Genomic DNA, 59762 nt, shown 5'->3' with positions numbered 1-59762 from the left:
GTGCTGCAAGGATTGGTGCTGTGTCCACTGCTTTCTATCATTTATATGCAAGATTTGAAGATGGAAGAGATAGACAACGTTAGCCGAGTCACATGAGTACCTGCCATGGTATGTTGTATCCCCACTTGTAATGGTGGTGTTCATGTCTTGGTACCTATGAGGATGGCCTCAACCAGGACCTTGGGATCATATCACACTACAGGTGAGCCCACTACACACTCTCTCACACACACTCTAATATACTCTCACACTCACACAGAACCTCTCTCATACGCACACAGAAGTCCCCCACACTCACAGGCTTATACTCCTTCATACTCACGCGCACACACTCACAGACACACTCACTCACATGCATGAACTCACATGTGCACACGCACACACTCTCTCTCTCTCCCCCTTGCACACATTCATGGGGTGAATTTGCATTTGCAGAATTGTATTTACAGATACATTCTATTTTTGTTCAAAAGGCACAGAACCTGCAAGGAGTCAATGCAAGCAGTCAATCCACATAATATTTTATAAATTCCACTATTTTGGAAATCAGTCTGACTCAAGATTTGGATGCAATCTTTTAGTACATTGCCTGAGCTGAGGCATCACTTTTTTTTAAAACATAAAACCTTATGTTATCTCAAGACTATGACTCAAAAGAAGTTCTAGGAATTACACACTAATGAACCAAAACCTGCAACAAAACAAACCTCAGTTGCGGTTAAGTCTCAATATATTGTTTTATTTGCATGACACTGTGATCGCTTGCTATAAATCGTGTCTTATGATCCTGGCCCCCTAGTTACCTGATGGAGCAGTGCTCTGAAAGCTTATACTTCCAATTAAACCTGTTGGACTATAACCTGGTTTTGAATGAGTTTTAACTTTCTCCTTCCCAGTCTAACACCGGCATTAATAATATTTGATATTATTGATATTAATTTGATATTATTGATATTGATCTGATTTATGTTATTGATCTTTATTTGATGATATTTGTTATTGATATTAATGATTATGATTGATGTTATTGATCTTTATTTGATATTTGTTATTGATATTAATGATTTATGATTGATGTTATTGATCTTTATTTGATGATATTTGTTACTGATATTAATGATTGATGTGACTGATCTTTATTTGATGATATTTGTTATTGATATTAATGATGATGAAAGCAAGTAAAAAATGAGGTCTGCAGATGCTGGAGATCACAGCTGCAAATGTGTTGCTGGTCAAAGCACAGCAGGTTAGGCAGCATCTCAGGAATAGAGAATTCGACGTTTCGAGAGCAGACTGATTGTAAGGATCTCAAAAGGAAGGTAATGTTTTCAGCTGCTTCATCAATAACCTTCCGTCCGTCAGAAGGTCAGACGTGGGAATGTTCTCCGATGATTGGTGCTGAACGTTGCACATTCACAACTCCTCAGATACTGAAGCAGCATGTGTCCATATTCAGTAACACCTGAATATTATGCAGATATGTCCTGATAAACGACAAATAACAATCTCACCACATAAATACTAAGCAATGACCATATCTGACAAAAGAGAATTGAACCATTTCCCTTGAAATTCATTGGTATTACCATCACTGAGTCCCTCACTATCAATATCCTGAGGACTACCATTGACCAGAAACTGAACTTGACAAGCCATCTGAAGAAAATGGACAGAGCATGACAGAGACTAGGGATCCTGCAGCGAGCAAATCACCTCCTGACTCCCTAAAACCCATCCATAAGTCAGGAATGTGATGAAATTCTTGCCACTCGTCTGGATGGTGGATCTCCAACCACCTTGACACCATCTGGAACACCACTTGATTGGCACCATACCCACTCTCTCCATCACCAACACTCAGTAGCAGCAGTATGTACCATCTACAAGATACAGAAACTCACCAAATATCATTAGATAGCATCTTCCAAACCCACAACCGCTTACATCTCAAAGGATAAGGGCAGCAGATATGTGGGAACACCTCCACCTGCAAGCCACTCACCATCCAGTCTTGGAAATATATCACTGTTCTGAGTTTGACATGTTAAACCAAGGCTTCCTCCAGTATCTCATATGAGTGAAAATATCACAAACCATCAGTTAAGAGTAACTGTTGCCATTTTGATTTATCTCTGAAACAACATTGCAAAAATAAATATACAACAGGCTGGTCTGTTCCTGACATTAAAACGTTACACTTTACCACCAGTTCTCTCAACGTTACATTTCTTTCAGTTGTGCTGAGGTGGTGAAGGGAACTATAGGGATACAAGTGTGTCTTTCTCAGCTGCCACCGTCTGACATTGGGAACCAGGCTGAGGACAGAGTCCCACAAAGGAGCCTATTCCAATGTAATGTCCCCAGCAACACCTGCTGCAGGGTCAGGGAGCAGTCTGTGGGTGGAGTGAACTATTCGGGCTCTGCTGGACCGCGAATGTGCAAAAACGGTAAAGGGAAAGTAATACCAGTTCAACACAGGGGAATTCCAGGCTGTCAGAAAAATCCCTATGGGGGAGGGGGGGGGGGATGTGGTACAAGGGATTGTAGGCAGAGCAGGCACTGAGAGAGACACACAGTCTCAAACTTCAAACGCGAGCAAAATATCAGCATTAACCTCCTCAATGTCAGGGAGAGACACTCACTGCAGGTACCAGTGTCAGAGTTCGCCTTACTGACACCCAGCATCACTCTCTCTCACACACACACACAGTGATCAGACGCAAGGGATAGGAGAAGACCCCACCCACTGAGAGAAAAACCGGGGGGAGGTTTACTGTTCATATCTCAGTCTGTCTGAGTGGAATTGATTTTTTTTTGTAGCTCATGCCCGAATAGCTTTCTCTCTGTGTTCTAATAGGGTACAATTTCTAAAACATGAATTCATTTTAATACTGTCACTCTTCCGATGTCCCTTTACATGCAAACATTTATGTATGCACCTATTATTCTGTATATCTATTCTCTCTCTCTCGTTCTGTTTGTGATATAACTTAAGGCAGAATATCATTGTACTCGAGTTTTCTTCAATTTCTCTTCCCCTACAAGATAAATAGGGGGTCACCAATTGCCGACTCAGCCTAACTCGTGTTGGGAGGAAGGGGGGTGGGGGGGGGGGTGTGATATTTGAACATTTCCTGTCCTTAAGAATGAATATTTAACTAAGTCCTGTATTGTGTTCCACTTGCGAACAGACTCAGTGACGGAAGTCATTCGTAACACAGGGCCCCATGAAAAGGGAGGTTCAGACTAATTATGGAGAGCATAACAGCAACTAAAGCTGACCAAAGCTACAGGAACTTTCAATTTTTAATTTTTTTTGTGTGTGTAAGATACACAGGCACTTTTAACTTCTCTCTGTCTTGTTACAACTTTAACAATACTTCTTACATTGTTAAACATATTGAGGTGGCCTGAGATGGCATTGGGCGCTATAGGAATGTAAGGCTGTCTTTCTCAGCTGCCATTCTCTGACTTTGTAAACCAGACCGAGGGTGGAGTCCCAGAAAGGAACCTGTCCCAATCTCATCTTCCCGGCAACAACTGGAGCAGGGTCAGAGAGCTGCCTGTCGGGGGGGCTATTCCGGCTGTGTTGGGGTGTGAATGTGGAGAAAGGGCAGGGAGACGGAGAAATGAAGAAGGAAAGTAAAAGCAGTTTAACAACGGGGAATTCCAGGGAATGTTTCTCAGCGAAGGGGTTACCAGGTAGTGGGGGAAGGGCATAGAATCACATAGAATGGGGGGGCTAAATTATTACAGCATCGAAAATGAGGTGGGCAATGGCAAGAGATTTGCAAAAAAAATTCAAAAGATAAAACGCTTGACGTCAAGAAAAATAGCCCAATTTCTCGGCTTATGGTTTTAATAATGAGGTGAGGACATCATTAGTGAGTGGTGAGGGTCTTATTTACACGCATAACCAGCCCAGCTCACTTCAGTTAAATACATTTTGCAATTCTCCCTGATCCACCTGAGAAAGTATACCCCACAATTCCTGATTTGGAAAGTCTGAATGGTTGCCTGTTGGCTGCAGCCTCATCAGGATCTTCCCTGGGTAACCCTGTTTGGGGCATCATTCCCCAACATCTCGGCGTAGGCAGAAACTGCCGGCACCCTCATGTGTCAAGGCCCAGTCATACCACACAACATGGCGCAATTCAGACTCACCTTTAATACAGTTCAGCACTTCAATGCTGCACTTTGGGGCACAGTTTACAAATATGGGATCGGCCAATTAGGACTGATGAGAAGAAATATCTTACCCAGAGAGCGGAGAGCCCGTGAAATTCCCTTCCCCCACCTCACCCTAGTTTCAAACTTCCAGCTCAGCACTGTCCCCATGACTTGTCCTGTTTTCTTTGATATTAATTTATTATTGATATATGTTATTGATATTCATTTGATTTTGTTTCTGTCAATGATCTTTATTTGATAATTTTGTTCTTTTAATTTATGATAATTGTTATTGATATTATTGGTGTTGATATTTATTTATTGATGAGGATGAGCACCTTGCCAATAACTTCCCTACACCTCTATTTCCCACCTTCAACAATCGGCAAACCTTAAACAGACCAGTGTTTGCAGCAAACTGCCCAGCCTTCAGGACAACATCGACCACAACACCACACAACCCTGTTATAGCAACCACTGCAAGACGTGTCAGAGTGTAGACACCACCATTACACGTGGGGACACCACTCACCTTGTACACAACAGGTACTCATGTGACTCAGCCAACGGTGTCTATCTCATACACAGCAGGCAAGGATGCCCCGAGGCATGGCGCATTGTCGAGTCTGAGCACAGGCTATGACAACAGATAAATTGACACCGTGCAACAATCGCCTGACAGGGATGTTCCCTCCCAGCCGGGGAACACCACTGTTCAGGGACATTCAGCCTTGGATCTTTGGATGACCATTTCCAAGGCAGACTTCGGGGCATACAACAATGCAGAGTAGCCCAGCAGAGGCTGATAGCCAAGTTCATGAGGATGGCCTCAACCTGGACCTTGGGTTCATGTCACGCTACATGTGACCCCACTGCACTATACTCTCTCACACACAAGCACACATACACACACACTTACATACTCACACACTAGCGCAGAACCTCTCTCATGCACATGCTCTCTCTCATACCCACACACACACATCCCCAACTCTCACACACAAGTACACACCCTCTCACAGGCTTACACTCCATCACACTCACACACACACACTTTACCAAGCATGCAAACGCAAACACACACTCTGTCATGTGCACTCACATTCACACACACACACTCTCTCTCATGAACGTGTACAAACATTTCAGTCTATGGTTTGAATTTGCATTTGCAGAATTATATTTGCAGACACATTCTATTTCGCTCAAAAAGCACACAATATGCAGGCAAGCAATCCATGTCATAGTTTACAAATTCTTACTTTGCAAATAGAATCGGTCTGGCTTAATATTGGGCTGACAGACTCGAACCTCACACCTTTAATGCATTTTCTGAGCTGAGATGCCACCTTTCTTTATAAAACCTTAAGTTATCTTGAGAAGTTCTGGGATTTACATAGTAATGAACTGAAACTTGCAACCCATTCTAAAAGATGAAAGACTTAACAGCAATCTAGGTTTGTTCAATTTATCATTTCGGTTACATGACACTATGATTTTTAGCTATACATTGTGTCTTATGATCCTGCCCCACTAGCTACCTGATGAAGGGGTGGCACAGTTATTAGCACTGCTGCCTCATAGTGCCAGGGACCTGGGATCCGTGTCTGTGTGGGTTTCCTTCGGGTCTTCTGGTTTCCTCCCACAATACAAAGTTGTGCAGGTTAGGTTAATTGGCAAAGGGAAATTGCCTGTGGTGTTCAGGGATGTGTAGGTGAGATGCATTAATCATGGGAAAAACATACATTTATATTGTAGGGGTATGGGTCTGGATGAGTTGGTTTTTAGAGGGTCGGTGTGGACTTGTTGGGAGTGAAGGACCTGTTTCCCCACTGTGGGAATTCTGTTCGAGTTAGTGCTTTGAAATAAACCTGTTGGGCTATAACTTGGTATTTCTATGAGTTTTAACATTGTCCACCCTAGTCCAACACCAGCACCTCCACATCATTGATATTTATGTCATTGATCTTTATTTGGTGGGTTGTTATTGATATAAACATGATTTTATTTATGTTAATGATATTTATTTGATATTTGTTATTCATATTAATAATTTTGATTTATATTATTGATCTTTATTTGATGTTTATTATTGATATTAATGATTAGGATTTATGTTACTGATCTTTATTTGATGATTTGATATTTGTTATTGATATTAATGATTATGATTGATGTTATTGATCTTTATTTGATGATATTTGTTATTGATATTGATATTGATGATGATCTTTATTTGATGATGATCTTTATTTGATGATGATTTTATTCCGGGGCGGCTCCCTCCCTCTCTCTGTCTAGTGAAAGTGAAACTTTTGGGGGACACAGTTGTGTCTGTGCCTGCAGCTGCTGACCATGGAGTCCCCGGGAGCAGCGCTCTCCCCCCCGGCCCCGGCCGGGACCCTGCCCCTGCCCCGGGCCCGGCGCCTGCTCCTGGCCGCCCTGGCCCCTCTCCTGCAGCTGGGGCTGTCGCTGCTGGCGGTGCCGGAGGCGGTGCCGTCCCTGTCGGCCCTGGCCCTCAGCCTGTCCCTGAGCCGGAGCCTGGGCGGCCTGCACCGCCCGCTGCTGCTGTACACCGCCTGCTGCGGCCTCTCCCCGGCTCTGTACCGCCTCCTGGGGCTGGGCCTCAGCCTGGGCCTGGCGCCCCGCTCCCTGGCCGCCCTTCTGCTCCCTCACGCCGCCTCGGGCCTGGCCCTCGCCCTCCTGGAGGCGGCGGCGGCTCTGCTCCGGGCCCGGGCCCGCGGCTCCCTCCCGGGGACACAGCGCAGCATCAGGCGCCGCCTCCTCGCCCTGTCCCGGCCCGACCTGGTCCCTCTGAGCGGGGCGTTCACCTTCCTCACACTGGCCGTGATCGGTGAGTGGGACCCCCCCCCCCCCGGGGGGAGGGAAGGGGCGGGGGGAGTGAACCGGGGTGAGTTGGGTGAGTGACCGGGGGGTGGGATAGAGCGGGAGGGAGTGGGAAAGATCCAAAGGGAAGGAGAGGGAGGGTGGGGGCGGGTCCTATGGAGGGTGTGGGTGTGGGTGGGGGTGGGGGTGGGGGAAGGAGTGTGAGGGGTGAGGGGACAGGATCGGGGAAGGGGCAGCTTCGGAGGATCCTGACTCTGAGGGAAATGTGCGACCAAAAAGAAACTGCAGACAAATCGTCAGGATGTGGAGATGCCGGTGTTGGACTGGGGTTAAACATCACACACAGCACCAGGTTATAGTCCAACAGGTTTAATTGGAAGCACTAGCTTTCGGAGCGATGCTCCTTCACCAGGTGATTGTGGAGGGCTCGATCGTTACACAGAATTTATAGCAAAAATTTGCAGTGTGATGTAACTGAAATTATACATTGAAAAATTGATTGTCTGTTAAGCCTTTCATCTGTTAAAATACAGTGATAGTTTCACTTCTTTCATGTGTAAATCACAAACCCCTTCCTTCTTTTTAAAAGTTGCATTCTCGGGTTAGCTGTTTAACAATGGTGATAGCTAGACAATATGTTGTAGGTGTTAGCCCCCTGTGTTCTCTGTCTATGACCTAATGTTCAAATTGATTCTAATCTAAAAAGTGAGTTAACAGAAGTCCAGGGTTGGGAGAAAGGAAAGAGGAGGGGGGGGTGTGGTGCAGGGGGAGTGACTGGGCGGGGGGGAGTGGGTTTAGTGACCCGGTTTGGGGGCTGGGGGAGTGACCTATAGGGAGGGGGAGAGTGACCCAGAGGTTAGTGACGGGGAAGACTTGGGAAGTGATGGGGGGGGGGGGTTGGGGGAGTGACCTGAGGGGGGAGCTGGGGGAGTGACCCGGGGGGCGGGGGCTTGGGGAATGACAGGGCGGGGACTGGTGCAGACTGGGGTGGACAGATCCTGTGGGAGTGGGGTTGTGTGGGAGAGATCCAGTGGGGACTTGGAGACCATGGTGGAGGGATCCAGTCGGGGGGGGGTGTCGGCGAGATGGTGTAAGGGCATGACCGGGGTAGAGGGATCCAGTGGGGATGGAGTGAAGGGGATTGGGGAGCAGTTGGAGGAAGGGAATGAGGGAAGTCGTGGATTGACAGATGGGGGAGGGGGTGAAGTGATGAGGAGGATTGACAGAGGAGAAAGAGGGAGAAATGAGGGTGAGGAGAGGGATCCACAGTGGTGGGGGGTGTAGGGGGGAAGCGGCTAAAGGAATCCGGACTACGGGTGGTGACGGTATCCAGATTTTCAGTGGAATGATGTGATGTGACATGGACTGGTTGATGGAGATTATTGCGATATTAAATTGGCAGCGGAGCTGAGATAATCTGGAAATGGGGATGGACCTAGCGTTTGGGGCAATTGTAAGTCTTGTCAGCTTTAACTTATTTGTGGATAAAGATAAGAGTAGTTCTCTGCTGAAATTACAAAATTAGGGAGAAGTTAACTACCACAATATTAGGCTAAAACCACCATGTTCCGACAAAAATGAAAGATGAGGAATGCAAGATTCAGGAACCTGATGAACAATGTTTAAGAGGCATTTTGTTAGATATATGATAAGGTGGGGAATAGAGGGATATGGACAGAGTAGAGATCTGTTCCCCATTGCCCTCCATCTGTCCCTTCCCTCTACCTACCCCCATCTCCCTCACCCTCTCTCTTCCACCTATCTATCCCCATTCCCCCACCCCCCTCTCTGTTCCCCCTATCTATCCCCATCCTCCTCCCTCTCTGTTGCCCCATCTATTCCCATCCCCATTACCCCACTTCTCTCTCCCTTGTCTCTTTCACCACCCTCCCCAATCTCTTTCACCCCACCCACCATCTCTTTCATCCCACCCACCATCTCTTCCACCCACCCACCCACCATCTCTTCCACCCACTCCCTGCTAGATTTCATGACCTGTCGATGTTCGTTTGATTCCAGGTGAGATCCTCATGCCTTACTTTGCAGGGAAGGTGATTGATTTACTGAAGTCTGACTTTGACCACCAAGCGTTCCTCATTGCCATATTCTACATGTTCATCAGCTCCATGGGAAGGTAAGAATTACTGAGGGAGACAGCTGCCCCCTCAATGACCACCAGCCTTATAGTAGGAGACAGTGTGTCCCTTTGTATCCACACGATGGGATAACGTTGAGTCAAAAGTGGGGATCCTGGAAGAGGTTGGTTTGAGGTGGGTGGGAGGCATATGGCAATCGTTGTCAGATGGGAGTTGGGGGGGAGTTATGCTGTGGTTGTTGGTTATCAATAGCTTTTATTGGTAGAGGGATTGAGTTTGGGAGCCACAAGGTCATGCTGCAGCTGTACAAAACAGTGGTGTGGCCGCGCTTAGAGAATTTATCATGTGGTTCTGATCACCGCATTATAGGAAGGATGTGGAAGCTTTGGAAATGGCTTAGAGGAGATTTACCAGGATGTTGCCTGGTATGGAGGGGAGGTTTTATGAGGAAAGGCTGAAGGACTTGAGGCTTTTTTTGTTAGAGAGAAGAAGCTTGAGAGGCGACTTAATTCAGACAGATAAGATAATCAGAGGGTTGGATAGGGTGGGTAGTGAGAGCCTTTTGCCTCAGATAGTGATGGCTCACACGAGAGGGCATAACCTTAAATTGAGGGGTGCTGGATATAGGACAGATGTCAAGGGTAGTTTCTTTACTCAGAGAGTAGTAGGGGCGCGGAATGCACTGCCTGCAACAGTAGTAGACTCGCCAACTTCAAGGACATTTGAATAGTCATTCGATAAATATATGGATGAATTGGAATAGTGTAGGTTAGATGGGTTTCAGATTGGTTCCACAGGTCGGCACAACATCGAGGAGCAAAGGGCCTGTACTGCGCTGTAATGTTCTGTGTTCCATGTAGTGTAACAGAATTTGAACCGAGGAGCATGAACCTGGGCCTCTGCGTTACTAGTCCAGTGACATCAACACGAGGCCACTGCCTCCCTTCACAGAATCTCTTACACAGCAGATCATGGCTACACTGGCTCCTTGAATGAGAAACACATCTTGTGGCATTCTCCCTATAACCCTGCGCATTTTTTCTTCTCAGATAATGGTGTAATTCCCGTATGAATGCCTCGATTTGCACAGCCGGTCAGGCAGCATCCGAGTAGCGGGAGAATCGACATTTCAAGTATAAATTCTTCATCAGGAATGAAGAGCTTCATGAGGTGGACTGTGCTGCTCCTGGGATGTTGCCTGACCTGCTGTGCTTTTCCAGCCTCGCACTCTTGACTCTGATCTGCAGTATTCGCTTTCTCCCTGAATTTACCTATCTCTCATGCAATTTCAGATCCTAACCACTTGTTGCATGAGAGAGCTTTTCCTTGCATCTCCTTTGCATCTTTTAGCAATTACTTCAAATCTGTGGCCTCCAGCTCATGTCCTTTCACAAATGGGAACAGTTTTCTCCCCATTCGCCCTGGCCAGACCTGTCAGGAATTTGAAGACTACTGTCATATCTCCTCTTGGCCTTTAGTCTCAAGGAAACAGCGTTAATTTGTATAATTTATTTTCATAATCAAAGTTCCTCATCCCTGGAATCATTCTTGTGAATGTTTTCTGCAATCTCTAATGCTGTCACGTTCTTATCAGAATTTAGAATGTGAGTCCAACTGAGGAGAAGTGTTCACAAATTTAACAGCGGCCTTCTGACAGTTAAATATGAAAGACATCTCTGTTAAACTCCGTCTCCATCAGGAGTCCACCCAAGTACTTTCCAGCAGTACTCATTGGAGTGTAACCAGAAGGAGGTGAATCTCAGACCTCCTTCTCAAAGCTCAGACAATAAACCACAAACCACTCCCAAGTTATTAGATTCTCTCCAGTGTGGAAACAGGCCCTTTGGCCCTTTGGCCCAACAAGTCCACACCGACCCTGCGAAGAGTAACCCACCCAGAACCATTCCCCTCTGACTAATGCACCTAACACTATGGGCAATTTAGAATGGCCTGACCTGCACATCTTTGGACTGTGGGAGGAAACCGGAGCACCCGGAAGAAACCCGTGCAGACACGAGGAGAATGTACAACTCCACACAGACAGTCACCCGAGGCTGGAATCGAACCTGGGACCCTGGTGCTGAGAGGCAGCTGTGCTAACCACTGAGCCACCGTGCTGCCTATCAGTGTCTTAGTTCACTGCAGTTCAAGAACTGTCAGACAGGTCATGCAGATTCACATATCTTGTATTGTGGATCAGACTAGAGTCCCCTATTTTGCATAAAGATTTGTAGCTCGGGGCCCGGTTGTCGTAGCTTTGGGTATGTTTGCCGGTCGGAAATTGGTTTGCAGATGAGACCACAAATTCGACTGGGACCACACAACGATCATGGGACAAGCTAAGCAGAGGACAGCCAGAGAATTTCTAGAAGCATGGCACTCATCCACGGACTCTATCGACAAATATATAGACTGATACCTGATATACCGGTCACTACAATGACAACCGGAAGCAGTAGGAATGGAGCCAAACAAACTCCAGACGACACAGTACAGCATCACTTCACAGGAAGCTCCGAAGCTCTGAAGGTGTCACCGAGACAGGGGACGAAACTTCTGCAAACCAACATCCCAGCTAAACGAATATGACCACAACTATGATATTATAGGAACCCTAGATCCTAAATTTTATAGTTTTTTCTAAAAACTCAGTATAAAGATCTCTGTTACAGATAGGATTTGAATAAAGCCAAATAGTGGACTAATCAAAACACACTTTATTCTAACACGGTTAAATTATAACGGAAAATAATTGGCATAACTTTACATGATTGAAATACTTAACAATGATTTTTTAACCACTAATCATCAACTGTTTGGTGGCACAGTGGTGAACACTGCTGCCTCACAGCGCCAGAGACCCAGGTTCAATTCCCGCCTCAGGCAACTGTCTGTGTGGAGTTTGCACATTCTCCCTGTGTCTGCATGGGTTTCCTCTGGGTGCTCCAGTTTCCTCCCACAGTCCAAAAATGTGCAGCTTAGGTGAATTGGCCATGGGAAATTGCCCATAGTGTTAGGTGAAGGGATAAATGTAGGGGAATGGGTCTGGGTGGGTTGCTCTTCGGAGGGTCGGTGTGGACTGGTTGGGCCGAAGGGCCTGTTTCCACACTGTAAGTAATCTAATGTTCCAATATAGGCAGCATCCCTGTGTAAGTAAAGCTAAAGTCACTTTGGGTTGATGTGAGCCTGATCCCACTCTCGTTTTTAATAATAAGTGAAAACTCAAAACTTTACCAACTGCCTGTCTGACGGCAGTGTGACAACACCCCTCTGCAACAGAAACAGCACTGAATACATCTCTTAAAGTATCATGACAGCTGTTGCAGTTATGGAGGACCTTGTTGAGATTCCACATGCAATACTGTGGTCGTCTTACCTCAGGAAAGATTTGGAGACCAAAACTGTGGCTATGGAGGGATTGGAACAAAGGTTTATTAGACTGATTCCTTGGATTGCAGGACTGAAGAAAGATTGCATCAGTTAGGATTGGAGTTTAGAAGAATGTGGCGGGGTCAGAGAAAACTCTGAATTTCTCACAAGTGTGGACAGGGTCAACTGAGGAAGGTTGTTCCTGATGATTAGGGAGTCCAGAACCAGGGGTCACAGTCTAAGGATACAGGGTAGGCCATTTTGGACTGAGTTGAGGAGAAATGTCTTCACCCAGAGTAGTGATCCTGTGAAATTCTCTATGACAGAAAACAGGTGAGGCCAAAACATTGAATGTTTTAAGAAGTTTGTAAAGCGAAAGGGATCGAAGGTATGGGGAGAAAACATGGGCAAGAAGGAGTATGCTTGAAGAACTGAATGGCTGACCGTTTTCTGTGTTTCTGTGGAAGTTCGATCTGATCATTCCCCTCCACCTTTCTGGTGCAGTTTCACTGGTACCTGATACCCTGTTACATAAATTAGCAAAGCGATTGTATGACATATTGACAGAGTTAACCACGCTGCTGAGTGTGTTGGTGCACGGCAAACGCAGGTAAACTTTCACTTTTTCATCTGTAACCATCGTTAGATTCACGCAGGATCGATTTACAAGAATGGTTCCAGTGATGAGACACTTCGCTTCTAACGATAGATTGAAGAAGTTGAGACTGTCCTCCATGGAGAGAAGGCGGAGGGGAGATTTGATCGAGTTTTCAAAACCAAGAGCTACCTGGACAGAGTGGATTTTCATTGTTTTCACTCTTAACTTAATAAAGAATAAGCGGACATAGATTTAAAGTGATGTGCAAACAAAGCGAGGGTGATGTGAGGAAAAGTGTTTTCACACAGTAAGTAGTTAGGATATGGAACGCACTGCCTGGAAATACAGTGGAAGCAGGTTCAATTGAGTTTTTGGATGTTTATTTGAATACAATGTACAGGAATATGGGATAAGAACAGGAGATTGGCACTAATCCCACCTATCTGCTCCACCCTCCTCTCCGAGCAACACCTTTACTCCCACCTCCATCCACCTATTGGACTCTTTCCTACCTTGTCCCCAGCCCCACCCCTGTCCAGTTATCTCTCCATCCCGGAGGATCCCTGCCTCATTCCTGCCCGAAACGTCGATTTTCCTGCTCCTCGGATGCTGCCTGACCTGCTGTGTGTTCCAGCATCAGTCTGATCTAGACTAGATAATGAGGACTGAATGGCCTCCTGCAATGATAGTATGATGTGGTGACATTTTAAAAAATGGTTTAATCTTCCAAGGCCAGCAAAATCATGGACCAACAATTGGATACATAACATAACATGAACACAGCAGGTTGATTTTATTTTTCAATTCACCATTGTCCAGACGCATTGAATGAAACCATGTTTTTTCTTTCTGTCTGTCCACCCTACCATGGCTGCTTCTGAGGGGGAGCTGGATAGTGGATGATGAGTGAAAAGGTCAGACGTGTCCCAGGTCCGCAGTGGCAAGGTTAGCTAGCAGCAACCTCCTTCAATGTGGGTTCCTGATCATTTCTGGACGAGATGGAAAAGGCCAGGTATGGGCAACTGAGAGCATTGGTCTCAAGGTTTTAATTATCATTAGGTTCAGGGACAATCATATTCAACTGGACAAGTGCAAATGTAATTTCATTTTATTCAAAAAGGAGGGAGGGAGGCAGAAAGCAGGAAACTTCAGGCCAGTTAACTTCACTGTCATTGGGCAGTTAGAGTCAGGCAATACATACTAGCCAGTCAGCAGTGCCTATATCCTGCAAGTGAATTTCATAGAATAGGGCATCTATTAAAAACTATGATTAAAGAAAATAGAGCAGGATACTTGGAAAAGTTCAAGGCAATCCGGCAGAATCCATGGTTTTGTCAAAAGGAAATCATCTTTGACCCACCTATTTGAGTTATTTGAGAAAGTAACATGTTGTGAATAAAGGGGCACCAGCGAGGTGTAGTATACTGAGATTCCTAGAAGGTATTTTATCAGATACCATATCAGAGATGTACAGGACAAAAACAGACCCTTCAATCTAACTCGTTCATGCCAACCAGGTATCCTACATTAATCGAGTCCCATTTGCCAGCACTTGGCTCATATCCCTCTAAACCTATGCCCTATAGTTCCCACCCCAGGGAAAAGACCTTATCTGTTTATCCTATCCATGCCCCTCATGATTTTATAAACCTCTATAAGATCACCCCTCAGCCTCCGACACTCCAGGGAAAACAGCCCCAGCCTGTTCAGCGTCTCCCTATAGCTCGAATCCTCCAACCCTGGCTCAATACCCAACATGAGCAAAACTAATGTAGTTTATAAAATACCATGCAAGGACTGCACAAAACACTATATAGGACAAACAGGAAGACAGCTAACAATCCGCATACATGAACACCAACTAGCCACGAAACGACACGACCAGCTATCCCTAGTAGCCACACACTCAGACAACAAGCAACATGAATTCGACTGGGAAAACACTACTATCATAGGGCAAGCCAGACAGAGAACAGCCAGGGAATTCCTAGAGGCATGGCATTCATCCACAAATTCCATCAACAGACACATCGACCTGGACCCAATATACCAACCACTACAGCGGACAGCTGAAACTGACACCCGGAAGCGGCAAGGACAGACCACTATAAATACCGGAAGAAACATCAAAGAAGCGCTTCGCAGGAGGCTCCAGAGCACTGATGATGTCTCCTAGCCAGGGGACGAAACGTTTGCAACAAAAACTTCCAGCTCGGCGAACAGAACCACTACAACAAGCACCCGAACTACAAATCTTCGCACAAACTTTGAACTATCTACCTGCAACTCCACTTTCAAGGAGCTATGAACCTGTACTCCAAGGTCTCTTTGTTCAGCAACATTCCCCAGGACCTTACCATAACATGTAAAAGTTCTATCCTGATTTGCCTTTCCAAAATGCAGCACCTTACATTTATCTAAATTAAACTCGATCTGTCACTCCTCGGCCCATTGGCCCATCTGATCAAGATTCCATTGTACTCTGGGGTAGCCTTCACTGTCCAGCACACTTCCAATTTAGGTGTCATCTGCAAACGTACTAACCATACCTCTTATGTTCACATCCAGATCATTAAATGATGTGAGGAACAAGAGGATGGCCAGAGTGAGGGTCGGGCCAATCAGGGATAGTGGAGGGAACTTATGCCTGGAGTCAGAGGAGGTAGCGGAAGTCCTCAATGATACTTTGCTTCAGTATTCACGAGTGAGAGGGACATTGTCGTTTGTGAGGATAGCATGAAACACGCTGATGTTTAGAAGGAGGATGTGCTGACAATTTTGAAAAACATGACGATAGATAAGTCCCCAGGGCCAGAAGGGATATACCCAAGGTTACTACAGGAAATGAAGGAAGGCATTGCTGTGCCTTTGGCAATGATCTTTGCATCCTCATTGTCCACTGGAGTAGTACCAGATGATTGGAGGGTGGCAGATGTTATTCCCTTGTTCAAGAAAGGGAATAGAAATGCACGTTCCAGGGTTCAAATGTTTTAGTAGGATCAGACATGGGGGTAAAAAAGGGGGAGGCGTGGCATTACTTGTCAAAGACAGTATCACAGCAGTGGAATGGACGATGGAAGAGGACTTGCCATTTGAGGTAGTTTGGGCTGAGGTTAGAAATAGGAAAAGTGAGGTCACCCTGTTAGGTGTTTTCTACAGGCCTCCTAATAGTCCTAGAGAAGTAGAGGATAATATTGCGAGGATGATTCAGGAAAAGAGTGAAGGTAGCAGGGTGGTTGTTATGGGGGACTTTAACTTCCCAGATATTGACTGGGAGAGCTATAGCTCGAGTTCATTAGATGGGTCGGTGTTTGTGCAATGTGTGCAGGAGGGTTTCCTGACACAATATGTCAACAGGCCTACAAGAGGGGAGGCTATATTGGATTTGGTTCTAGGTAACGAACCAGGCCAGGTGTTAGACTTGGAGGTAGGTGAGCACTTCGGGGACAGTGACCACAACTCGGTGACTTTTACTTTAGTGATGGAGAGGGATAATCGTGCGCCACAGGGCAAGAGCTATAGCTGGGGGCAGGGAAATTATGATGCAGTGAGGCATGACTTAGGATGTGTGGATTGGAAAAACAGGCTTCAAGAGAAGAACACTAATGAGATGTGGGGATTGTTCAAGGAGCAGCTACTGCGTGTCCTCGATAGGTATGTACCAGTCAGGCATGGTGTAAAGGGCCTTGTGAGGCAGCCGTGGTTTAGTAAGGAATTGGAGTCCCTTGTGAAAGGGAAGAAGGCGGCATATGTAAAGATGAGGCGTGAAGGTTCAGTAGGGGCGATTGAGAGTTATAAGGTAGCCAGGAAGGAGCTAAAGAGGGAGCTAAGAGAAGCGAGAAGGGGACATGAAAAGTCTTTAGCTGATAGGATTAGGGAAAACCCAAAGGCTTTCTATAGGTATGTCAAGAATAAAAGGATGACTAGAGTAGGTATCGGTCCAGTCAAGGATAGTAGTGGGAAGTTGTGTGTGGAGGCGGAGGAGATTGGAGAGACATTAAATCAGTACTTTTCATCAGTATTCACTCAGGAACAGGACACTGTTGCTGATGTGAATATGGAATCACAAATAATTAGAATGGATGCCCTGGAAATATGCAGGGAAGAGGTTTTGGGAATATTGGAAAGGATGAATATAGATAAGTCTCCTGGGCCTGATGGCATTTACCCCAGGATCCTATGGGAAGCTAGGGAGGAGATAGCAGAGCCATTGGCCTGGATTTTTATGTCGTCATTGTCAACGGGAATAGTACCAGAGGACTGGAGGATAGCGAATGTGGTCCCATTGTTCAAGAAAGGGAGTAGGGATAGCCCTAGTAACTATAGGCCAGTGAGTCTGACTTCAGTGGTGGGCAAAGTCTTAGAGAGAATGGTAAGGGATAAGATTTATGAACATCTGGGTAGGAATAACGTGATCAGGGATAGCCAGCATGGTTTTGTGAAGGGCAGGTCGTGCCTCACAAACCTTATTGAGTTCTTTGAGAAGGTGACTAAGGAAGTGGATGAGGGTAAAGCAGTAGATGTTGTGTATATGGATTTTAGTAAGGCGTTCGATAAGGTTCCCCATGGTAGGCTAATGCTAAAACTTCGGAGGTATGGCATTGAGGATACATTAGAGGTTTGGATTAGGAATTGGCTGGCTGGAAGGAGACAGAGGGTAGTAGTTGATGGATTATGTTCATCTTGGAGCGCAGTTACTAGCGGTGTACCACAAGGATCTGTTTTGGGACCATTGCTTTTTGTTATCTTTATAAATGATCTAGAGGAAGGACTTGAAAGCTGGGTAAGCAAGTTTGCGGATGACACAAAAGTCGGTGGAGTTGTGGATAGTGAGGAAGGAAGTGGTAGGTTACAGCGGGATATAGATAAGTTGCAGAGCTGGGCGGAAATGTGGCAAATGGAATTCAATGTAGCTAAGTGCGAAGTCGTTCACTTTGGTAGGAATAACAAGATGATGGATTACTGGGCTAATGGTAGGCTACTTGGTAGTGTGGATGAGCAGAGGGATCTTGGTGTCTATGTACACAGATCTCTGAAAGTTGCCACCCAGGTAAATAGTGCTGTGAGGAAGGCATATGGTGTACTGGGCTTTATTGGCAGAGGAATTGAGTTCCGGAGTCCTGAGGTCATGTTGCAGTTGTATAAGACTCTGGTGAGGCCTCATCTGGAGTATTGTGTGCAGTTTTGGTCGCCATACTATAGGAAGGATGTGGAAGCTTTAGAATGAGTGCAGAGGAGGTTTACCAGGATGTTGCCTGGAATGGTAGGAAAATCTTATGAGGAAAGGCTGAGGCACTTGGGGCTGTTCTCATTGGAGAAGAGAAGGTTTAGGGGAGATCTGATAGAAGTGTATAAGATGATTAGGGGTTTAGATAGGGTAGATACTAAGAACCTTTTACCGCTAATGGAGTCAGGTGTTACTAGGGGACATAGCTTTAAATTAAGGGGTGGTAGGTATAGGACAGATGTTAGGGGTAGATTCTTCACACAGCGGGTTGTGAGTTCATGGAATGCCCTGCCCGTATCAGTGGTGAACTCTCCTTCTTTATGGTCATTTAAGCGGGCATTGGATAGGCATTTGGAAGTTATTGGGCTAGTATAGGTTAGGTAGGATTCGGTCGGCGCAACATCGAGGGCCGAAGGGCCTGTACTGCGCTGTATCCTTCTATGTTCTATGTTCTAAATAATCCTGAAAATTAGAGACCAGTCAGTCTTACATCAGTGGTGGACAAAGTATGAGAGAGCATTCAGAGAGACAGGATTTATGATTATTTGTAAAAGCATAGCTTGATTACAGATGGTCGGCATGGTTTTGTAGGGGGTAGGTCATGCCTCACAAGTCTTGTTGAATTTTTCGACAATGTGAGCAAACACATTGATGAAGATAGAGAGTGGATGTGTTGTGTATGGATTTTAGAAAGACGTTTGATAAGTTTCCCTATGGTAGGATCATTCAGAAAATAAGGAAACATGGGATATAGGGAAACCTGGCTGTCTGGATACAGAATAGATTGGCCCATAGAAGACAGAGGTTGGTGGTAAATGGAAAATACTCAACCTGGAGTTCGGTGACCAGTGATGTTCCACAGGGATCTGCTCTGGGAGCTCTGCTGTTTGTGATTTTTATGAGTGACTTGAATGAGGAAGTGGAAGGATGGCTTAGTAAGTTTGCTGATGGCCTGAAGGTTGGTGGAGTTGTGGATAGTGTGGAGAGCTGTTGTAGGTTGGAACGGGACATTAACAGGATGCAGGGCTGGGCTGAGAAGTGGCAGATGGAGTTCAACCTGGAAAAGTGTGAAGTGATTCATTTTGGAGGTTAGAATTTGAATGCAGATTACATGGTTAAAGGCAGGATTCTTGGTAGTGTAGAGGAACAGAGGGATCTTGAGGTTCATGTCCACAGATCCCACAACGTTGCCACCCAAGTTGACAGTTGTTAAGAAGGCATATGGTGTGTTGGCTTTCACAAGCAGTGAGATTGAGTTTAAGAGCCATGGGGTTATGCTGCAGCTCGATAGAGGTCTGGTGAGACCACACTTGGTCGCCTCATTATAAGAAAGATGTGGAAGCTTTAGCAAGGGTGCAGAGGAGATTTACCAGGATGCTGCCTGGTCTGAAGGGCATGAAGAATGGTTGAGGGAGTTCGGGTTTTTCTCATTGGAGCGAAGAAGGATGAGAGGTGACTTGACAGAGGTGTACAAGATGATGAGAGCCATCATGTGGAGGGGCCAGTGTTGAACTGGGGTGGACAAAGTTAAGAATCACACAACATCAGGTGATAGTCCAACAGGTTTATTTGGAGACATTAGCTTTCGGAGCGACAATCCTTCATCAGGTGGTTGTCCAACTAATGAAGGAGCAGCGCTCCAGAAGCTAGTGCTTCCAAATAAACGTTGTTGACTATAACCTGGTGGTGTGTAATTTTTAAAGCTGAGAGGCATAGATAGAGTGAATAGCCAGAGACTTTTTCCCAGGGCAGAAATGGCTATCATAAGGGTGCATAATTTGAAGGTTAGCTTAATTTGGAGGATGGTTTAGGGGAGATGTCAGAGGTAGGTTCTTTACACAGAGAGTGGTGGGTATGTGGAATGGACTGCCAGTAGTAGTTGTAAACTCAGGTACACTGGGAACATTTAAACGATTCTTGGATAGGCACAAATAGGTACAATGAAGGTCAGTCTAATCTTAAAGTATGATAAACGGCCAACATTATGTCAAGGCCCAAAGGGCCTGTACTGTGCTGTACTGTTCTATGTTCTGTATAAATGACTAATACCTGGACAGAGCCGTTTGCCTTTTGTGGAATTGTTGGAGAGACTGGATCCACTGGAATTGAGAGCAGTAAAAGATGACTTGATTGATGTGCATAAGGTTCTGAGGAGTCTTGACAAGGTATAAAGAGAGAGGATGTTTTCTCTTGTGGGAGAATCGAGAACAAGGGGGTCATTGTTCAAAAATGTGTCATTGTTCATTTAAAAATTAATTGAGGCAAAGTTTGAGGATTGTGAGCCTTTGTGGCTTTTGTTCTGAAGAGTTGGGGAAAACAGATTTGTAGAGTCATATGGCGTGAAAGCACACCCTTCGGACCAGATTTCCTACCACCAACTGGTCCCATTTCCATGAGTATATTTGAGGCAGAAATGGATAACTGAAGCAAGGGGTGAAAGGTTAATGGAAGTAAGGTGCGATTGTGGGCTTGAAGCTAGAATCATATCAGTCATGATCTCATTGAAAGACGGGGCAGGCTGGAGGGGCTGAATGGCCTGCTGCTGCTTCATATTTAACAGCTGTTCCTGTGTTCAGATGGGAACCTCTAATACAGCAATTCCACAGCTCCCACACAGAGAGAGGGAGAGGGAGGGAGTGCAGAGTCCAGCGCACACACTCCCACCCCATTAACTTCCAGCCCTTTCTAACTGAAGGAATTGTTCCTTTTCCAGCTCCATTTCAGCCGGTCTCCGGGGAGGCCTCTTCATGTTCACAATGTACAGACTGAACAAACGGGTGCGAAAACTGCTCTTCTCATCCCTGGTACAGCAGGAAATCGGCTTCTTTGAAATAACTCGGTCTGGTAAGGACAGCACCAAACAGCTGTATTTCCAGCTGCTGTTTAACCATCACTGTTGGAAAACACACACAGACGGTCACGGCAACTTCTTGCAGTAGTGTCAAAAAATGACTGTTCGAGTGAACGGACTGTAATATTGAATTAGCATTATTGTCGCTCGACTGACATGAGTACAGTGAAAGGTTTGCAAGTCCCCACTTGACTCCAGTCCGCGCTGGGCCTTGACTCCAGTCCGCGCTGGGCCTTGATTCCAGACCATGCCAAGCTTCACCTTGAGGCTGGGAGAATGCCCTGGAATCATTGCGAGGCCACAAGTCCATGCTGTGGCCACACTGGGCTGACAGCTCACCACAGCGGTCTGCTGAGAGATCGCCATGCCGGGCCGGTACAACTGTTTACAACGAACGCACTGTCACATGACTGTAATGAATTGGCTCTAGATGATGGTCAGTATTGCTTCTATTTTGCTGTTGTATTGTGATAACTGTCCTTATTTAATAGACATTAGTTTGTCTGTTCTGTTTATTCCACAGGTGATATCACCTCACGCCTCTCCACTGACACTACCCTCATGAGTCGCTCCATTGCAGCCAATGTGAATATCTTCCTGCGAAGCTTGGTGACAACAGTTGGGGTCCTCTTCTTCATGGTCTCCCTCTCCTGGCAGCTCACCTTGCTGATATTTATAGATTCTCCTCTCATCATAGTCCTTCAGAAGCTGTATAGTAAGTATCACATGGTGAGTACGCAGCCAGCAATACAACACACTGTAGTGAACCACCACTTTGTTATTAACAACATGGAGAGACATTGTAAACCAAAGGGTACTGTTCTAAAGGGAGTAAGGAGGGGGGACACCTAGATGTACATCTGTGTAAGGCATTAAATGTGGCAGGACAGGCAGAGAGAGCTGTTAATAAAACATACAGTACTTCAGGCTTCATTCATAAAGGCACAGAGTACAACAGCAGGATGTTAATGATGAACTTATACAAGATACTGATTAGGCCAAAGCTGGAGTGGTCTGTACAAATTTAGACACCACAAAGGAGAAAGATTTGAACATATTGGCGAGAGTCCAGAAGACAATGTTCCAGGAATGAGACCCTTCAATTCTGGGGCTAGGTCGAAGCAGTTGGAACTGATCACCTTGGAGAGAAGGCGGCTGAGAGGAGATTTGATAGACATTACCAAAATCACGAGGGAGCTGGATCGAGCAGATACCGAGAATCAATTCCACTCATCAACAGACCAAGAACCAGAGGGCATAGTTTTAATGTGATTTGCAAATGACATAAATGTGAGGCAAGAGAAAACATTTTCAAGTAGTGAGAGGTTAGGGTCTGGAATGTCCAGCCTGGAAATGTGGGGAGGTAGGTTTAATTGAGGCATTCAGGAGGGCATTGGAGGGGTATTTAGGTAGAGACAACATGCCTGTTACAGAGAAAAGGCGGGAGATTGGCACTATGTCAAAACGCTCCAAGTGCCAGTGTAGATCTGATGGACTGAATGATCTCTACCTGGACTGTAAACATTTTGTGATTCTCATTACACTCTCCTCCCACGGAGATTCAGATATAATGTTTAAATCTTAATAAATTGTCTCCACTTTCTTTCAGTATCTGGAGCTTAAGTTCTCAGTGCTCCCTTTTAACAGTTTTTAAACCGTGTTGTGCATATTTTGTTGGTGAAAATGTATCACCGCATGTTTTATTCCACTGCGTTTCATCTGAAATGTCTCTGTTGATTTTGTTACGAGTGTACATGTCAGTATAAGGGTGAGGAAATTCATTATCCCCTCCAGTGTGCAAGAGTGAGAAAGTCCCCCTCGATCCCGAGGGAGTGCCTCCGAAGGGAGAAGTGTGTCCGACCCTGACATCACTGATAGTTCCCTGCAGGTACCAAACACTGTCTTCATGACTGTCCATTTGGATATTCTGTCCCTGAGTCCAGACTGAGCTACAGTGATCTCTGCCAGCTTGCTACTCGTGCTGCCTTGCTCTATTCAACGCCAATGACTTTGACTTCATTCCCAGGGTGGCAAATCCATATTTACAGCAATCCATTGGAACTCTTCCAGGGAACACATGACACATTCAGAGGATGGTTAATCTTTGGAATTCACTTTCCCAGAGGTCTGGGGAGGAGTGAGTACGTAGGCAGGTAGGGTAGATTTCGAAATCTGAAACATACTGAATATTATCGGGGGCTAGTGTAGCAAAGTGGTGTCAAAGTAGAAGGCCAAGCATGTTGAATGGTACAGCAGGCATGAGGGCTGAATGGCCTACTCTGCTTCTACTTTCTATGTTTCCATAAACAGATCATTTAGTCCAGCAGATCTATTTTGGTACTTACGTTCCACACATACTTCCTGTCACCCCTATGTCCTGTGAAATATGACCCTGTCAATGATTTCGATGTGGGGAGTCGAAGTAAAGCTTCCACCTTTGAAGTTGACACAAAGCGAAGTGGAAGTGTGAGTTATAAGGAGGCTTCAAGGATACTTCAAAGAGTTTTGGAGAGGCTGGGCGAGTGGGCCAAATAATGGCTGATGGAACACTGTAGAAATCCATGTGAGGTTTTCCACTGTGGGAATTGTAAGGAGTATGCTCGAATGGTGAGAGGCTGGGACATGTTGACTTTCAAAGGGACTTGGGTGGGTGTCATTGTTCACGAGACACTGAACAATGAGACACACCCAATTCCCTTTGATATTAACTGAAAGTTAATGAGAAGCTGCAGCAAACAATTCAGAAGGCATGTAGGATGGTCCCCTTTACTGATGAGCCATTCCTGATGAAGGGCTCTGGCCCGAAACGTCGAATTTCCTGTTCCTTGGATGCTGCCTAACCTGCTGTGCTTTAACCAGCAACACATTTTCAGCTCTGATCTCCAGCATCTGTAGACCTCACTTTTTACCTTTACAGTCAGGGATTTAGTTACAGGAAAAAAGATATCTCCGTGTAATCATCGAGAGCCTTGGTGAGACCAGATCTCGAATACTGTGTGCAGTTTTGCTCTCCTTTCTGAAGGAAGGAGATACAGGTGACAGAGAGAGTTTAACAAACGTTCACCAGACTGGTTGTCTGCTGAAGTCTACTTGGTCAGGGTCTTTACTCTCTCAAATTCAGAATGTGCAAGGCAGTAGCACTGATGTAACTCAACCATGATCATATTGAATGGAGGAGTAGCTTTGATGGGCTCAGTGGTCCCTCCTGCTCCTTTTCTGTGTATCCTTGTATCCAACTGTGGTAGTCTCCCTTCAAGTCCATCAAACATCCCCCTAAGAGCAACTTGGGCTGAACTAATTCTACATTCTGACCAGCGAAACTAAATTAATGATGATCTCGTATTTATCAGCCCTTGTTCTGGTCTCAAGGGAAAACATCTTCACGATATTCATTCTTAGAGATGGTCAGACAGGGAGAAGGTCTCTATCTGATCGTCTCTACCCCGTTTCTTTGTTGAGTAAAGAGCCCCATTCTCATCAGGTGTTAACATTTTAGTCCTGGTACTGACCTGGTCAATCTTTTTTGAACCCTTTCCAGTGCCTCTGAATCCTCTTCTATGTCACAGAGACTGGAATTGTTCAGAGTATTCCATGCTTAGTATAACTAAGGAAGACTGCATTCAAATTTGACAAAATATTTTTCAAATTCTTCCCTCTAAAAAAAGAGTCTGGTACTTAATTACTTTTCCCACCTTCTCATGGCCTTTTGAATCATAGACCGTGTGTGGGGGGGAAAAAGAGGCCATTCTGCCCATAATGTTGTTGTGGTTCTGCTCGCCGAGCTGGAAGTTTTTGCTGCAAACGTTTCGTTCCCTGGCTAGGGAACATCATCAGTGCTGTTGGAGCCTCGTGTGAAGTGCTGCTTTGATGTTTCTTCCGGTATTTATATTGGTTTGTTCTTGCCGCTTCCGGGTGTCAGTTTCAGCTGCAGTGATTTGTATGTGGGGTCCAGGTCGATGTGTCTGTTGATGGATGTTCTTGCCATTTCCGGGTGTCAGTTTCAGCTGTAGTGGTTTGTATATGGTGTCCAGGTCAATGTGTCTGTTGATGGAGTTTGGGGATGAATGCCATGCTTCTAGGAATTCTCTGGCTGTTCTCTGTCTGGCTTGTCCTATGATAGTGGTGTTTTCCCAGTCAAATTCATGTTGCTGGTTGTCTGAGTGTATGGCTACTAGAGATAGCTGGTCGTGTCGTTTTGTGGCTAGCTGATGTTCATGGATGCGGATTGTTAGCTGTCTTCCTGTTTGTCCTATATAGTGTTTTGTGCAGTCCTTGCATGGTATTTTGTAAACTACGTTAGTTTGGCTCATGCTGGGTATTGGGTCCTTTGTTCTAGTGAGTTGTTGTCTGAGCGTGGATGTTGGCTTGTGTGCTGTTATGAGTCCTAAGGGTCGCAGTAGTCTGGCTGTCAGTTCTGAGACGCTCCTGACGTATGGTAGAGTGGCTAGTCCTTTTGGTTGTGGCATGTCCTCGTTCCGTGGTCTATCTCTTAGGCATCTGGTGATGAAGTTGCGTGGCTATCCGTTTTTGGCGAATACCTTGTATAGATGTTCCTCTTCCTCTTTTCGCAGTTCTGGTGTACTGCAGTGTGTTGTGGCCCTTTTGAATAGTGTCCTGATGCAGCTTCGTTTGTGTGTGTTGGGGTGATTACTTTCATAGTTTAAGACTTGGTCTGTGTGTGTTGGTTTCCTGTGTACCCTTGTGGTGAATCCTCCGTTGGGTGTTCTCTCTACTAACACGTCTAGGAATGGGAGTTGGCTATCCTTTTCCTCTTCTCGTGTGAATCGGATTCCTGTGAGTGTGGCGTTGATGATTCGGTGTGTTTTTTCTATATCTGTGTTTTTGATGATTACAAAGGTGTCATCAACATATCTGATCCAGAGTTTGGGTTGGATTTGTGGTATGGCTGTATGTTCTAACCTTTGCATAACTGCCTCTGCTATGAGTCCCGAGATTGGTGATCCCATGGGTGTTCCGTTGATTTGTTCGTATATCTGATTGTTGAATGTAAAGTGTGTGGTGAGGCACAGGTCCAGTAGTTTAAGTATGCCGTCTTTGTTGATAGGTTCGGCCTCCTGTGTTCTGTTATGTATGTCCAGTAGGTTGGCTATTGTTTCTCTGGCTAGGGTTTTGTCAATTGAAGTGAACAGTGCTGTCATGTCGAATGATACCATGGTTTCTTCTTTGTCTATGTGTGTATTCCTGATGACGTCCAAGAATTCCTGTGTTGATTGTATGGAGTGTTTGGATCCGCTGACTAGGTGTTTCAGTTTTTGTTGTAGTTCTTTGGCCAGTTTGTATGCTGGTGTCCCTGGTAGTGATACTATGGGTCTGAGTGGGATGTCTGGTTTGTGTACTTTGGGTAGTCCATAGAATCTGGGGGTGTTGTCCAAAGTACACAAACCAGACATCCCACTCAGACCCATAGTATCACTACCAGGGACACCAGCATACAAACTGGCCAAAGAACTACAACAAAAACTGAAACACCTGGTCAGCGGATCCAAACACTCCATACAATCAACACAGGAATTCTTGGACGTCATCAGGAATACACACATAGACAAAGAAGAAACCATGGTATCATTCGACGTGACGGCACTGTTCACTTCAATTGACAAAACCCTAGCCAGAGAAACAATAGCCAACCTACTGGACATACAGAACAGAACACAGGAGGCCGAACCTATCAACAAAGACGGCATACTTAAACTACTGGACCTGTGCCTCACCACACACTTTACATTCAACAATCAGATATACGAACAAATCAACGGAACACCCATGGGATCACCAATCTCGGGACTCATAGCAGAGGCAGTTATGCAAAGGTTAGAACATACAGCCCTACCACAAATCCAACCCAAACTCTGGATCAGATATGTTGATGACACCTTTGTAATCATCAAAAACACAGATATAGAAAAAACACACCGAATCATCAACGCCACACTCACAGGAATCCGATTCACACGAGAAGAGGAAAAGGATAGCCAACTCCCATTCCTCGACGTGTTAGTAGAGAGAACACCCAACGGAGGATTCACCACAAGGGTACACAGGAAACTAACACACACAGACCAAGTCTTAAACTATGAAAGTAATCACCCCAACACACACAAACGAAGCTGCATCAGGACACTATTCAAAAGGGCCACAACACACTGCAGTACACCAGAACTGCGAAAAGAGGAAGAGGAACATCTATACAAGGTATTCGCCAAAAACGGATAGCCACGCAACTTTATCACCAGATGCCTAAGAGATAGACCATGGAACGAGGACATGCCACAACCAAAAGGACTAGCCACACTACCATACGTCAGGAGCGTCTCAGAACTGACAGCCAGACTACTGCGACCCTTAGGACTCATAACAGCACACAAGCCAACATCCACGCTCAGACAACAACTCACTAGAACAAAGGACCCAATACCCAGCATGAGCCAAACTAACGTAGTTTACAAAATACCATGCAAGGACTGCACAAAACACTATATAGGACAAACAGGAAGACAGCTAACAATCCGCATCCATGAACATCAGCTAGCCACAAAACGACACGACCAGCTATCTCTAGTAGCCATACACTCAGACAACCAGCAACATGAATTTGACTGGGAAAACACCACTATCATAGGACAAGCCAGACAGAGAACAGCCAGAGAATTCCTAGAAGCATGGCATTCATCCCCAAACTCCATCAACAGACACATTGACCTGGACACCATATACAAACCACTACAGCTGAAACTGACACCCGGAAACGGCAAGAACATCCATCAACAGACACATCGACCTGGACCCCACATACAAATCACTGCAGCTGAAACTGACACCCGGAAGCGGCAAGAACAAACCAATATAAATACCGGAAGAAACATCAAAGCAGTGCTTCACACGAGGCTCCAACAGCACTGATGATGTTCCCTAGCCAGGGAACGAAACGTTTGCAGCAAAAACTTCCAGCTCGGCGAGCAGAACCACAACAAGGATACCCGAGCTACAAATCTTCAATCAGATTTTGCCCATAATGTGAGCCCATAATAGGAGCAAGAGTAGATCACTCAGCTGCTCAGCTATTCAATAGGATCATGACTGATCTGGCATTTTTCACGTTCATTATCCTGCCCTTTCCCATGACCCTTGATTCCCTGACTGATCATGAATCTATCTCAGTCTGTCCTGTATACCAGGACAGGGTCTGAGTTATAGGGAGAGGTTGGACAAGCTAGGACTTTTTTCTTTAGAGTGTAGGAGTTTGAGTGGATATCTTACAGAGGTGTATAAGATCATGAGAGGCATGGATAGGGTGAATGCAATCTGTCTTTTTCCCAGAGTTGAGGAATCGAGGACTAGAGGTCATCAGTTTAAGGTTAGAGCGAAAAGAATAAAAGGCATATGGAATGAGCTGCCAGTGGAAGCGGGCACATTAACAACATTTAAAAGGCATTTGGACAAATAAAGGGAGAGTAAAGGGTGAGAGAGATACGGACCAAGTGAAGGGAAATGGGATTAGTGTGGGTGAGTATTTTGGTCAGCATGGACCAGTTTGGGCCAAATGGCCTGTCTCCGTGCTGTAGGACGCTATAACTCTGCCCCCACCGTTCTCTCTGCATGGAGTTCCAAACACACTCAACACTTTTAGAGAAGAAAAGTTTCCTCTTCTCAGTCTGAAATTGGTTCCTCTTTTCCCTCTGGTCATGAAGAGAAACGTCTCTCAGCATTTAATCTTTCAAGCCCATTAAGAATCATAGATATTTCAATGAGATCGCATCTCATTTTTCTAATCTCCAGTGAGCAGAACATAAGCCCATAGTGTGGATACAAGCCATTTGGCCCAACAAGTCCACGCCAACTCTCCGAAGAGCATCTTACCCAGACCCATTCCCCTACCCTGTCTGTAACTCTGCATTTCCCATGGCTAACACACCTTAACCTAAACATCTCTGGACACTATGGGCAATTTATCATGGCCAATTGCTACAATGTGGAGGCTGAACCTCTCTGTTAATTAAAACCAATCACCCAAAAAAGCTCACCTCGCTTCGTAATCTGTTGAAATGTAAGTGACAGAGAACTCCTAAATTCCACTGTTTTAAAGCAAGTATAACAATTTATTTTTCGAACTCTAATAGATTAGATTACTTACAGTGTGGAAACAGGCCCTTCGGCCCAACAAGTCCACACCGACCCGCCGAAGCGCAACCCACCCATACCCCTTACCTAACACTACGGGCAATTTAGCATGGCCAATTCACCTGACCCACACATTTTTTGACTGTGGGAGGAAACCGGAGCATCCGGAGGAAACCCACGCAGACACGGGGAGAATGTGCAAACTCCACACAGTCAGTTGCCTGAGTCGGGAATTGAACCCGGGTCTCAGGCGCTGTGAGGCAACAGTGCTAACCAATGTGCCACCGTGCCGCCCACGTGAACACTAAAGAAAAACTATTCACAAAATCCAAGCCCTCCCCCCACTTTTCTTAACTACTTGTATCACTCTGTACCCCAACCAAACCTTCCCACGTGATTTTGATGAAATTGTGATTTACGCAGGTATGAAGAATTGTCTGACTCCCGGGAGTGGGATTGTGACAGAGTGCTGTACTTTGTGTTACACACAGAACCTGGTCCAGGAGATACAGGATTCCATCGCCAAGTCAAACCAAGTGGCCGGAGAGATTGTTTCTGCGATCAGGACAGTCCGGAGTTTTGCCACCGAGAACGAGGAATCCGAATTGTTTGAGGAGAAGCTGCAGGCAACAAACCAACTCAAGAATAAACGGGATTTTGTTACAGCGGTGTATTTCCTGTTCCGTAGGGTAAGTGGACACAACAATCTGACCCTTCCCTCACTGTGTACACAGTGACTGCTGCAGACAGTCAGGGTGTGACTGAACAAGGTCAGTAAACTCAGGGAAAGCATATCGTTTCCAGTCCTGCACATAGACAGTGAGGTTCTTCCCTGTCTCTGTCTCTCACTGGAGTACAGAGGGATAGTGCCGTGTCTCTCACTTTTCTCTCTCTGGGTCGGGGGTGGGGGGGGGGGGGGGGGGGGTGGTATTATTGCATCTCTCACTCTGCCTGTGGTCTCATTCCTCCCCCTTGCTGTGTCCCTGCAGCACATACAACTGGTGATGCAGCTGATCATGTTGTACACTGGACAGTACCTGATCCGGAACGGGCAGATGAGCAGTGGGGATCTTGTCGCTTTCATCTTTTACCAGGGGGACTTCGGATCTTACGTCCGGGTAAGTGGGACCCTTTGAAGACTCTCAGTTCCCTGCTGGTCTGAGTTTGAGGGATGCAGAGTTCTCTGTACAGTTTATTTTTCTTTTACCTTCTCTCCAACTCCAACCATTTCAGCACGGCCAGCAATCCATAGCTAACCCATCCACTGATTACACACTCAGTGAACGGGAAGAAAGGGAATTTCACTGTGGTGGTATCTCAGCTCTTTCTAATCACATCACTTCAAGCTACCATTCCACCCATGGACATTCCTATCTGATCTCTCAATTCCTTGCCAGTCCCTGTACATTCCCACCCAATCTCTCCCTATTCCCATCCCTGTACATTTCCATCTAACCTCTCAATTCCTATCCAGTCCTTATATATTCCCAATTGAGTTCCCCACATTCTTATCCAATCCACCTATCGTCCATTCCAATCCCTTTACATTTGTACCTCAACCCCTTTCATTCCTGTCTAATACCTTTATTACATAAGAAGACCAGTACTGTGCACAGTAGAACATAGAACTGTACACACAGGAACAGCCCACCTATGCAGTCCATTTCCTTCGCTGTGCCTTTTCAGCCAGTTCCTGCGTATTCCACTCTTTGTACCCATCCAGGCAAGTCAGGAGTATTCCATCACACTCCTGACTTGTGGATGGTGGAATGCCTTTGGGGAGTCGGGAGATGAGTTACTCGCTGCAGGATTCCCCGCCTCTGATCTGCTCCTGTAACACTGGGTTTATGTGGTGAGTCCCATTGAGTTTCTGGTTGATGGTGACGCCTAAGATATTGATGGGGCAGAGTTCAGGGATAATAACAACATTGAATGTCAAGGGGTGATGGTTAGATTCTCCCTTTCTGGACATCTTCATTAACCCCAACTCGGTTGGCACAAGTCTTTGTGTGTGTTGTATGTTTTTTTTTCTCTTTTTTGTTAAATACATAAGTACAGAATTTAAATATCGTTAAAAGGAGACCAAAAGTTGAAGGTTTTCATCTTGCATTTGTCAAATGAAACAAAGAGACACCGGTTTATGTAGCACAAGAGGAGGGTGCTGATTGGTTATCCATCCCTTACCTGGAGATGCAGTAAGAGCAGTTAACTGTCACTCTTCATTCTCAGGCGAGGCAAGTGGATTCTGATTGGTCAGGTTGTTCCCTTGGGAATGCAGCATGTATGGCTGTCTCCATAGCCCCTTTTCTTTTGGAAAAAAATGTTCAGTGCATGTACAAGTTCATTTTGCCCACAGAATCAGTGCCCGAAGTGTTTGTTATTATGCTCGGGGCCGGAAGTGGTGGACAGAGGCTCCTTTTGTGAGGTTTCACGGCGAGTGGTGATTTGTTTAAGGTGCCAGTTATCATGCAGGACCATTTACACATCTCCCATCCCAGCAGTAACATCACATAGTAAGCAAATAGCTCGAGCCTTATTCATGTAATTGCCAATAAGACCTTGTAATGTGGGACTGGAGGAATCCAGTGTGATATTGACCAGAGCTCAATAAGAATTACGGATCCATTCTCAGAATTCTCAACTAATATATTGAGGGAGGCGAGCTCATGGTAAAGGTGGGTGCAAGATGGAGATTATGAAGTTACCTGAAGGAGCTTTTCAGGCTGTGAACTGAAATATCTAAATGTTAGTGAGTTTTGAGAAGATTTGTAGCTCGGGTTGAGGTTCTGGATGTAGGTTTGCTCACTGAGCTGGAAGGTTCATTTTCAGCTCCCTATCTCAATGTGTCACCGACATATCGGAACTGTCCAAGGGCCAGAAGGTCAGTGATCTTTCTGTCAAAGAAGAGCTTCTTATGGAAAGCAGTGAAGATGTTAGCATGTGCTGGAGCTGGAGGGATCCCAGGAAATGCCATATCTCTGGGTTTACATGGTGTGTATACTAGTGCCTTTGCAACACACTCCCATGAGAAGCTTCTTTAAACTGAACTGGCAGCACAATTAAAGTTCTGCTTAATATGTGATAAATCTTTCTGCTGGAGTACCACAGGGATCAGTGCTTGGACCAGCTACTCACAAACATATATTCATGTTTGCTTTAGATGAGGAAACTCAATGTAATATCTCTGATTTGCAGATAAGAAAAAGCTGGGTGGGAAGGTGAGCTGTGAGGAGGGTACAGAGATGTTTCAGTGTGATTTGGACAAGTTGAGTGAGTAAACGAAGACATGGCAGATGAAGCATAACGTAAGACCATAAGACCATAAGACATAGGAGTGGAAGTGAGGCCATTCAGCCCATCAAGTCCACTCCGCCATTCAATCATGGCTGATGGGCATTTCAACTCCACTTACCCGCATTCTCCCCATAGCCCTTAATTCCTTGTGACATCAAGAATTTATCAATCTCTGCCTTGAAGACATTTAGCGTCCCGGCCTCCACTGCACTTTGCGGCAATGAGTTCCACAGGCCCACCACTCTCTGGCTGAAGAAATGTCTCTGCATTTCTGTTCTGAATTGACCCCCTCTAATTCTCAGGCTGTGTCCACGGGTCCTAGTCTCCTCGCCTAACGGAAACAATTTCCTAACGTCCACCCTTTCCAAGCCATGTATTATCTTGTAAGTTTCTATTAAATCTCCCCTTAATCTTCTAAACTCCAATGAATACAATCCCAGGATCCTCAGCCGTTCCTCGTATGTTAGGCCTACCATTCCAGCTTGTGTGAATCTCCGCTGGACACGCTCCAGTGCCAGTATGTCCTTCCTGAGGTGTGGGGACCAAAACTGGACACAGTACTCCAAATGGGGCCTAACCAGACATTTATAAAATCTCAGTAGCACAACGGTGTTTTTATATTCCAACCCTCTTGAGATAAATGACAACATTGCAATCGCTTTCTTAATCATGGACTCAACCTGCATGTTTACCTTTAGAGAATCCTCGACTAGCACTCCCAGATCCCTTTGTACTTTGTGAATCCCTTTATGAATTTTCTCACCGTTTAGAAAGTAGTCTATGCTTTTATTCTTTTTTCCAAAGTGCAAGACCTCGCATTTGCTCACATTGAATTCCATCAGCCATGGAATTCATGGATAAGTATGAGGTTATCCACTTTAGTCGCAAGAATAGGAAGACATGTCATTGTGTGGACAGTGATAGATTCAGAAGGGGGAATGTGCAGTGAAACCTGGGTGGCCTTGTACACCAGTCACTGAAAGTAAACATGCAGCTGCAGAAGAAGGTGAACAGTATGTTGTCCTTCATACAAGAGGATCCGAGTGCAGGAGCAGGGATGTCTTGATGCAAATGTAGAGGGTCTTGGTGAGACTACGCCTGGAGTATTGTGAGCAGTTTTGGTATCCTTATCTGAAGTAGGATGTTCTGACCACGGTGGCAATGGAACAAAGGTTTTCCAGTTTGATTCTTGAGATGGCTGGATCATTGTATTAGGAGAAACTGGATTGGTTAGGACTATATGCACTGCAGTTTAGAAGATTAAGGGAGAGATCTCCTAGAAACCTACAACATTCTGACAGGACCAGACAGGGTAAAAGCAGGAGGGACGCTCTCAATGACCATGGATCCAGAGCCAAGATTCCTAGATGAAGGATACGGTGTCGGCCATTTTGGACTGAGATGAGGAGAAATGTCTTCACTCAGAGAGTGGGGAGCTTATGGAATTCTCTTCCACAGAAATTAGTTGAGGTCAAAATATTGAATGTTTCAAGGTACAGTTAGACATAGTTCTTCAGGCTAAAGTGATCAAATGGTATGTAGATAAAGTGGGTACTGAGTTGGATGATTAGCTGTGATTATATATTGAATGGGCCAGCAGGCTCAAAGGGCTGAATAGCATACTCCTGCTCGAATTTTGTATACTTCTAATTGAGTTCTCCACATACTTCGTGAAGGATTCACGTCCAATAAGACGACACAATAAATTCTGTATTGGAAGCAATAGCATGTACTTGTTCTCTCTTTTGACATTGCCAGCTTATTTACCAGCAAACCACTGCAAGACACAATGTCACTAACTCCTGGTGGAGTGATTGTAATAAGGTCAGCCAGGTAGACCTCATAGAATACAAATTCCCTGATTAGGGCTGTTAATCAGGTCCAATCATGGAGCCCTGGCTGACAGATAAGACTATGAGTGTTTCACTGTCTGATCACACAGCATTGCCCTTTGAGGTGAAGGGCACTGCTTGTCACTGGCCACTCGGGTGTTTCTTTTCTTCCAGGTGGTGGAAATTGAATAAAGATTCGTGCACCTTGTGTCTGTCTCTCACACACACACACACACACACAACATGGGCGAAAAAAAATTCAAAAACTGAGTAGGAGAGTTGATTGAAACTGGGATTTGAGGTTTGTCCTCACTTCCCTGTAAACGGTTGAACAGTAGGGTTTGGGGCCTGGCTTTGCTGATTCTCTCCATTGTAAAATTGCTGTTTCTTTGTATACAGCTGTTAACATTAACTGTTTTCTAAACTGTATTGTTTAATTAAAAAAAAAATAAGAATAGGAGTGACAGGCATCCTATTCACTCTGAGGGAGCTGGGTCACTGTCAGTAACAGGATACCAGCTACCAACTGGTCAGAAGATACCAGCTTCTGTGGAGTTATTTCACATGGTCATCTAGATGGGCTCAGTGGTTAGTAATGCTGCCTCACAGTGCCAGGGAACTGGGTTCATTTCCAGCCTCGAGCAACTGTCTGTGTGGAGTTTGCACATTCTCCCGGTTTCCTCCCACAATCCAAAGATGTGCTGGTCGGGTGAACTGGCCATGTGAAATTGCCTATAGTGTTCAGGGATGTGTAGGTTAGGTGCATTAATCAGGGGTAAATGTAGAATAATAGAGTAGAGGAATGGGTCTGGGTGGGTCACTCTTCAGAGGGTCGGTGTGGACTTGTTGGGCCAAATGGCCTGTTTCCACACTGTAGAGATTCTATGCTTCTATGCAGATGTACTACTGCTATAGGAGTAGGGTGGTCTGAGTCTGTAAGTGTTGAATTCATGAAATTAACAACTCAGTTTCAATGACTACACCCATATAGACCCTGCAGGCCCAGCTCTTATTAATATCCTTGTTGGTTACCACTAGATAAAGATCTCTGACAGAAAGACAACTAACCTCCTCTTTTAACTTCCAGCCTTAGTTTCAGGTCTCCTTTTCAGCCGTTGCTGTGTGTCTTGTGTGTTGTTGGTACATGTGCTGCTGTGTTTGGTCTGTCTTTGTGAGGACGAGCATGGACATTGCCAAGGTAAAGCTGTTCTCTGTCTATTTAAACAGACCCTGGTTCACACGTACTCGGAGATGACCCACTCAGTGGGAGCAGCCCAGAAAGTGTTTGAGTATATGGATCGGAAGTCCAGTGTTCCCACGGACGGGAAGCTGGTAAAGGAGACTCTGAAAGGACATGTAGAATTCCAGAATGTGTCCTTCTCTTACCCAACCAGACCTGACGTTCAGGCCCTAAAGGTAAGATTATGATAGATCCATATGCAGTATCCACTGAGTTCAGGCATTGTAATGTTACATTGGCTCCAAAGGGATTCTAGGTTAGGTAGTGAAGGTAATGTTGCAGTACATCTGAGATCTGAATCCGATACTAAAAACAATGTTCGAGTGGATATCAGTGAGATCAGGATTACAGAGCTGTTATGTGACAGGTACAGGCCATTCTCCCCATTATGCCTGCACTGATTCTGTTACTATCACCGATACATATGGTCATGTAATATTGGAGTGGATCTCAGTGAGATCTTCAATCAGGTACCGAAGGTTATGTTTCAGAGACATCCTAAATCAGAAACTGAACAGATTAAGACCAGAAGATGTAGGAGCTGAAATTCATTCAGTCTGTTGAGTCTGCTCTGCCATTCGTTGTGATCATGACCGAGCTAATAATTCACAACTCCATTTTCTCCCCCCCCACCCCCACCCATGCCCAATCTGTCTATCTCAGCCTTGAACATTTTTCATGACCCAGCCTCGACAGCCCTCTGCAGCAAAGAATTCAACAGATTCACTGCCCTCTTAGAAAGAAAATTCCTCCTCCTCTCTGAGTTGTGTGGTTTATAATTCTGCAATAATACTCTCAGCTCTTCAGTTCCCCTGCAAGGGGAAACAACCTCTTTTATATTACTGTATTCTGATCTCTTTGAAATAAAGACCAACATTGTCCTTTTATCCTCTGAACTTGGTTACTCATCCTTGATGCAAGAGGATACTCAAATCCCTCTGCGCTGCAGCTTTCTGCAGTTTTTCTCCAATTAAATACTATTCAGCTCCTCTATTTCTGCTAAAGAGCATGACCTCACATTTCCCCACATTGTGGCTTTCTCCAAGCTCCAGATTCTTTTGCAGTGGAAAGAAAGAGAGATAGGGCGGCACGGTGGCAGAGTGGTTAGCACTGCTGCCTCACAGCGCCAGGGACCTGGGTTCAATTCCCGCCTCAGGCGACTGACTGTGTGGAGTTTGCACATTCTCCCCGTGTCTGCGTGGGTTTCCTCCGGGTGCTCCGGTTTCCTCCCACAGTCCAAAGATGTGCGAGTCAGGTGAATTGGCCATGCTAAATTGCCCGTAGTGTTAGGTGAAGGGGTAAATGTAGGGGTATGGGTGGGTTGCGCTTCGGCGGGTCGGTGTGGACTTGTTGGGCCGAAGGGCCTGTTTCCACACTGAAAGTAATCTAATCTAATACACAGAACCTGCTCCTTCAGAGAGGGAGACCACTCACTCGCGTGCTCTCTCTCTCTCTCTCTGAAACATGCACACGCTGATTAGAATCGTAGAGACATACCACAGTACAGGTCCTTCAGCCCTCAATGTTGTGCTGGTCTTTTATCCTACTCTGAGATCAGACTAAACTCTATACCCTTCATTGTACTATCTTCCAAGTCCCTATCCATGAGTCGTTTAAATGTCCCTAATGTACCTGACTCTACTACCCCTCCTGTCAGTGCATTCCACGCACCCACCACTCTCTGTGTAAAGAACCGACCTCTGACATCTCCTCTAAACCTTCCTCCAATCACCTTCAAATTATGCCCCCCTCGTGATAGCCATTTCCACCCTGGGAATATGTCTCTGACTATCCACTCTATCTATGCCTCTCCACATCTTGTACACCTCCAACAAGTAACCGCTCATCCTTTTCCGTTCCACTGAGAAAAGCCCCATCTCCCTCAAACTTTCTGCATAAAACATGCCCTCCAGTCCAGGCACCATCCTGATAAATCTCCTCTGCACCCTCTCTAAAGCTTCCACATTTTTCCTATAATGAAGTGATCAGAGCTGAACACAATATATTCCAAGCGTGGTGTAATCAAGACTATATACAACTGCAGCATAACCTCACAGCTCTTAAACTCAATCTCCCTGCTAATTCGCCTCCTTATCAACCCTCTCAACTTGGGTGGCAACTTTGAGGGATCTATTGTGGGACTATCATATGTTGAAAGACTGGAGCGACTGGGCTAGTATACCGTTGAATTTAGAAGGCTGAGAGGGGATCTGATCGAGACGTATAAGATTATTAAAGGATTGGACACTTTGGAGGCAGGAAACATGTTTCCACTGATGGGTGAGTGCCGAACCAGAGGACACAGTTTAAAAATAAGGGGTAGGCCACTTAGAACAGAGTTGAGGAAAAACTTCTTCACCCAGAGAGCGGTGGGTGTATAGAAGGGCTTATGCCCGAAACGTCGAATCTCTTGTTCCTTGGATGCTTTCCTGACCTGCTGCGCTTTTCCAGCAACACATTTTCAGCTCTGATCTCCAGCATCTGCAAACCTCACTTTCTCCCCGTATGGAATGCTCTGCCCCAGAGGGCAGTGGAGGCCAAGTCTCTGAATAATTTCAAGAAAGAGTTGGAAAGAGCTCTTCAGGATAGTGGAATCGAGGGTTATGGGGATAAGGCAGGAACAGGATACTGATTGAGGATGATCATCCACAATCATCATGAATGATGATGCTGGCTCAAAGGGCAGAATGGCCTACCCCAGCACCTATTGTCTCTTGACATGATCCCAGAATCCCTCTGTTCCTACACACTTCAAGACTCCTGTCTTTAACCCTATATTCTGCATTCAAATGTTACCTTCCAAAGTGAATCACTTCACAGTTTTCCAGGTTGAACTTCAGCTGCCACTTCTCAGCCCAGTTCTGCATCCTGTCAATGTCCCTTTGCAACCTACAACCTCCACCAACCTTCATATCGTTGGCAAGCTTGCAAACCCACCCTTCCAGTTCCTCATCCAGGTCATTTATAAAAATCACAAAGAGCAGAGGTCCCAGAACCAATTCCTGCAGAACACCGCTGGTCACAGAGCTCCAGGCTGAATACTTTCCCACTACCACTACCCTCTGTCTTCCATGGGCCAGCTAATTCTGTATCCAGACAGACAGATTTCCCTGTTTCCCATGCCTCCTTCCTTTCTGCATGACCCTACCATGGAGAACCTTATCAAATGCCTTGCTAAAATCCATGTACACCACATCCACTGCTCAACCTTCATCAATGAGTTTTGTCACATCCTCAAAGAATTCAGTAAGGTTCGTGAGGCATGACCTGTCCCTCACAAAGCCATGCTGACTATCACTAATCAAACTATGGTTTTTCAAGTAATCATAAATCCTGTCTCTCACAATTATCTCCAATAATTTGCCCACCACAGGCTTAAGACTAACTGCTCTACAATTCCTAGGATTATCCTATTTCCTTTCTTCAACAAGGCAATAATGAAGACACAAAAATCATTGCCAAAGGTGCAGCAATCTCTTCCCTTGCTTCCTGTAGTTTCCGAGGGTATATCCCTTCTGGCCCTGTGAGTGTATCTATTCTTTGATTTTTCTAAATTTTCAGTACATCCTCCTTCCTAACATCAACCTGGTCCAGCATACCAGCCTGTTTCATGCTGTCCACGGAAACATCAAGGTCCCTCTCAGTAGTATTCATTAAGGACCTCCCCTACCTCCTCCGACTCCAGGTGCAATTCCCCTCCACTATCCCTGATCGGCCCTGCCCTCACTCTGGCTATCCTCTTGTTCCTCACGTATGTGTAGAACGCCTTAGAGTTTTCCTTAATCCGACCCACTAAAGCTCTTTCATGTCCCCTTCTTGCTCTCCTAAGTCCACTCTTCAGTTCCTTCCTGGTTGCCTTGTTACCCTCTAAAGCCCTGTCTGATCCTTGCCTCCTCAACCTGAAGTAAACTTCCTTCTTCCTCTTGACTAGGTGTTCCACATCTCTTGTTAACCAAGGTTCCTTCACTCTACCATCCTTTCCTTGCCTCAGTGGGGCAAACCTGTCCAGCAGGTGCTCCCTAAACAACCTCCACATTTCTGATGTGCATTTCCCTGAGAATGTCTAATCCCAATTTAGATGCCCCAGTTCCTGCTTAATAGCATTGTAATACCCCCTCCCCCAATTAAATACTTTCCCATACCCTCTGCTCCTGTCCCTCACCATGAGTACAGTAAAGGTCAGGGACTTGTGATCACTATTACCAAAATGCTCTCCCACTGAGACATCTGACACCCCACCTGGTTCATTGCCAAGCACCAAGTCCAGTATCCAATATGGTCCCCTTCCAGTCGGCCTATCTACATATTACGTTAGGAATTCTTCCTGGACACACCTGACAAAAACAGCTCCATCCAAACTATTTGCACTAAGGTGGTTCCAGTCAATATTTGGGAAGTTAAAGTCAGCCATGACAACAACCCTGTTACTTCTGCACCTTTACAAAATCTGCCTCCCAATCTGTTCCTCAGCGTCTCTGTTACTGTTGGGGGTTTGTAGAAAACTCCCAATAAAGTGACTGCTCCTTTCCTGTTTCTGACTTCCACTCAAACTGTCTCAGTAGACAAACCCTTTCTGTAGCTGTGATACTATCCCTGATTAACAATGCCACTCCCCCACCTCTTTCACCTCCTGCCCTATTCTTTTTGAAACATCTAAACCCTGGAACATCCATCAACCATTCCTGCCCCTGTGATAGCCAAGTCTCTGGAATGGCCACAATATCATAGTTCCAAGTACTGATCCATGCTCTGAGTTAGTCACCCTTATTCCCAATTCTTCTTGCATTAACATAGGCCCTCTTCAACCCATCGGGCTGACTGCACCTTTGCCCTTTCAGGTGCCTATCCCACCTCAGAGACTCTCTGTACGCTGTATCTTGCTGTTCAGTACCTACCTAAAGGGTGGCACGATGACTGAGTGGTTAGCACTGTTGCCTCAAAGTGCCAGGGACTGTCTGTGTGGAGTTTGTGCGTTCTCCCCATGTCTGCATGGGTTTGCTCCGGTTGCCTACCAGAGTCCCAAAGATGTGCAGGTTAGGTGAATTGGCCATGCTAAATTGCCAGGGATGTATACACGCACACCCCCCACTCCCCTCCCCCCGTCAAACTATTTTAAACCCTCCTGATGAGCTGTAGCAAACGTCTCACCCAGGATGTTCTCTCTTAGAGGCTCATATGTCTTGTCCATTTTTAAGGCCCGCACACATCCATCAAAAGTGCTCCATTTATTTCTTTCAAACTTGATGTAAGTCTGACCTGGTTACTACTTTATTTCTGGACTGCTGTCTATACTTGCCTGGTCCCAGTTCATAGAAATGTACAACAGGGAAACAGACTCTTCAGTCCAACACATCCACGCCCACGCTAGCACCCGGCCCATATCCCTCTAAACCCTTCCTATTCATATACCCATCCAGATTCCTTTTACATGTTGTAACTGTACCAGGCTCCACCACTTCCTCTGGCAGCTCATTCCACACACATACCTTCCTCTATGTGAAACAGTTGCCACTTCGGTCCCTTTAATATCTTTCCCCTCTCATCCTAAACCTATGCTGTCTAGTTCTTGATTATCCCACCCCAGGGAAAAGACCTTGACTGTTTAGCTGATCCATGCCCCTCAGTATTTTATAAAACCTATATAAGGTCACCCTTCCGCCTCCAACACTCCAGGGAAAACAGCCCCAGCCTGTTCAGCCTCTCCCTGTAGCTCAAATCCTCCAACCCTGGCAACATCCTTGTAAATCTTTTCTGAACCTTTTCAAGTTTCACAACATCTTTCCGATAGGAAGGAGACCAGAATTACGTACAATATTCCAACAGTGGCCTAACCAATGTCCTGTACAGCTGCAACATGACCTCCCAACTCCTGTACTCAATACTCTGACCAATAAAGGAAAACATACCAAACGCCTTTTTCACTATCCTATCTACCTGCGACTTCACTTTCAAGGAGCTATGAACCTGCACTCCAAGGTCTTTGTTCAGCAACACTCCCTAGGACCTTACCATGAAGTGTATAAATCCTGCCCTGATTTACCCTTCCAAAATACAGCACTTCACATTTAAACTAAATTAAATTCCATCTGCCACTTCTTGGCCTAGTGGCCCATCTGATCTGTATTACTCAGAGGTAACCTTCTTCACTGTTCACCACACCTCACATTTTGGTGTCATCTGCAAACTTACTAACTACATCTCCTATGTTCACATCCAAATCATTTCTATAAATGACAAAAAGCAGTGGACCCAGCACCGATCCTTGTGGCACACGAAACTTGGTTATGTCTGACATCAACAACTGTTCACAATTGCACAAACCAATCAGCAAAAAGAGGCCATTCAGCCCCTCATACCAGCCCATTCTTTCTATAAAATGGTGGTCAGTCTGTCCCAGGACTCATCTCATCTCTGTTTTCCTGCCTCTGATATCTATTAATCTATCCAAACATCTAAACCTCTTAAATTACTTCAAGTGATCTAACCTGTATAATTCTCAGGGGTAGAGGAACCCAGACATTCACTGCCCCTCGGGAAAAGAAATTCCTTTTGCATATTAGTTTTGAATGATGGTCTCTTATTCTGTAACTATGACCCCCAATTTGAGGTTCTCCCACTAGTGGAAACATCTTCTCAACATCTCCCCTTGTCAAACCTTTCAGGATGATCATTTCAATAAAATCACACTGATTCTTCTCAACGCTAATGAATAATGGTCGAACCTGATTAATCATTCTAGATAAGTCAAGAATTACCTCATGCATTTCTTTTTTAACTGTTTCCAAACCCAGCCAATCCTTTCGTAAATACAGGGATCAAAACTATATGTACAGAGACATCTGGGTGTTCAGGTCCATTGTTCCTGAAGGTGGCAACGCAGGTCGATGGAGTGGTCAAGAATGCATATGGAATGCTTTCCTCCATCGGACGGGGTATTCAGTACTAGAGTTGGCAGGTCATGTTACAGTTGTATAGGACTTTGGTTTGGCCACATTTGGGATACTATGTACAGTTCTGGTCGCCACATTACCAGAAGGATGTGGATGCTTTGGAGAGGGTGCAGAGGAGGTTCACCAGGATGGACGGCACTTGCTACAAAGAGAAGTTGAGCATTAGGATTATTTTTATTAGAAAGATGGAGGTTGAGGTCTACAAAGTCATGAGAGGTATAGACAGAGTGGATAGCAAGAAGATTTTCCCAGAGTGGGGTCTCAATTACGAGGGGTCAAGAGTTCAAAGTGAGAGGGGAAATGTTTAGAAGAAATATGTGTGGAAAGGTCTTCATGCAGAGGGTGGTGAGTGTCTGGACTGTGTTGCCAGTGGAGGTGGTAGAGGTGGGCACGATAGCATCATTTAAGATGTAGCTAGATAGATACATGAATGAGAATGGAATATTGAGATACAGACCCATAGAAAATAGGCAACAGGTTTAGGTAGAGGCTCTGGATCAGTGCAGGCCTGAAGTGCTGAAGGGACTGTTCCTGTACTGTAATGTTTTATCCTCTTAACTGTTCACAACGGTGTTTATTAAAAAGGTTCCCTGTAAAATCCCTTCCTCCCACTTTCAAACAAACTTAAGTTTGAAAAAAAGCCAATTTGACTAGGCATTTATTCTTCTTGAAACCCAAGAAAATGTAGAAATGTAACATCCAGGCACACAAATTAGCACCGAAGTGAGTCCAAAAAAGGGTGAGGAGATATATGGATCAGTCTGTGGGCTGTTGAAGAGTGGACAGTGAATGTAACAGCCATACATTGGGTGACACAGTAGGGCCAACATTGGTAGGTGAGCAGTCAGTTTTGAAATTGTTCTCTTAGCAACTTAACTGTCCTGTTGTCCTGCTTCCTTTCAGCAGTGATTAGCTTTCAGCATTCAGAGTTATGACATGTCTATTATGTCTAATATCAAAAAGTATGGCACTAGAAAAGCACAGTAGGTTGAGCAGCATCTGAGGAGAAGGAGATTCGACATCGATTCTCCTGCTCTTTGGATGCCACCCAACCAGCTGAATGTTTCCAGGGCCACACTTTTCAACTTTGACTCTCCAGTATCTGCAGTCCTCACTTTCTCTCTGTTTTATGTCTAAGGGCAGACCTCAAACTGTGACTTTCACAGCATACACATGAGCACACTGATGCACGAATGCACACCAGATTAGGGCCTGCAGTTGGTGTATATTTGTTTATTCCTGGAAGGGTAAACCTCACACATTTAGGCAGGAGATGACTTTCTCCTGAGCTGGGATGAGGAGCCAGCCACTTGCTAACTCTTCTCAAGTCTCCCTGTTGACATTTCTGTGATACGTGACAGGTATGATGATCCATGGGTTCATACAAATATCTATCAGATAGCCAGTCAATTTACATCTACAGCCATCTTTTGCCTGTATGCCCTCTTATTTAAAAAAAAACTCGTTGGAATTAGTAGTTCATTAATAATCTGGCTTCTGAGCCATGGTACAGTTGAACCTGTCTTCTCTGTTCTTTCCCAGTGACAGACCCGGATGTGTGGGTCCTGCCTTGCACTGTGCTGACCTGCTCCTTCTCCCTGTCCTGTTTCTTTCCAGAATGTCTCCTTTGAGCTGAAGTGTGGTGAGATCACGGCCCTGGTGGGACCCTCCGGAGGGGGTAAGACGACATGCGTGAACCTGCTGGAGAGGTTTTATCAACCTCAGTCCGGACAGATCCTGCTGGATGGCAGACCCATTGAGGAATATGAACATAAATATTACCACAACAAGGTGAGGGGCAGCAGGGAGTAAACCCCCTGACCCTGGGGGATGGGGTGGGGGGGTGGTCATATACCACCTAGAGACAAGGAGGTCATGTCATATACATTCAGGGGCAGGGAGATAGTGTCAAAAAGACAGAGATATTGAGAAAGGGTTATACATCCCCAGGGGCACTGATTGTGATTGATACATACAGGGTCGCTGATTGAATGTAATGTATAAGTTATGAACAGAATAAGAAGCTGCTGAGCAGCAGTCCCACTAACAAATAGGGGACATTATTACGGATAATACCTCAGGGTCTGGCATTCATTCCCTTATACTCACATACTCTCTGCAAGTGCCATCCCCTCCATCTCAGCTCCCAGCTTTCTGTCCTTCAGGAGGAAGTCTTTCAGCTTGTTCACCACAAAATAGCTTACATCTGATCCACATCTTCTCTAAATCTACCCAATTTGGTTCCATTTCCCTTGACACGACTGACAGACAAAAAGCTCCAACCTCAGTCTTTATATTTGAACTAACTTCCATCCTGAGCCACCTTTTGGGACAGGGAAAAGCATCTACATTTGGATTGAAATGTGCCCATTGCCCATCACCCTGTGATCGTTGACCAACCCGAGTGGCCAATGTAAGTTATCCCCATCTCTTTGAGCAAGACCATTGCTGACTGTGGACTGACCACCCTCCCTCTCACCTCCCTCTGTCAGATTATCCCTGCTATAATGGGAAGAACTTGAGTTTTTCTCACTGCAGTCTAAAACCTGTAGACCCACCCCCCCCGGGCTGTTCCCTCAGTGAATCTTTGGCTTGTTCTCCTTGGTTGGTAGTCATTCAGATGAGGTGTAAACCATCTGATTGCTGTGGTGGCTGTGTGAATACCCAGGGCATCTTTCTGAAGGAAATCAGGGGAGTTAACCCAGCGAGCATTTACCCTGCAATGCTCTCCCCTGCAAATCCAGGCCGGTGTTTACTGTAATAGAGCTCTCCAACACAGGAAATGGTTCGACAGCCCATAATGTCTGTCCTGGTCAAGAACAGCCACCAAACTATCCTGATCTCATTTTGGTCCACAGCTTTGTATGATTTGGCATCACAAGTGCCCACCCAACTCCTTGTTTAATGGGATGAAGATTCCTTCCTTGACCCAGCCTGACAGGCTGTGAGTTCCAGGCTCCATCAAGGTAAAAAAGTTTCCCCTCAAAGTGCCCTCGAAACCTCCCACCCCCTACCTTAAATCTGTGTTCCTGATCATTGACCCCTCCACCAATAGAAAGTTTCTTCCTCTCTATCCTATCTATCCTCCTGAAAATTGTACAAATCTCAGTCAACTCCCCTCTGCTTTAGGAAAACAACCCCAGTATGTCCCATCTCTCTCGGGACTGAAACTCTGCAGCCCAGCCAACTTCCTGGTAAATCTCCAGTGCACCCTCTCCAGTGTTATAATGAGGATTCCAGAACTGCACACAATACTCTCGCTATGACCTCCCCAATGTTTTATACGGTTCCAGCATCATCTCCCTGCACTTAAAACCAATACCTCAGTTAATAAAGGTAAGTCTATCACTTTACCAACTGCCTCAGTGGGGGATGTGCACATCAATTTCCATCTGTCCATCCCAAATTACACACAATATCGGTGTGTACCATATTGACTACACTCAGTATGTACTTCTCGAGATGTGTGATGCTTTGAGCTGTGTTGAATGATGTTCCTTCAGTGCCCACTCTCTGTTGGTGAGCACTGAGTACAGGTCTCACTATCCTGCCTGGACCTCTCACACTGACAGCATTCTACAGCCACACTGGAGTCTGTCTCTCTCCTGGTGATTCTGATCAAAACTCTTGTGTTTTTGCTCCTCAGTTGGGGGTCGTGGGACAGGAGCCTGTGCTGTTTGCACTTTCTGTCAGGGACAATATCTGCTATGGCCTCCAGAATGTTCCGATGTCATCGGTCACTGCAGCAGCTCAGAAAGCCAATGCCCATGAATTCATCGAGGGACTGGAGCGTGGCTACAGCACAGGTATCATCAGAAACAATACTCTAAACCCAGCGAGACTGGCAGTGAGGGCAGGATGATCGGGAGGGACAGTCAGGGACTTGGATGGAGTGTGACAGTGAGGGACTCTGTTATCGAGGGCAACTGACTATCTGGGCTTTGTGTGTTTGGGAGTTACTCCCACTGATCTCTGTGGAGGGCTACACCAGTGGGGAGCTCACCTCTGTCCCAGAGAGAAGCCACATGAGGAGCTGCTCAGGTCACTGAGCTGCCCCCACTGTATGGAGAAGGGGAAAGGGATCAATACGATGTGACCATCACTGAAATATTCCACTCTCCCATTCAGATGTCGGAGAGACGGGAGGACAGCTTTCTGGTGGAGAGAAACAGAGAATAGCCATTGCTCGAGCTCTCATCCGACAACCTCAAATCCTCATCCTCGACGAAGCAACCAGTTCCCTCGATGTGGAGAGTGAGCACACGGTGAGGGAGCAGCCTCAGGTTTCACAGAAACTCTTATTACAGAGCGTTATCACACTGTGTTAGGGTGTAGATTGATAGGGTTTATTACTGGTGTAACAGAGCTTTATTACACTGTGTTAGGGTGTAGATCGATAGGGTTTATTACGCTGTTAGGGTGTAGATCGATAGGGTTTATTACACTGTGTTAGGGTGTAGATTGACATCGACATAGAATTCCTACAGTTTGTAAACAGACCCTTTGGCCCAACAAGTTCTCACCAACCCTTCAAAGAGTATCCCACACCCATTCCCCTTCCCAATTACTCTACATTTCCCATGACTAATGACTTAACCTACACTTCCCTATGGGCAATGTAGCATGGCCAGTTCACCTAACTTGCACGTTATTGGACTGTGAGAGGAAGCTGGAGCACACAGAGGAAACCCTCACAGACACGGGGAGAATCGCCCGAGGTTGTTATCGAACCTGGGTCACTGGTACTGTGAGTCAATGGTGTTAGCCACTGAGGCACTGTGCAGGTGGAACAGATTCAGCCCATTTTGCCTGCACTGACTCTGCCTTTCCCCTGTACGTCGTATTGATTTGATGCCCTTTTGAATACCTCCACTGTATTTCCTGGAGTCTCTTCCATCTGCTAACTACTCGCTGTGTGGAAAAGGTCCCTCACACTGCACTCACTTCATCTGCAAAACACTTTCAAACTCTGCCCTTTGCTTCTCAACCCATTTTCTTGTCCGTTCTGTTCAGACACTTCATGATTTTGAAATCATCTGTTTCATCTCCTCTTCGTGTTCTCTTTCCCTGGGAGGTCAATCACATCTTCTCCAATCTCTCCTCAAAGCTGAAGCATCTCATCCCTGGACCTATTCTTTTTCAGCAGCTTTACACTGAAATACACTGACAAATTTCCTCTATGATGCCCACAACTGTCCACAATATTCCAGCTGAAGTCGAAACAAGTGTACATTATAACTACTGTCCCTTTTATCCAAGGACAGGGAAGCTTCCTGAAATGTGTGTTGTGTAGCACTGTATCAAACACCTCTGGGAATCCCTACAAACCACATCAACAGCATGACCCTCATCAAACCGTTCTGTTACCTCTTCAAAGAATTCCAAATTTGTTAGATACGTTTTCACTCAATAAATTCATGATGCTTTTTCCAAATCCGTTGATATTTTTCCAGATGAGTATTCGTAATCTTTCAAATAGTTTTTTTTTCTCAAAGTGTTCTTGCCGATGACATCCCGGCTGGTCTGCGATATGTTGGCCTTTCTGTACAACCTTTTTGTCCAGCCCTCTGGTAGTTCGCGAACACTCCAACTCCTGGGAGGATTGAAAGCTTGTGACCTGTAACTCAGCATTTTCCACTTTCACCTCCTCTATATCTCTACTAGTCCTGGTGCTTCATTGGTGCTTATCCTGTACCACCTCCATACCAATTTAAAAGCCTTCTAACTCCTCTGTCACCATGGCCTCAAGGCTGAGAGAGACAGATTTTTCCACAGTGAGGGAATCAAGGGTGATGGGGAAAAGGTGGGAAAGTGATGTTGAGGATGATCAGATCAGTCATGATCTCATTAAATAGCAGAGCACACTCAATGGGCTGAATGGCCTGACATCCGGTCTTGAGGCAGCACCTACATTGTAGGTATGGACAGATGCAAAGTATCCCATGAACCCCTCTGAGTTGCCTCTTACCTTCATGTGTACACCCCCTTTTTGATGTCTAATCAGCCCTCTCCCCTGTTTCCCACCTCTTACTGTTCATGTCCATATTGGAGACTTAGACATTGTCCCTTGATGTTAGCTGTCAGCCTTCTCCCATAATTTCTCTTTGTTTCACTTATTTTCTCACCTTCCCACCCAAACCTTCAATATTCCTCCTCACTCTCAATTGTATTCTCTGTCTGACACCTGTCGAAAGCAGACTTTCTCTACGTTATCGAAATGTCTATCTCCTGGCCATCCATGGAGCTCTCGGTTTGATGGTCCCACCTTTCCTTTTTGAGGGAATATACCTTGACTGTACCTGGACCATCCCCTTCCCGTTGTTCAGCTGCTGTTTTGTCCCACCAACGTTTAGTTCCAGTTGATCAGGCCAGCTCTGCTCCTGTCCCTTTAAAACCCTCTCTCTGTCATTGATTATTCTTGCTCTGGATTGACCCCTGACATTTCCCACCATTGTCTAGAACCGTTTGATACAATGATCACTGATCCCTAATTCCTCCTCCTTCACTTGGCCAGCCTCACTCCCAGAAGCCTGCTCTTGCAGAGCCTCCTTCCTTGTTAGACTGGACACACATTGCTGCCGGAATCTCTCCTGGATACTGTCTAGGAAGACTATCCCCTCCCTACCACACTATCCCAGTCTGTATACAGCTAGTTAACATTAACTACTCAGTGATATTTCCACCTCTCTCATTTCCCTGAAGATTTGCTCCTCTTCATCCTCCCCACTTGCTGCTGCTCTATAGACGATACTGAGCAATGTATGTAAACATTTACATTCCTTACGCCAGATTCTGTCTTTTAACCATCTGTATTTCCTCAGAATTGCAATGGCCTCTCTAACTTTAAAAAAATGCTTTTGTCTTTTATATTTTCATGATTAGATTCCCTACAGTGTGGAAACAGGCCCTTCGCCCAACAAGTTCAGACCGACCCTCCGAAGAGTAACCCACCCAGACCCATTCCCTCTGACTAATGCACCTAACACTATTTAGCATGGCCAATTCACCCAACCTGCACATGTTTGGACTGTGGGAGGAAACCGGAGCAAACCCACGCAGACACGGGGAGAATGTGCAAACTCCACACAGTCGCCTGAGGCTGGAATCAAACCTGGGACCCTGGTGCTGTGAAGCAGCAGTGCTAACCACTGAGCCACCGTGCTACCCCCGAGTACTTCATTATCAGGGATATTTAACACCCAGTCTTGCCCTCCTTTGAGTCAGATCTCCATCACCATCACAGCATTATAATTCCACTTTGCAGTGTGCACCTGTAACTCCCTAAGTTTGTTCCTTCCATTTCATGATGCATTCACCAGCATGCAGTGTAACCATGATTGAGTCTTTCTCCCTAATACTGATGCCACCAAATACCTTGTTATTCTCTATTCAGTGCTTGCTAGAATTTCAGGCACCCTGGTCTTCACTTCCCTTCTCTCTTGGTTCCTACACCCATGTCAAGTTCAGGTTAAAACCCTCACAGTGACATTAACAAAGTGCCCACCAGAAACTCAGTCCCAGGTGGAACTGTCCGATTGGAGAGGTGCAGTTTTTCCCAGCGGCAGTGCCAGTGTTCCAGGAATTTACAGCCTCTCTCCTGCACCATTTTTCCAGGCACACACTCATCCACAGCGACATTTTTTACACACAGATGTGTCTGTGTCAGAAGGAGTGACCCCAGACGCCCAAGTGTCACATGATAAGCATTCCACTTGGCTGAGCTGTCCCACCGTTCATTAACCTGAAACTCTTAAATCAATTTATTCCCTTCAACATTAGTCCCTTTTCCTTCCTTTAACTTTCTTTAGCCTTCAACTCATACTATTAATAATAAACTGCCATACTCTGAAATCACCTCCTTCTCCCACACTTTTACATGCTCACTTTTCCCAGGCTAATTTACATATTAGCGTTTTATAAATTATTGGAGTTGAAACACAGTCCCCAACAGCAACTGCTCAACAACCAATCAACTTGTGACTTTCCTGCTATTGACTCGATTTTCCCACTTAGCCAAGCAGCTCCAGGGAGGTGCTCGAGGGAAGGTCTGCTTCCTCTCTTCCTGGAAGGGAAGGGTGTGGATTTGGTGAGATTTCTGATTGACATGGTGGTGGTTTTCTGTGGTCCGATAGAGGACACAGTGATGGGGACATGGGCAGCACTGGGAGATTTACACTTCCAAGAATCCCAGATCACCAGGCCATCGATGAAATGAGGTCACATTGACTAAACTCCTACTATAGCACTCTCTCTCATATCTCTCTCTCTCATCTCTCTCTCTCACATCTCTCTCTCACATCTCTCTCTCTCTCTCATCGCTCGCTCTCTCATCTCTCGCTCTCTCTCCCCTCCCAGATCCAGCAGGCATTATCGAAGGACACGGGACAAACCATCCTGGTCATTGCCCACCGTCTGAAGACTGTGGAGAAGGCAGACAAGATCATTGTGATTGAGAGAGGGATGGTGGTGGAGGAGGGAAAGCACCAGGAATTAATGGAGAGAAAAGGCTGCTATTTCCACCTGCTCCAGAGACTGTCTCCTAACGGGGAGCAGAGCGTGACTGAGTTTTAACCAGACTCTGGAATGGAGGGCGTGGAGCCACAATCCAAAAGACATTTTTGAGTCTGGTGACTCGAATGAAGGGACTGACTTCTCAAGAACACATGAACAAGTTAGAAGAATGAGGAGTGCTCTTCTTCAAACGATGATTCTGAGAAGGGTGGGGAAGGGAGATGATGATGCGATGCTGTTTTCACCAGTGGAGGGAATCTCAAACTTGGGAACATCAATACAGAATAGGGGTCACCCATTTTAAACAAATGCAAATCAATTTCTTCTACCAGTGGGTCAGGAATGTCTGTGATTATCTACTCCAGAGAGTTGTGGAGGGTAGATCACTTAAAGTACTAAAAAAGGAGACTAATTTATGCAATTTTGAGGTTTGGGAATAGGTGTGAGTAAGGCAAAATGGTCCTCTCTTGTTCCTATTTCTTATGTTCTTAGGAAGTGTCTTAGTTAGAGGCATCAAGATGTACAGAATGGAAACAGACCCTTCGTTCCAACTTGTCCATGCCAACCAGATATCCCAACCCAATCTAGTCCCACCTGCCAGCACCCGGCCCATATTCCTCCAAACCCTTCCTATTCATATGCCCATCCAAGTGCCTGTTAAATGTTACAATTGTACCAGCCTCCACTACTTCCTCTGGCAACTCATTCCATACACGCACCACCCTCTGCGTGAAAAAGTTGCCCCTTAGGTCTCTTTTATATCTTTTCCCCCCTCACCCTAACCCTATGCCGTCTAGTTCTGGACTCCCCAACCCCAGGGAAAAAAGTTTTTGTCTATTTGCCCTATCCATGCCCCTCATGATATTATAAACCTCTTCAAGGTCATCCTTCAGCCTCCGATGCTCCAGGGAAAACAGCACCAGCCTGTTCGGCCTCTCCCTATAGCTCAAATCCTCCAACCCTGGCAACATCCTTGAAAGGTTTCAGCAAAGATTTATAAGTTTCACAACATTCTTCTGATAGGAAGGAGACCAGAATTGCATGCAATATTCCAACAGTGACCTCACCAACATCCTGTACAGCCACAACACGACCTCCCAACTGCTGTACGCAAAGCTCTGACCAATAAAGGAAAGTGTACCAAATGCCTTCTTCACTACCTGCAACTCCACTCTCAAGGAGCTATGAACCTGTACTCCACGGTCTCTTTGTTCAGCAACACTCCCTAGGACCTTACCATTAAGTGTGTAAGTCCTGCTAAAATTTGCTTTCCCAAAATGCGGCACCTTGCATTTATCTGAATTAAACTCCATCTGCCACTTCTCAGCCCATTGGCCCATCTGGTCCAGATCCTGTTGCAATCTGAGGTAACTCTCTTCGCTGTCCACTACACCTCCAATTTTGGTCTCAGTTGTAAACTTTCTAACTATACCTCCTATGTTCACATCCAAATCATTTATGTGAATAACAAAAAGCAATGGACCCAGCACCAATCCTTGTAGCACTCCACTGGTCACAGGCCTCCAGTCTGAAAAACGACCCTCCACCACCACCCTCTGTCTTCTACCTTTGAGCCAGTTCTGTATCTAAATGTCTAGTTCTCCCTGTATTCCATGAACTCTAACCTTGCTAACCAGTGTCCCATGAGGAACCTTATTGAATGCCTTACTTAAGTCCATATAGATTATGCCCACCATTCTGCCCTCATCAATCCTCTTTGTTTCTTCTTCAAAAAACTCAATCAAATTCGTGAGTTGTGATTTCCCACGCACAAAGCCATGTTGGTTGTCCCTAATCAGTCCTTCCTTTTCCAAATATGTGTAAATCCTGTCCCTCAGGATTCCCTCCAACAACTTGCCCACCACCGACATTAGGCTCACTGGTCTATAGTTCCCTGGCTTGTCCTTACTGCCCTTCTTAAACAGTGGCACCACGTTTGCCAACCTCCAGTCTTCCGGCACCTCACCTGTGACTATCAATGAAACAAATATCTCAGCAAGAGGCCCAGCAATCACTTCCCTAGCTTCCCACAGAGTTCTATGGCACTTAAAAATACTTTGTGGAACTTGACATCATGTCTTCAGATAATGCTGCTGAGGGACAATTTGTAAATGATTAGTAAGAGGATGGAAGTTATCAGGCAAGATTGTGCAGGCAGTAATGGAAGTAATTACAAAAGTCTCTCTGGATATGAGGAGACATGAAATAATGTAACCAAGCAAAGCCATGCTCATCCAGTTGGACAGCAAAGAAGGAGCACTGGAGTAGGATGTCTGGTCAGCCATGTCAATGCTGCAGACAAGTTCGGAGTATTACAAAATTCGGGAAAACCCAAACCGAGAAGTTCAAACACAGATTGAAAGAAATATGAGCATGAATTGAGGAGATGTCAACATATTCATGGATTTGAAGACAAACGGTGATAATTTTCGTTAAAGGATAGAAGGGTTAACAAGTGAGTGTTTGAAGGTTGAGAAAGTAGGGCACATTTGATAGGGAGAAGACAGTCCTAGAAGAGGGGACAGTTGAAATGATCCAACATAAAAAATGTCAAGAAGGGAAGTTGGGTAATTTTCTACATATAATCAGAGTCTGATGGGTAAGACAGGAGACAAACGAGATACTTTTGTCAGTTCATGTCGAAAAAGAGGTACCTTAACCATTAACTCAAAATTAATGGTAAACCAATCATGACCTACCTGCATTTATTGGAGGCCAGAGTGGTGTGTGCTTTAGAGTGATGCTTGGTAAGAAAACAACAGCAGCCTATGGGGATCTTAGGATCAACTTTAAGCTGCATTTGATTTCCAGGTCAATTACTCATTGGTAATAAATGCTAGCCAAGCCAACATTGCCTGAACACAAAAGAAAACTTGCAGCTTTGACAGACGAGAATGGTGCTCAGATCTAGTGATTGTTGGGGATAATCTGCTATCGGGGTACCTACATTGGGGCTAGCGAGGGGAGCACCATTATTAAAGCAGACACTGTCAGGTACCAGCTAAAACACAGCCATGTAAAGTAAACCCAGCCACTGCAGGCCACATTCCTTGGGGATTAGAACATGTCCGTCAGTTTCACATCATCCTGTTACAATCCCATTGTTAATAAAGGAAACCGGTAACTATCGGATAGTGTAAATCGCACCGATACTACACTTGATTGATAAAGTACTTGTTAATGCCTCCGCTGACGTCAAACTCATTCAGGTCCTGTGTTAAATGATAATACCTGTATATTCAACTATGGAGAACTATTGTGAACGCCCAGACAGCCAGGCGCATAGCAATGAGGAAACCCTTCCAAACAATAAACTTTTAAATTACAAGATCGGAAACTGCTGAACCCAGGATGTCTACCCATTGTTCAGCACAGCAGGAGCTGGACAGGTATCTCGGGGCAGCCAATAGAGACACTAATCCCTTCACAGACAGGTGAACCGACCAATGAGAGAACCGAACGAGGGGAACCTGACCGGGAACTCGAGGAAGCGCGAAGTATAACTGCTCCAGGTCCGTAGAGGAAGACAGAACGCCTTCTCCAACGAATTGCATGCTCTTGAATTCGTTGTATAGTTTGCCAGTCTTGATTCTGTAATAAACGGTGTTTTTGCTCCAAACTCTAGCCGGTGTGATCTCTCCTTCCAAAGAACACGTGGAGACGAGACCCTACGGGTCCGTCCCAACAGCTGGTGAGCCTGAACGTGGGAAGGGAAAGAGACGACCGCAAGTTGGCCATGTTGGCGGACCGGAGGGCAGACAAACTTTCGGCCGAACTTTCAAAAGGTGAGGAAGCGCCTGTTAAAGCAAAGACTTCCAGTAGGTAAATTTCTTTTACTTAGTCAGTCTTTGTCTGCTCCCTGATCCTCACCAACACAAACAGTACTTTTAAATCAGTTTGGCAGCAACGTTGCAGAATCCATACTGGTAAGCTATTTCCTCACTTCTTCACTAATACCTGCCTGTTTTCGCGGTACTGAAGTGACTAATTGATCCATGGCTAGCCTTAAGTTAATGCGTGGATTTCGGATCCTGGACGCAGTTTTTTGAGTTGAGTTTTACGCGTGGATTTCGGATCCTGGACGCGGTTTTCGAGTTAAGTTAATGCGTGGATTTCGGATCCTGGACGCAGCTTTCTGAGTTAAGGTACGGAGCCTGGACGCTTTTTGAAATTAATACAGCGCTGACCGCACTTGACTGATTGGATCCTTTCTCTTTTTAATAAGCACTTTAACTCTGACAACTATCGATAGACACACTCGCTGCTAGCATCCTAAGGGGACAGAGGGCGGATCTCATCTCCTGGATAGGGTTTACCTGCACAGGCGTCTGCCTTAGACCGGTTGTTAAGAGCAGAGATCTGCCACGCGAAGGTCAGGCTTTTGAAAAACGCACTGGGTTTAAAGCAGTACCCACCAGGTGAGATCCGTCATGGGGGACTTGAACTTTGGACCACCAAAAATAACCCAATTTCGACCATTACGCCCCGGAGTGCCCTGGTGGCACCTCACGGTTGGCACAGATGTAACTTGGCATGCCCATTTATTACTGGACAGTGTAACAGTGCACAAGACAGCACTGGATCAAGTGTTTAACCAAGCGCCCGCCCAAAAAGACCTGATATTGACCAGACTAAAAGAGACCTTCACAAATACGGCGCTAATGACAAAAATTTTAAACGGTCTCCTACTCTCGCCGCAATATTCAGTGCGGCAAACGATAGCCCTAGGAGAACCCCCTACTGATTGCGCGCCATCAAGCGCCAATGAATCCCTCGGGTGGAAAACGATATTGCTACACATACTCAACCCTCAGTGGCAAGGGGGCCACTGTACCTCCACCACAGCCCCAGCCATTTCAGACGCCCCCGACCGAGATTTGCTACGATTTCACACAGATTGTCAGTTTCTGCGAGGATGTAATGCCTCGAAACATGTCACTAAAACTGGGGATGAGGGACTGCGACAGACGGAGACGAGAGTACGGACACACCGACAGTATGCGTGGGTTGGCATGTATGTGGATGAAAACCAGTGTGGGGCCGGCCCAGTGAGAGAGGGAGTGAGTGAGTGAGTGAGTGCAGTGATTTTTAACAGACGTGGCGAACGGAGGTGTCGCAGCAAATGTTTCATCCCAGGTCTCGGTGTACAGTGGACCGGCGCCGACAGCCTGAGTGACGGAGAGGGACCGTGGGAAGCCGCCCAGCAGCCGAAAGCAGTTTTACTGGTGTCGGAGTACGTGAGTGTTGTTCTGTACACTTAGCGGTTTGGGATTGATCACTTAACGGTCTGGGATTTTTCTCCATAGTCTCGTCTTGATTTTTAGGATTAAATACCGCTTGTCCCCACACTATCGCTTTTAATTACTCTTATACTTGGAAAGGAATACCTGGATGTAGGGAGGGGGCGCAGGAAGGGATGGTGGAGCTTTTTATTTTAATAACACTACGGTTGTGGAATCCTAAGACGGCAAATCCCGGGGTGTCCCGTGCTCACCCTAGTTTTGGCGGGTCACCCTTCTCTGCGCGGGTCACCTCAGTTCTTGGCGGGCTTTCTTGCTTTTGGCGCGAAGGCTCAGGTTGGGCGGGGCCAGCTGACTTTTGGCGCGAACGCTCAGTTGGGGCAGTGCCCGTTCGCTTTTGGCGCGAATGCTCACTCTTGGCAGGATTGCACAGTCTAGAAGGGGCTGCTCGCCTGCGGATGTTCCGCCACCCTATTAGCTCAACTACCGCGCCACCACTACACCGATGGGTCTCTCAAGCGTCATTGCCCTACTCCATGGGATTATTCGATGAACAGGTCCTCTTCAGTTACTGGGATGACGATATGAATCATGCCTCTAACCACATCTTGTCTGACAGGTTGTACCTTTTACTTTTAACTATAACGTCCCGACCAACAACATGCGCATTGCTGTATCGCCATACTGTGCGTTTTCATTTACAATGTTTTGTATGTCCAGTGTTTGGCCGTCCCACTGCCCAAATATCCCCCAACCCACTTATTTTTGTCTCTCTCTCTTTTTCCCCCGCTGGTCACAGGCCTCAGGCCTCCAACTAGGACGTGCTACTCAGCACACAGCAGGGTGCTTGGCCCATCTCTCTTCCTCGCGGCCGCTCACTCATCTTTTTGTCCGCCGACATGGGTGTTTAGGCTATCCCTTTTCCCCTCGTGTTCACAAAGTGCCAAGAACGAGGGGGGGCCCACCTACTCCTTCTTCCGTCTATGCCCTCCAAATTTTAATGCCCCTTCTCACGCACCCATTTTTATCTTTTCTCCCAAGTCCACAGATTTTTTCTTTCGCTAAAGCATTATGGACGCTCATTTTAAAGCAATTTCCTCCTGCTACTTGTCTCCCCCCCCCCTCAAGTTTGCGGCTAGGGAGGGTTGAGCTACTGCTGCCACAGACACTGCCATTTCCAGTCCCTAAAGCGGGTATTGGCAACCATGCGGGGTGAAGATGCCAGCCAGTCTACCTGTCTGAGGCTACACTCTCCAATGCTTTGAACATGCAACCTGTAACTGCCAGTCAGTACCAAACCTTCCCATTGAAATCTCGTACAGATTCCTCTTGCCAATTGTACTGCCCTATCCTACAACCCCGCTCCCCATTCCCCACGCCATGGTCACGCCCCTTCATCGTTTTCTCCCAAACCTACACACTTTATGTTCACCGCCGGATCTGAGGTCGTCTTAGTTCTGTCTTTCACTCAGCCTGCATGGGTCTCACTGAATAGAAAGTTTTCAGCTCCCTGAGGTTTCCTACCAGGACACAGTTACTCATCTTCTGGCCGCATTTCACTCACTATGCTTCTACTGCCGTTCTCTGCGCCCCATCTTCTCTCCAAAGTCCCATGCTCCCTGAGGTTTGCTACCAGGACTTTCCACACTCTCATACTCCATCTTCTCTCCAAAGTCTCATGCTCCCTGAGGTTTGCTACCAGGTCTTTCCCAAGTCTTATTCTCCCTGAGGTTTGCTACCAGGTTTCGTCACGTCATCTCCAAATAATAAATGGGTCCACCGCCACTGCAAACTTAAAGGTTTCCGACCCCTCTGTTGCACTGTGGGCGCTCACGCCGGCCTATCATTTTTCTCTGTCACATTCCTTGCCAACACTCTCTTTTGTCCTCCACCGCACCTACAGTCTCGGCAGCACTTTGCCGTCGCCTTTTGCTTCAAGGCATACAAACGCCTCCCATGGGGATCAATACTCAGCTCCTACCCGAATCCTTCAGTCTCCTCAACTGCGAGTACTCCTCACCAATTCATCTGTTCATATCTTTTGCGACGCGCAGGTTCGCACTGAGAACGGCAGGGTGACCAGGTTCCTCTATGAATCCTCTCCTAGGGGTATCTTTTAAAGGCTGCTACTTCCCCCAAATTCATCAAATCTTCATGTATTTCACGTAGGAAACTGCTACACAGCCAATTTCTGCCCTGATCTGTCTGACCAGCTTTTTGAGATTCTTTCTCTCTCTGTCTCCTTTCCAACATGCCCGCAGCACCTACGCACACTCCTTTGGCTAGAGCACACGGCCCCTCTCACAAGCAGGTTCTTCATTAGGCCAGGATCGTCCTTGCACCTCTCGTTCTGCACCTCATTCAGGGCAACAAGCCCCCTCAGGGAATTGGTCCAACTTCGTACCACCGCAAATCTCCCAATTGCCCAGAGTTTTGCTTTGCTCATGAGGCTCCCAGTGAGAACGGCCCTGCTCCATAATCATCATCATCATATCTTGTACCGAGCTGGCTGGAAACACATACGCCACTACACGCACCACTTCTCTCATTGCTCCAGGTCAGCAGAACCTAATATATCTCTAAAATCACTCAATGAGACACGACCTGATGGGGAGGTGCAGTCTGAGCTGGAAACATGCAGCCCCACTTTCACACGGCCCGACATGGGTCCATTTCACTAATATCCTTACTCTTCGTGTACTTTATTCCGCTCTCTAAACTCTTCATTCAGCCTTATCTTAAGAGATCCCCCTTGTTTATCATGGACTCCGCTTCGAGCGGGCAAATAGCCGCCAGGATAAGGTTGTGCCCTTTAGCTGGTGGCTCAACCCCCTTTTTATCTACATTGGTCTTTCTCCATTGTATAGGCGCCTTTCCTGATGTTACCAATACTGTCTGCCTCACAGTCGCGGATCGCTCCAATATCCTACCCAAGTGTCTGAGGGCAACAATCCCGCCCTGCTTGCTAAAGGGGGTTCCCGGCTACCTTGCCGCTTATTCTGCGCGCCCTGTGAGGCTAGGGGCATCTCCTGCGCTTTGTCTTCCCTAACCACACACTGGAATTTCACCTGCTCTATTGTCCTATTACCACAGAGTTGATGGGGATCCTCATCATTTCCACCTTTATATTAAACGGTCTCCATGGGCGCCTCATCGAACGATTGTCCTACGACAACACCATTGGTTGTGCCCCCCAAGCACCGGCAGTTCCCCGGTGTGCTAATCGAAACTACTTGTGTCCCTTACTGTGCATTATCAAAGCGTACCGTTTGCCTTCCCCTATGCAGTCTATTGTGGTTCCCTTCTCACTATTACCAATCCCACTTCCCTCTCGAGGGACTTACTCTATTTTTTCGACACAACTCCTGGACGAATGTTTTTACTCTTCAAACATT

General features: G+C 45.9%; 1 protein-coding gene across 1 annotated transcript; it reads left to right on the top strand.

The window, feature by feature from the left end:
- The first annotated feature begins 6482 nt into the window (after positions 1–6482).
- On the top strand, positions 6483–54704 carry LOC132832856 (antigen peptide transporter 2-like). Its single transcript, XM_060851043.1, has 11 exons — positions 6483–7027; positions 9040–9154; positions 21024–21154; positions 21685–21890; positions 29792–29989; positions 30290–30418; positions 35654–35842; positions 44234–44407; positions 46263–46422; positions 46745–46881; positions 50972–54704. Exons 1-11 carry the CDS (start codon positions 6529–6531, stop codon positions 51185–51187), a joined length of 2154 nt encoding a protein of 717 aa, XP_060707026.1. The 5' UTR covers positions 6483–6528; the 3' UTR covers positions 51188–54704.
- The last annotated feature ends 5058 nt before the right edge of the window (positions 54705–59762 follow it).

This window comes from Hemiscyllium ocellatum, chromosome 35, assembly GCF_020745735.1.
Source record: "Hemiscyllium ocellatum isolate sHemOce1 chromosome 35, sHemOce1.pat.X.cur, whole genome shotgun sequence".
NCBI classification, from domain to species: domain Eukaryota; kingdom Metazoa; phylum Chordata; class Chondrichthyes; order Orectolobiformes; family Hemiscylliidae; genus Hemiscyllium; species Hemiscyllium ocellatum.
The sequence above is the reverse complement of the archived record's forward strand: the minus strand, read 5'-3'. Positions and strand labels throughout refer to the sequence as shown.

Excerpts from the sequence above, each read along its gene's own strand:
- LOC132832856 (XM_060851043.1), top strand. The coding sequence starts at position 6,529 with ATGGAGTCCCCGGGAGCAGCGCTCTCCCCCCCGGCCCCGGCCGGGACC. Across the intron at positions 29,990-30,289 it reads TGTATTTCCTGTTCCGTAGG|CACATACAACTGGTGATGCA; the intron begins GTAAGTGGACAC and ends GTGTCCCTGCAG. Across the intron at positions 30,419-35,653 it reads ACTTCGGATCTTACGTCCGG|ACCCTGGTTCACACGTACTC; the intron begins GTAAGTGGGACC and ends CTATTTAAACAG.